The 72,089-nt window shown below is 40.7% G+C and overlaps 2 protein-coding genes across 6 annotated transcripts; one reads left to right on the top strand and one right to left on the bottom strand.

The window, feature by feature from the left end:
* Nucleotides 1–26,496: 26,496 nt before the first annotated feature.
* Nucleotides 26,497–54,617, top strand: LOC106095810 (leucine-rich repeat-containing protein 40). 5 transcript variants are annotated; one of them, XM_059362613.1, is made up of 11 exons: nt 26,497–26,630; nt 26,825–27,432; nt 45,158–45,345; nt 48,207–48,410; nt 48,655–48,778; nt 48,882–49,051; nt 49,145–49,557; nt 49,629–49,772; nt 49,841–50,029; nt 54,053–54,244; nt 54,306–54,531. In XM_059362613.1, the coding sequence occupies exons 2-11, from the start codon at nt 27,276–27,278 to the stop codon at nt 54,409–54,411; spliced, it is 1,887 nt and encodes a 628-aa protein (XP_059218596.1). In that variant the 5' UTR covers nt 26,497–26,630; nt 26,825–27,275; the 3' UTR covers nt 54,412–54,531. The 5 variants fall into 5 exon arrangements, with proteins under 5 accessions (XP_059218596.1, XP_059218595.1, XP_013118649.2 ...); XM_059362612.1 differs by having other exon boundaries at nt 26,497–26,636; XM_013263195.2 differs by having other exon boundaries at nt 26,497–26,647; nt 26,951–27,432.
* A 3,098-nt stretch (nt 54,618–57,715) lies between these two features.
* Nucleotides 57,716–62,924, bottom strand: LOC106095817 (cilia- and flagella-associated protein 36). Its single transcript, XM_013263206.2, has 5 exons — nt 62,515–62,924; nt 62,250–62,455; nt 62,021–62,181; nt 58,244–58,400; nt 57,716–58,164 (listed from the first exon to the last, which is right to left on the bottom strand). Exons 1-5 carry the CDS (start codon nt 62,615–62,617, stop codon nt 57,853–57,855), a joined length of 939 nt encoding a protein of 312 aa, XP_013118660.1. The 5' UTR covers nt 62,618–62,924; the 3' UTR covers nt 57,716–57,852.
* Between the last annotated feature and the right edge of the window lie 9,165 nt (nt 62,925–72,089).

Below are 72,089 nucleotides of genomic sequence, written 5' to 3'. Positions count from 1 at the left end.
CACCACTACTGTGGTACAGGGTATTATATGTTAATGAATTAGTTTGTAACACCCAAAAGGAAGAGAGATAGACCCATTGATAAGTATCAGGTTATGAACCGCTTTGAACCATACTTAGCACAGTTTTTAGAAGTCATGGCTCATTTCCAAAAGTTGGCTAAAAATAGGCGGAAAAGAAGTAATCTTTTTGTAGTGAGGAAAATAACAAATCAAACTGGCAACCCCTGCAACCATTGCCGGCATTATAATACCCTACTCCACCACTGTGGTATAGGGTATTATAAGTTTATGCATTTGTTTGCAACGCTATGAAAGAGAAGATACCCATTGATAAGTATGCCGATTGACTCACATTCTGATTCGATTTAGACATGTCCGTCTGTCCGTCTGTCCGTCAGTCTGTGAGTCCATGTATTATTGTAATCAAGGTACTGGTCGTATTTGTTGGCCAATAGTCAAGAAATTTTGCGCATATATTTTTTTTAACACATGGACGGTTAGTTTTAGATAAAGCTCCCATATATATTTAACGCCCGATTTGCACTTATATGGTCGTAGTAACAACAATTTTCAGAAATAGAATAGAATACCAACCATTAGAAGATCAGAAATTCTTGATCCGAGATCGGAAATAGTAACTCTTGTCCTTTTATTTTTGCTTTATAAACCGATCTCGGATCTCGTAGCCTCTAGAGGGCGCAATTCCTTTCCGATTTGGCTGAAATTTAGCATGAAGTGTTTTGTTTTAACTTCCAACAGCCGTGCTGTCATATAAACCTATCTCCCGTTTTGACTTCTTGAGCTCCTAGAATCCGGAATCTTTATACGATGAGTACATAGCGTTCTATTATGCTATGCCATGTACAGTAGTTTTCGGTTAAGATTTCCAATAATCGTGGCAAGTGTGTTGTATAACCTGATATAGCTCCCATATATAAACTTGACTTCTTGAGCTCCTAGAAGCCTCGATAATCATCCGATCGGGCTAAACATTTGCAAGTAGAGTTCTGTTACAACTTCTAACAATCCTGCTAAGTATGGTTCAAATCGGTCTATAACCTGATATAGCTCCCATATAAACACATCTTCCGATTTGACTTTTTGAGTTTCTCGAAGGCCCAATGTTTATCCATTTAAGCTGAAATTATGCACATAGTGTTCTTTTATGGCTTCCAACAATGGTGCCAAGTACAGCCCAAATCGCTTTATGACCTGATTTAGCTCCCATATAAACCTATCTCCCAATTAGTCTACGTCTCCATGTTGGTGGGTTCCCAAAATTCGTCCCGTCCGAATTAAGCACATTTTTATACCCACCACCATAGGATGGGGGTATACTAATCTAGTCTTTCCGTTTGTAACACCTGGAAATAGTGATCTAGGACCCTTTAAAGTATTGTGTTGCCCAAAAAGTAATTCCGGATTTTTTAAAAGAAAGTAAATGCATTTTTAATAAAACTTAGAATGAACTTTAATCAAATATACTTTTTTTACAATTTTTTTTCTAAAGCAAGCAAAATAACAGCTGATAACTGACAGAAGAAAGAATGCAATTACAGAGTCACAAGCTGTCAACGCCGACTATATGAAAAATCCGCAATTACTTTTTGGGCACCCCAATATATATATTCTTGATCGTCTCGACATTCTGAGTCGAACTACCCATGTCCGTCCGTCCGTCTATCGAAATCACGATACGGTCGAAAGCGTAATGCTAGCGCTTGAAATTTTGCACAGATTCTTAATATTGAAGTAGGTCGTTGGGGATTGCAAATGGGCCATATCAGTTCAGATTTGAATATAGCTCCCATATAAACCGACCTTCCGATTTGACTTCTTGAGCCCCTGGAAGCCGCCATTTTTGTCCGATATGGCTGAAATTGATATATAGCTAGACCTGATATAGCTCCCATATAAACCGATCCCCGATTTGACTTCTTGAGCCCTTGAAAGCCTCACTTTTCATCCGATTTGGATGAAATTTTTCACATAGTGTTCTGTTGGGACTCCCAACAACTGTACCAAGTTCGGTTCAAATCAGTCAAGAACATGATATAGCTCCCATATAAACGAAATCTCCTGATTTGACTTCTTGAACAACGGAACTAAATTAGTCTCTAACCTGATATAGCTCCCATATAAACCGATCTCCTGATTTGACTTCTTGAGCTCCTGGAAGCCGCCATGTTTGTCCGATTTGTCTGAAATTTTGCACGTAGTGTTGTGTAATGACTCCCAACAACTGTGTCAAGTACGGTCCAAAGCGGCCAAGAACCTGATATAGATCCCATATAAACCGATCTCCCGATTTGACTTCTTGAGCCCCTGAAAGCCTCAATTTTCATCCGATTTGGCTGAAATTTTGCACATAGTGTTCTGTTAGGACTCCCAACAACTGTGCGAAGTACGGTCCAAATCGTTCAAGAACCTGATAAAGATCCCATATAAACCGATCTCCCGAATTGACTTCTTGAGCCCCTGGAAGCCTCAATTTTCATCCGATTTGGCTGAAATTTTGCACATAGTGTTCTGTTATAACTTTCGACAACGGAACAACGTACGGTCTAAATCGGTCTATAACCTGATATAGCTCCCATATAAACAGATCCCCCGATTTCACTTCCTGAGCCCCTGGAAGCCGTAATTTTTGTGCGATTTGGCTGAAATTTTGCACATAGTGTTCTATTTTGACTTCTAACAACTATCCCAAGTACGGTTTAAATCGGTCGAGAACATGATATAGCGGCCATATAAATCGATCTCCCGATTTGACTTTTTGAGCCCTTAGAAGCTGCGATTTTTATCCGATTTGGCTGATATTTTGTTATGACTCTCAACAACTGCGCCAAGTACGGTTCAATTCTGTCTATAACTAGATATACCTCCCATATTTTAGCAGAATCCATGGTGGTGGGTACCCAAGATTCGGCACGGCCGAACTTTGCACGTTTTTACTTGTTTTTCTTATCCCATGGCAATAGAAAGTAGAATATTATTTTTACAAATATTTTAACCTCTATTACATCCTAATACACATAACACCATTGCCTATTTTAGCTCGTCACTTCGTTGATTGGCCCATTGGGTGTAGGTAGTAGAGTTAACCTACCATAATGCCCAATGCGTAAGGGTGTTTACTTTTATATCGAAACTATTTTCGTTTTTAGTTTGTAATATTTTATTTACAGTGCTTGTCTTCGTTGTGTCTATTTGTTTGTCTATCGTTTCTCTTTCCCCGATGATAGGTAGGTGAGTGCTACGCCAAACCACCCAATGGTAAAGGGTGATTTTTTTGAGGTTAGGATTTTCATGCATTAGTATTTGACAGATCACGTGGGATTTCAGACATGGTGTCAAAGGGAAAGATGCTCAGTATGCTTTGACATTTCATCATGAATAGACTTACTAACGAGCAACGCTTGCAAATCATTGAATTTTATTACCAAAATCAGTGTTCGGTTCGAAATGTGTTCAAATTTTGACAAATTTTGTTCAGCGATGAGGCTCATTTCTGGTTGAATGGCTACGTAAATAAGCAAAATTGCCGCATTTGGAGTGAAGAGCATCCAGAAGCCGTTCAAGAACTGCCCATGCATCCCGAAAAATGCACTGTTTGGTGTGGTTTGTACGCTGGTGGAATCATTGGACCGTATTTTTTCAAAGATGCTGTTGGACGCAACGTTACGGTGAATGAACACATTTCGAACCGAACACTGATTTTGGTAATAAAATTCAATGATTTGCAAGCGTTGCTCGTTAGTAAGTCTATTCATGATGAAATGTCAAAGCATACTGAGCATCTTTCTCTTTGACACCATGTCTGAAATCCCACGTGATCTGTCAAATACTAATGCATGAAAATCCTAACCTCAAAAAAATCACCCTTTATATTTGACCAAGTACACAAAAAGTGTACTTGGAAGCAAAAATTCTTTTCACATTCAAATTGTTCTACATTGACCACCAAAACAGACAGCCAGCAACAAAATTTAATAGGAAATGCAAATGCCTCGAAAAATGCAAATGCATAGCTAAGGGATACTTTTCAATAATTGGTTATAATTTGAACACTGCGGTGCATGGGTTATCATATCCGCATATGACACTGAACGCCTGGTTTCGAATCGTAAACATTTTCAACGGTTTCCCCTTCTAATGCTGGTGACATTTGTGAGGTACTATGCCATGCACAAAAGCCATTTAAAAACTTCTTCCCAAAGAGGTATCTCACTGGGGCATGCCGTTCGGACTCGACAATAAAAAAGAAGGTACCTTATAATTGAGCTTAAAACTTGTATCGGACAGCACTCATTAATATGAAAAAAAGTATCCCCGCTGCTCTTTAATGGAGTATTCATGGATCAATTTTGCAATTTTGCTTATAATTTGACCACCTTATCATTAAACTTCATAGAATGTTCCGTAATGGGATGTTTGGGGTCCCATTGGATGAAATTAATGACACTCGCAGCCAATAGTCATTTGTTATCATATTGAAATTTTTAATCAAACATTGAGAAATCGGTCCTTAATCTATTTGAAATAGTTGCCTGAGAACAGAAAGACCTTCCTCCACAACTGGAGCACTTTCCCAATGTTAATGGCTTCTAGAAGCTTCCTTTCTTTTTTCTGTTGGCTCTAGGCTGAATTTTATTATAAAATATTGATGTGGGTTTTTTTTTCAGAGGAGAAATTTACACCCAAACTTAGTTACTTTCAGCTCAAGTGAAAGTAACTGAACAGATAATTTTCATAATGCTGGCAGTAATAAATTTAAATGCCAATACAGAGGTCATTGCGAATTCGAAGAAAGGTTTCTGCTTTTATACCCTCCACCACTTTCCACCATAGGACGGGGTTATACTAATCTAGTCATTCCGTTTGCAACACCTCAAAATATTCGTCTAAGATCCCATAAAGTTTATATTCTTGATCGCCCCGACGTTCTAAGTCGTCCGTGCGTCCGTCCGTCTGTCGAAATCACAATAAAGGTCGAACGCGTATTGCTAGCCGCTTGCCTATTTTGCACAGATATCTAATATCGATGTAGATCGCTGGGGATTGCAAATGGGTCATATCGGTTCAGATTTAGATATAGCCCCCCTATATAAACCGATCTCCCGATTTGATTTCCTGAGCCCCTGGAAGCCGCAATTTTTGTCCGATTTGGCTGAAATTTTGCATGCGATCATCCGTTATGAATTTCAACAACTGTGCAAAGTACGGTCCGAATAGGTCTTAAACATGATATAGCTCTAACTTCATCGAAATCGGATGAAAAATTGTACTCCTATGAGCTCAATGCTCTATATCCAAAGATTAATCTATATGACGGCTATATTCAAATATGGTCCGATCTGGACCACATATGACAGGAATGGGTAAAGGTCTACCAGAATTCACTGTGCCAATTTTCATCAAAATCGGGTAATAAATGGATCTTTTATGACCTTAATACCGTATATCGAGAGATCGGGCGGTCGGTCTATAGGGCAGCTATATCCAAATATGGTTCGTTCTGAACCACACTTCATAGAAATGGGTAGGGGTCTTCCAGAACTGACTGTGCCAAATTTTATCGAAATCGAGGGAAAACTGCCCTATTTATTGCCTCAGGACTTTTAAATCTGGAGATCGGTCTATACAGCGGCTATATATAGCTAAATTCCGATTTTTTTGAGATAAGGAGGTAAGGTTTACATACAAAGAATACGAAATCATCAGAATACCAAGAACAGTATAAATCAGTTCGTAACCTGACATATCTGCCATATAAATTGATCTCTAGATTAAACTTCTTAAGCCTAAAGAGGGCGCAATGCTTAATAGATTTGGATGAAATTTTCCACAATGACTTCTCATATCGTCTCCATATAAACTAAGTTCGATCTAAATAAGTGTATAACCTAATACAGCTCTCATATAAACTGATCTCCTGAATATGCTTCTTTAGCCTGTAGAGGGCGTATTCCTCTTCCTATTTGGCTTAAATTTTCTTATTTTTTAAAGCCTCTAGAGGGCAGAATTCTTATCGGATTTGGGTGAAATTTGACACCTTGACTTCTCCTATAACCTCCAAGTATGGTCTGAATAGGTGTATAACTTGATATAGCTCCCATATAAACCATTTTCAAGATTTTCTTTTTAAGCCTTTAGAGGGCGCAATTCTATACAAGATTCGGCCAAGCCGAACTTAACACGCTTTTATTTGTTTCTGACTCAACCTCTTCGTAGTTACATTCTGTTAGTGGTCACTTTGATCGGCCCACGTTGTTGCTGTTGTCAATAATAAACTGTATTTTATTTTTGAAGGTCACCGTAGCGCAGTAGTTATGACGCTGAACGCCTAGGTTCGAATCCTGCAGAGAACATACGTAAAAAAATTCCAGCGGTGGTTTTCCCCTCCTAATGGTGGCAACATTTATGAGGTACTATGCCATGCATAGAAACATGCCGATCGAAAACGTCTTCCACTTCTTCCAGGTTTGCAATCATCGCCTCGATTATACCGCGATGGTATGCCCTGCTCCTATTTCTCATCGCCTTAAGTCTCATAGCAGCATGACTGCCTCACACTTAATCTGTATGTCTGTATGTCTGAATAGTCTCCAGTACCCTAGTGGGCAGTGTCCTCTTCGCTCAGTCTATGCTAAGACAACATGTTCTCTGAACCTGTTGTTTAGTCATTATGTTGCACTATTTCTCCATAGCAGTTCACCAAACTACCCAGACGTAAGTAAGTATTGGGCTCAACATGCTCCTGTAGAGCCGGTGGGCTATCCTCGGATTCAGGGCCCATATCGAGCCTACGGCCCGTCTGCATAGAGCCCAACATCTGTGATCCTTCTCAGTACGTTCCTAAATGTGACACTTCCAATTCAGTTTCCTGTCCAAGATCACACCTAAGTACTTGACCTTGTCGTCTTATTGAGTAAACTTGGTTCGTTAAATTGACCCACCTTCGTCTTGCTCGTGAACAGGCATATTTCAGTCTTCTCTGGGTTAACATTGAGAACTCTGGGTGTAGCCCAGTCATATGCTATATGCAAGACACTTTCGGCCCTTCTGCGCAGCTGGTTTGGCTCCTTACCCCTTAGAAGTATTATAACATCGTCTGCGTAGCAGACGGGCTCAAATCCCTCCTCAGTCAGCATCCATGATAGGTCACCCATAGAAGTGGCGATCAAATGCCCCCCTGTTGCGTGCTTTGTGCCACTTTTTCCCTTATATTTACGTCATGGGCTAATACTTACTACACTTACAATACGTACGAAAATTCGGCCAAATCGGATAACAATTGCGACTTTCAGAGGCCCAATATATCAAATAGGGAGATCGGTTTATATGGCAGCTATATTAGGTTATAGCGAGGCCTTCGTAGCGCAGAAGTTTGTATTGTATTGTTTGGAATATCTTTTCTTGCAAATTTATGGTAATAGAGAAACATAACATAATCCCTCCCACCGCCATCAACACTGTTGTAAAGACCAACTTACAGCTATGAAAATATTTGCTTACTAGAGGAAAGTATGTGGCCAATGAGCTTTTGCAGGAAGCGATGAGCACAATTTCCTGCTTTAACTTATGATGAATGCTTTACTTTGACACTTTAAAGGCTTCCTTACAGATTATGTTTTGCAAAAGGGCTAAAGAAACATTTTAATAACAGCCACTGATGAAAGGTAACACCAGCATCTGACCTTGACACCATTTCAAACGGCTGCATAAAACTGAAAAATCGCCTTAAGAGTTTTTTCACATCAAGGCATTGATTGATGTTGTGGTAGATGATAAAGCCCAACAGACCAACAAGAATGTTGATGTGTTAGCTCAATGAGGCTAAGGTATGAATGACTGTAAGAGAAATGTTTGATTTTTATGATTCACAAAAACTGATACTAAACAAGTATGTATGAGGTCTAATCACAAAATAACCGTTATTTTCAAATTTCGTGAGTTACGTATGTTCGATTTGCTTTTTATACCCTCCACCATAGGATGGGGGAATACTAATTTCGTCATTCTGTTTGTAACTACTCGACGAAACTGATCGTCGCGACATTTTATTTCGATCTAGCCATGTCCGTCCGTCTGTCCGTCCGTCCGTCTGTCTGTCGAAAGCACGCTAACTTCCAAAGGAGTAAAGCTAGCCGCTTGACATTTTGCACAAATCCTTCTTTTTAGTGTAGGTCGTTTGGTATTGTAAATGGGCCATATCGGTCCATGTTTTGATATAGCTGCCATATTAACCGATCTTGGGTCTTGACTTCTTGATCCTCTAGAGTGCGCAATTCTTATCCGATTGGAATAAAATTTTGCACGACGTGTTTTCTTACGATATCCAACAACTGTGCCAAGCATGGTTCAAATCGTTCCATAACCTGATATAGCTGCCATATAAACCGATCTTGGGTCTTGACTTCTTGAGCCTCTAGAGTGCGCAATTCTTATCCGATTTGAATGAATTTTTGCACGAAGTATTTTGTTATGATATTCAACAACTGTGTCAAATATGGTTCAAATCGGTTCATAAACTAATATAGCTGCCATATAAACCGATCTGGGATCTTGACTTCTTCTAGAGGTCGCAATTATTATCCGATTTGCCTGAAATTTTGTACCACGGATCCTCTCATGACCATCAACATACGTGTTTATTATGGTCTGAATCGGTCTATAGCCCGATACAGCCCCCATATAAATCGATCTCTCTATTTTACTTATTGAGCCCCTAAAGGGCGCAATTCTTATTCGAATTGGCTAACATTTTACACAGGTCTCCAACATATAATATAATTGTGATCCAAACCGGACCGTATCTTGATATCGCTCTAATAGCGGAGCAAATCTTTTCTTATATCCTTTTTTGCCTAAGAAAAGATGCCGGGAAAAGAACTCGACAAATGCGATCATGGTGGAGGGTATATAAAGGGTGATTTTTTTGAGGTTAGGATTTTCATGCATTAGTATTTGACAGATCACGTGGGATTTCAGACATGGTGTCAAAGAGAAAGATGCTCAGTATGCTTTGACATTTCATCATGAATAGACTTACTAACGAGCAACGCTTGCAAATCATTGAATTTTATTACCAAAATCAGTGTTCGGTTCGAAATGTGTTCATTCACCGTAACGTTGCGTCCAACAGCATCTTTGAAAAAATACGGTCCAATGATTCCACCAGCGTACAAACCACACCAAACAGTGCATTTTTCGGGATGCATGGGCAGTTCTTGAACGGCTTCTGGTTGCTCTTCACTCCAAATGCGGCAATTTTGCTTATTTACGTAGCCATTCAACCAGAAATGAGCCTCATCGCTGAACAAAATTTGTCAAAATTTGAACACATTTCGAACCGAACACTGATTTTGGTAATAAAATTCAATGATTTGCAAGCGTTGCTCGTTAGTAAGTCTATTCATGATGAAATGTCAAAGCATACTGAGCATCTTTCTCTTTGACACCATGTCTGAAATCCCACGTGATCTGTCAAATACTAATGCATGAAAATCCTAACCTCAAAAAAATCACCCTTTACGATTCGGCCCGGCCGAACTGGGCACGCTTTTACTTGTTTTCTGTTATGTTGGTACACTTGTCTGTTATATATGTTGTTGTTTGTTTTTGATAGATAAATAGGGGTGTCGTGTTTTGGTGTTCTCTTCGATTTTGTACTATTCGAAAACATGAGTCAAAAAAACTGTATTAAGTTTTGGGTAACCAAAAAGCGCGTTTTAGAAGTGTTTCGAAGATTGGAAAAAACAGAAAAAAATGGAAATGGAAAATATCTGAGGGGGATTACTTTCAAGGAGGAAAGATGAATAAATTAATTAGTAAATAAATACTTTTTGAAACAATTATTTTAACGGCTACTTTTTGATTAGACCTCGTATGTTTGTATTTTAGAGGGGCAAAACTGTCCTTTTGACACCCTACATGACCGTGGATATAAGTATTCAAAAAATGTGAATAGAAATCAATTTTTTAAAATGTGGACTGGTACAGTCCAAGTGAGTGATTTCTCACTCACACATGCAGACGAGAAAAAAACAAGTACAAGCGTGTCAAGTTCGGCCTGGCCGAATCTTGGGGGCCATATCTGGTTATAAACCGATTTGAACCGTACTTGGCATAGTTGTTGAAAGTCATAACAGAACACTCCGTGCCAAATTTCAGCCAAAATAGGACAAAAATTGCGGCCTCCAGGGGCTCAAAAAGTCAAATCGGGAGATCGGTTTATATGGAAGCTATATCAGGTCATAAACCGAATCGGAGCATACTTGACACAAACGTTGGAAGTCATATCGCAACACCACATGCGAAATGCCAGCCAAATCGGACAAAAATTGCGGCTTGTAAGGGCTCAAGCTTTATCAGGTTATAGACCAATTCGGACCGCACTTGACACAAGTGTTAAAAGTCATAAAGGAACACCACATGCAAAATTTCAGCCAAATGGGACAAAAATTGCGGCTTGAAAGGGCTCAAGAAGTCAAATCGGGAGATCGTTTTATATGGGAGCTATATCAGGTTATAGACCGATTTGGACCATACCTATCACAGATGTTGCAAATCATAACATAGTACTAGAAGCAAAATTTAAGCCAAATCGGATGAAAAGTGAAGCTTCCAGGTGCTCAAGAAGTCAAATCGGGATATCGGTTTATATGGGAGCTATATCAGGTTATAGACCGATTTGGACCGTACTTGTCACAGTTGTTGCAAGTCATAACATAAAACTATACGCAAAATATATCAAGAAGTCAAATCGGGAGAACGGTTTATATGGGAGCTATATCAGGTTATAGACCGATTTGGACCGTAATTGGCAGAGTTGTTGGAAGTCATAACAGAACACTATGTGCAAAATTTCAGCCAAATCAGACAAACATTTTGGCTTCTATGAGCTCAAGAAGTCAAATCGGGAGATCGGTTTATATGGCAGCTATATCCAAATCTGAACCGATATGGCCCATTTGCAATCCCCAACGACTTACATGAATATAAAGTATCTGGGCAAAATTTCAAACAGCTAGCTCTACGCATTCGACCGCTATCGTGATTTCCAGACGGATGGACGAATCAAAATTTCGAGACGATCAAGTGAATAAAACGAGTTTAATCCCGGAGTACTTTTTTGATACTCATTTATTTCTTCAAAATCTCATCCTTATATATAAACTTAAAACTAACTACAAACTAAATATCCTAAGAAAGGCAGGCAAATCTAAAAATAATCACTTTGGGAAAATAAGATCATAAACAAAGACGATAAACATCCTATGCAGATACTAAATAAATTTGTCCAGCTGCAAGCCATATGCTTGCCATTCAGACCGCTGTGTTTTCTGATAATCCCTAAATATTTCCTTATCTACGCACATTAAAAACTATCTTCCACTTATCCCTGTGCGATGCGTTGGCTAGGTAAAAATATAAACTCTTATCACATTTATGCCTGCCCTTAAAACTATCCTTTAAAATAAACAAAAAATGGAAAGTATCTTATCTATTCGTTCTCAAGGCTAAAACATTTCCATGACACACATCAACTAATATCCCATGTTTAGAAATCTAAACATTCTGCGGGCGGCCAAAAATAATTATGAAATAGCTCTACTTATAAACTGTAAAAATTCAGCAAAATGGACTGTAATTCAAATATATATGTTAAAATCTAAACATCCCGAGGACGAACAACAACTATGTTACTTTCTCTTGTTAAATACTTATAGATTACATAACTTAAAAATAATATTATTAAAATAGAGGTAGAGATTAGTGAAATATGACCACTGATGTGATGCCATGATAGCTCCTTAAGGTGGATCGGATTCGCCTTCATCATTTTAATTTCTTCCTCCAATCCTTGAATCGTTGACGAATGATCGATTTTATTGTAGTTTAGCTCGTCCACCATCGCTATGTCCTTCACCTCTCTCAAGATATATGATGTGGAATTATAGGACATCTCAGTTTTTGCTTCTTGTGACGCAGTTAATACGGTTCGTCCAATCCTAGCAGTACACCCAGGCTGGAGAGTGATGATACCTAGGCCTGGTAATTCAAATACTCCTTTAGTGCGCTCAGCACATAGAATATGGGCCGAAACTTGATCTTTAGTTTTAAACAACCATGACCCTCTTGTCTTCAGCTCAATCCAAAAATTCCTGTTCTGAGTCTTCAAAAACTGGCAGCCATATTTACTTGTTGGCTTAAGCGCTGCTAGCTCACATGAATGATCGTTGGCGTCTTCCCAGGCCCAGTTGCCTCTGCAAAGAAATTCATCTTCACCAGTTAGCTGACATTGGTTCATCGATGACTGCGACAGTAGATGATAAGCATCCATTTCATAGTTGTAGGCCAGGAACTGCTGTCTTAAAGCTGCTACCATTGCGGTTCCGTTTCTCACCATCGGCAGTGGTACGACGCGGAATATTTCTGCTGATGATTTTTCTACCAAGGGAATCTGCACGTCAATCACTAATTTTTCTTCCACCAGCAGACCATGCGCCGTCATCACCTTGTATATTGCCTGCAAAACATCGTCCTTCTCACCAGGCAACCTTAGTCCTTTAGGTAGCTGATCCTTTATTTTCATCACCTCTGCCTGCAACTGGTTTGGCCGTACTAAATTTGGATTTACTTTTCCATGGTTGATGTCAATTAATAAGCCAATTACCCTGGCTTGAATATGTTCCACTTCAGTAAACAAGCTGCTAAGTTGATCGGCTACCGCGAAGAAGTCCATCGCCTTTTTGAAGAGGGAATAGTCAGTGTTCAGCATCTGACTTATGTTTTGCACCTTCTCATTCAGCTCTTTAAACTGTCCATTTATTTCATCCGTGGTCTTTTTCAGCACATTAAGCGTTGCTTCCACCACAGACGTTTGCTTCTCAGCCAAATATTTCAAGTTGTGCTGATTTTCAAGTACATTTTTCATATTTGCTTCCATACTCTCTCTGTCGTCCGCATCCATTACTCCGAAAAGAATGTGGAAAAGAGACCCAACAAACTCTAAAGGAGCCCTTTTATTTCGTTGGCGTTTTTTGTGTGAGAGTAACAAGTGGTTCTCATCTATAGTGTTCAGTCTGTTCGTCATAATATCCATATGCGTGTCGCACTGTTGCTCGAACGATCTCAGCCGAACACATAATGATTTACACGCTTCTAGACCCTTATCCAGATGATTCACCGTGACAAAATACCCGTGCAGATCGAAATATGTCATAAGGTTCCATGACGATGTTACTCGGTTGATTCTGCCAATTTTATCCATATAAATGATTGTGTCATTTCCCAATTCTTTTATCGCACCGCCGGTAATTGAGGTTGACATCGATTGAACACTTGCCATCATTGCCATGATCATCCATAACATCATTGCTACGTTTATTTTTCTTCTTTGAGGTAATTTGCAAATATATGTCTGCGACACTTCAATGTCGGCTTCCTTTTCACCACCATTAGCTAATATCTCCAGCGGGCATAACTTGTGTATGGGCCGTTTTAACAACCCCTTTTGTTTAGCGACCTTTACTGTAGCGACTCGAACCTTTCCATCTTTGCCTTTATGTACTTCCGCAATACTTCCCAAAGGCCACCTTCCAGGAGCAGTATTTTCATCCTTCACTATCACCATCTGTCCAACCTTGATATTTGGTACTGGAGTTTTCCATTTTACTCTCTGCTGAAGACTACTCAGATAGTCATTGCGCCACTGTTTCCAGAAATCATCCCGCATTCTTTGAATTATTTTCCACCTGTCTAAAGATCCCAGTTTATTCTCCACGCCTCTTTCTGGAATACTTAGCAATGGTCTTCCGACTACAAAATGTCCTGGCGTTAAAATCTCGCAGTTATCCTCACTGAGTGGACACAAGGGACGAGAGTTGAGAACAGCTTCTATCTGCGACAAAAACGTTGCCATTTCCTCATACGTTAATTTCGTTTCACCAACAACCCGTCTCAAATGGTGCTTCACAGACTTCACGGCAGCCTCCCACAATCCTCCGAAGTGAGGAGCTCCGGGCGGAATAAAGTGCCACTGTATTCGCTCAGATGCTAATATATGAGCCACGTCTGAATTTTGCTGCACCGCTTTGACGAACTCTTTATCCAGATGTCTTGCCGCTCCCACGAAATTAGTGCCATTGTCCGAATATATATGGCTACTTTTTCCTCTTCTACTGAAGAATCGCCGTAGCGCAGCCAAAAACGCTTCTGTTGTTAGATCGCTGACTGCCTCCAAATGTAATGCTTTGGTTGCCATACAAACAAATACAGCTATGTATCCTTTGTAAGCTCGCTGTCCTCTTCCTTTAGACACCTTCATTTGAATAGGACCTGCATAATCAATTCCTGTGTGATCAAATGGATGAGACACACAAACTCTGCTTTCTGGTAGGTTACCCATTAATTGAGCCGCAGTTTCTCGCCTATAACGCAAACATTTGACGCATGACCGAACTGCTCTCTTGATGGCATTTTTGGCACCAATCACCCAATATCTGCTGCGTAGTTCATTTTCCATGAGTTTCGCACCTCCATGTAGCGTTTCTGTATGGATGCCATCAATTATTCGATCCACCAGACAACCTTTCCCCAATAGAATTGGATGCTTTCTGTTGAAGCTTAAACCAGAATTCTCCAGCCTGCCTCCAACTCTCAACACTCCAGCTGCATCAATGAACGGTGTTAGTCCACATATCTTGCTCCTCGTCGGTACTTCGCTGCCATTCCTTAGACACGAAATCTCTAACGAAAATTGGTTTGCCTGCACGCTCGTAATTATTAATTGCTCTGCCTCGTTTATTTCTTCCGCAGTTAATTCATTTTTTCCTGGTTTACGCTGAGCACGTTCAATAAATCTTCGCACATATGCTATAATTCTTATGAGTTTTTTGTAGCTAGAAATCCTCGTAATTAACTGCATGATGACATCGTCTTCCTGTTTATTTTCCTTTAGAACTCCAACAAAGGGTTGAACCGTCGATATGGGCCAATTGTTTTTCTCCAGCAGCCAATGTGGACCACTCCACCATAACTCATCTCCTTTTAGCAGCTCTGGCTTCATCCCTCTTGATGCAGCATCCGCTGGATTCTCCTTGGATCGCACATGACCCCATACGGCACCAGGAACAGACTTCTTAATTTCCTCTACTCTAACCCGAACAAATTTGTCTTTAATATTTTCAGCCTTTGCGATCCATGCTAGAGCAATAGTTGAATCGCTCCATAAATATTTCTGTTGTTTTTGGACTATTAACTTTTCCACATTAAGCATCAATTTAGCCAACAGATGCGCTGCACACAATTCAAGTTTTGGCAGTGTTTTCCTATTTTTTACTGGGTTTACCTTAGATTTTGCTGCTACCAACGTAACTTTGTTTGCGGCCCGGATGTATATGACAGCTGCGTACGCCTTTTCCGAAGCATCAGCAAAACCATGCAGTTCTATTTCCATTAGTGATGAGGTAGACAACCAACGCGGTATTCGGATTTCTGCTAAGTCGGGCAATTTCCTCATGATGACATCCCATTCCTTTATCATCTCAGAGCTTAACTGGTCGTCCCATGCCATATCCATTACCCATAGTCGCTGAATGAATAGCTTGGCTAGAATGGTTACAGGAGCCAGCCAACCCAAAGGATCATATATCTTGGCCAGTGTGGAAAGCGCCTTCCGCTTAGTCAACTTGTTATCTTCAATGATCTGAAAATAGAAAGCAAAATTATCTGTATGGGGATCCCATTGAACACCCAACGTTTTCATTGTTTCGCCTTCCTCAATCCTAATGACTTGATTTTCGCCAACATTTGGTATTGCCTCCAATATGTCATTTTCATTAGACATCCATTTACGCAGCTTGAAACCAAACTTATCCAATTGTTGGCTGATGTCATGATGAATTCCAATGCATTCCTGTACTGAATCAGCACCTGTCATCAAATCATCCATGTAAAAATCATTTTCTATGATGGCTTGAATCTTTGGATTCCGTTCGCTGCACTCTTTTCCAATTTCAATTAGAGCTCGTTTTGCCAGAAATGGAGCACATGCTGTTCCGTAGGTAACAGTCGTTAGCGCAAACTCCTCAATTGGCATATGTTTATTCTCGCGCCACAATATGCATTGGTATGACTGATCTTTATCTGCTACTAACACTTGTCGATACATTTTCTCCACATCCGCTACCAAGACAAATCTCCATAATCGCCATTTCAATAGAATTTGAAATATATCTTGTTGTAGTTTTGGACCAATTTCAAGTACGTCGTTTAAGCTTTTACCATTCGATGTCTTGGCTGAAGCATCAAATACCACCCGAACTTTTGTTGTAAGATGGCTTTCTCTTATCACCGCTTGATGTGGTAAATAGTACTTTCCACTATTTCTTCTTGAGACCTTTTTCATATGCCCCATCTCCAAATACTCCTTCATAAAAGCACAATATTGTTTCTGTAACTTTTCATCCTTTTCCAATCTTTTTTCAAGATTTAAAAAACGTGCTAACGCCATTTTCCTTGATGCGCCCAACTCGATATCCTCCTTAAACGGCAATCTCACCACCAATCTCTTATCCTCATTTATTGTTGTTGTTGTTGTAAAGAGCTGCTCGCATCGATCTTCCTTGACGTCGTCATCTTCACATACTTCCTCCATCTCCCAAAATCTTTCCAGCTCTTTCGTAACCGTCATCACGGCATTTCCAGATTCATGTCCGCAAACGCAACCACAGATTATGAGACCAAGTGACGTCTCTTGTCCAGACAAAGAGCCAATTTTGACTACCCCTTCTTGAATGATTTCATGATATAAATCTGCACCAATTAATAAGTCAATTCTATCGGACTTATAGAACAGCGGATCAGCCAAACAGTAATTTCGCCAGCTCTCCACACTGACGTTCAAATTTCTATCAGGTTGCGCTGAAGATAATGTTGACAACACCATAGCATTTATAACATGAACCGCATCGCTCTCAAACCGTGGTTTGATTTCAATTTGCATGATGGCTTTTGATCTGCCGACTGTCGTGTTACCCAGACCCACTAAATCTGTAACTAACTTCTTTCTGGGTAACCTCAGTATTTGGGCTGCCTCTTCCGATATTGAAGTGCGTTGAGAACCTTGATCGATTAAGGCTCTCATTAAAATTTGCTCACCACTTGCAGCCTTTACTCGTATTTGTGCTGTTGCCAACAGAGTGACAGCATTGCCTTCCATAGTTAATTGAGCTTTGGAGTTTGATCTCTGAGTTTCCTGCGTTTTGTTTCCTTCGACGTGAAGCATAGTAATATGTTTTCCGCCGCACTTGTCGCACTTGGTGTTAAATTTGAAGCATTTCTTTTCCGACGGGTGACTCAAACAAATTTTGCACATTTTCATTTTTTGTGCCCACGCACCTTTTTCAGCTGGTTGCAGTTTCAAAAATTTGTAGCACTCTTTTAACCCATGTCCTGATGCTTGACAAAATGCGCACGATCGTTGAGTTGTTTGGTATGACTGTGTTGTTTTTGCTCTTTGATGCGTGTTTCCTTTTTTGCTGTATACCGCTTCCAAAGCCAAGTATTGCTGCTCCAGAAAAGACAGGACATCCTCTAGCCTTTGGACTTCTTTTGATTTCTGGACCCATTGCTCATATTTCAGCAATCCTTCCTTATCTAGCTTTCTAATAAGGATCCGAGCAATGAATGGATCTGCCTCGTCTACCTTCATTCCCATAGCTTTCAATGCATGTAATGATTCCGTAGCCGTATCCAATAGCTGCTTTATACTGTTGCTATACTGAATATTTATTATGCCGTGGTCGATGATCTTGTCAAACAATGTGCAGAATAACAGCCGCCGGTTATCGTATCTCTGCTCCAGTATCTTCCATGCCGCACTGTAGTTCTCCCCTGTCACTTGAAGATGTTGTATTAAGCGAGCAGCATCACCTTTCACCACACTTTTAAGTCGATAAAATTTTTCGACTTCCGATAGCCTTCTGTCCTCCTCTACTAACTTTGTAAATATTTCTTTGAAGGAATTCCAATCGTTGATATACCCACTGAATATGGGCACTTTTAACTCTTCCAATCTAATTAAACTTGTTGATCCTGTATTTTGCATTGTTTCCACACGTTCTTCAATTTCCACACAGACATCCACGTATCTTTCCCTGATACAGTCCCAAGCTTCAATCATGTCTAAATCATCTTCGTCATCATCATCAATAATTATTTCCACTATTGATTCCAGTTGTCCATACTCTGATTGCAACGCCAGCCATTGCATATTTAAATAACTTTTATTCGCAGTTGGCAATCTGCTTTCTATTACTTCCAGCTTTCTTGTAATAGTTCTATACTTCAATTCAAATTTTCTTCTTAGCTTCGACACAGGCTTTTCTTGCTCTCTGCTAATTGCCTGATCTCTCGGCTGGGTGTTACTCTCATTTGCCGTTTGTTCGCTAGGTGCCAATGCAGCTGCACCTTGCGTTACCATTAATTTTTTCTCCGCACTGCCTTGCGTTATCTCTGCGTCCTGATTAGCTGCCACTTTGGCTGAGGCTCCTTTTTCTTGCTGCTCAAACCCTTGCACAATTTTATCCATTTTGCTAATTGCTTCTTCTACTCGTCTTTGCAGCTCCTGGACCTCTTCTTCATGCCCACTGGACGACTTTCCGATATCCTTGTTTAACTTGTTGTAGCCTACAATGATTTCCTGCAGCCACTTTCTATTTTTCTTGACAACTGGCAGTAACATTTCCTCCACATCGAGGTCAACTGCTTTTACTGCCAACAAATGTTCAAGGTTTTTCAATTTCTCCAACAGAGAATCCGATTGACTCCTTGTGAACATTTTTCTTTCAATTTTAAATCACTTACACTGATTCGATACGTGTATTAAATCTTTGTTTATTCTTTACTACTTTGCAAGAATCACCAACTTTTACTTTAAACACACTTAACCGTACCGAAGGTTCGAAGGACCAAATGAATAAAACGAGTTTAATCCCGGAGTACTTTTTTGATACTCATTTATTTCTTCAAAATCTCATCCTTATATATAAACTTAAAACTAACTACAAACTAAATATCCTAAGAAAGGCAGGCAAATCTAAAAATAATCACTTTGGGAAAATAAGATCATAAACAAAGACGATAAACATCCTATGCAGATACTAAATAAATTTGTCCAGCTGCAAGCCATATGCTTGCCATTCAGACCGCTGTGTTTTCTGATAATCCCTAAATATTTCCTTATCTACGCACATTAAAAACTATCTTCCACTTATCCCTGTGCGATGCGTTGGCTAGGTAAAAATATAAACTCTTATCACATTTATGCCTGCCCTTAAAACTATCCTTTAAAATAAACAAAAAATGGAAAGTATCTTATCTATTCGTTCTCAAGGCTAAAACATTTCCATGACACACATCAACTAATATCCCATGTTTAGAAATCTAAACACAAGAATTTATGTACTTTATGTGGTCCTAGATCAATATTTCGAGGTGTTACAAACGGATTGTCTAGATTAGTATACTCCCATCCTATGGTGGTGGGTATAAAAACAAAACCACAAAAACCCTTTAAAGAGTCTCAGTTATTGTGGTGTGCTGTGTTGGTGAGCGGGCTACAAGAATCGCGTTTTGCGCCTTACCAAGGCCCTCATCAGCTTGCGATGTCACCAAAAGATAACATTCTTTTACCTACTCACTAATTAGTGAGCAGTGTATTCTAAAAGCATGCTTCTCCCATTGCAATGCTCACTACTTAGTGAGTAGGTAGAAGCATGTAATCTTTTGGTGGCATTGCAAGCTGATGAGGCCTCTGGTAAGGCCGAAATCGCGCTCCATGTGGTCCGCACCCAATACATTTAGCACACCACAATTGCTGAGACTCTTTAAAGGGTTTCTTAAAAATTATTTTAATGAAACATTTGTAAAAGTTATAGTTTTCAAAGAAAACTTAAAAAATTTATTTTTCTCATTGAAAATTTTGTCGAAATTTGATTTTCATAAAAAAATGTATAAAAAATATATTCCAAAAAATTTGTTTTTTTATGAAATTTTATATTTTATTATTTATTTCCTTTAAGAAGCTTTCAATTTGGAAATGACAAGACTAAACTTATGTTTCCATAACAAATTTTTTGTAGTGTATTAAACCGTATAAATTCATAGCTAAACAAAATAAAAGTCTGTTGAACCGTAAAGAAGTTACAAAATCTTTAACAGCCACAAAGTATTGCAAAATAATACCCTGCATTGGTATCGAACAACTAACTGTTGCACCACCATTTTGATGCAACAATAGTCAATCTACATCTGCGTACACGTGATTTAGTATTTTTACAAAACGTGACTGGAAAAATATTGTAGTAAAAATTGTAAATTAATACCAATCAATTTGTCAATCGATTAGTAAAGATTTAAATGCAAACAATCAATTAAACACATCGTCACAATTCTACACAGCCAAATCCATGCCAAGCAGAGGCATATAGTTATAAATCCAGATGGAATACAAAAAGGTATAATAAACATTTTTGGAAACTAATTAAGGATTGGCGGGACCGAACTACCCACTACCTTGGATATAGCACATGTTAACCTCATTACGTCAAGTCCGGTGAAAAATACACCATCTATGAAACCTAACAACTATATCGAAGTTTGGTCCCATCTGGACCAAACTCGCCAGAGACGTCGAAAGATCATAATTCACTCCCCTAGATCATAATATAGTCAGATCTACAACATATTTAGGATGTGTAAGGGTCCAACACAACTCATTGTACCAAAATTCAGCGAAATCGGATAAAAATGCGCTTTTTATGGGTCCAAGGCCATAAATCGGGAAATCGGTATGCATGACAGCTACAGCTAAATATAGATTGATCTATACCATAAACCACGGAGGGGCTTAACACATCTCATTGTGCCACATTTCAACAAAGTCGGTTAACAAATGCTCTTTTTATGGGCTCAAGACCATAAATCGGGAGATCAGTATATATGGCCACTATTTTCAAATAAAGACCGATCTAGACCAATTCGGTACAAACATCAAGGGGCTTAAAATAACTCAATGTTCCAAATTTCAGCGAAATCCGATAAATTCGCTTTTAATGGGTCCTAGACCATAAATCGGGGGATCGGTCTATATATATATATATATGACAGCTAAATCCAATATAGACCGATATTGAAGAGCCTGATACAACTCACTGTGCCAAATTTCACCGAAATCGGTTAACAAATGCGCCTTTGATGGGTCCAAAGGATGGGTCACCCCAAGATGATTTATTGGATCTATACATCCATTATGAGAACAATACTGATGTATGAGGCACACTATTTCTCTGAGATTGCCGGACGAGTGTATGGTCTTTCAAACGAAGTCTGTGGCATTACAATAGCCGCAAGAGAAATTCTGGTAAGAGATCTATGGCCCACAAAACTCAGGATTTATATCGACAGTATGGCGGCGCTCAAGGCCTTGGGTTCGAGGACGGTAAGGTCAAGGTGTGTGGCGAATTGTTTGGAGTCCCTGGATAGGCTCCGGTTCGCGATGTGAGGCTGGTGTGGATTCCCAGACATGAAAGGATTTCAGGGGAGAACGAATGCATAGTGATGGTTCTTCTGCGCTAGGCGAACAAATCACAAATCATTGCCTTCGAGTCATTTGTTGAGCTACTGAATATAGTAGATGAGATGGCCGAAACGGGGTCGGTAGCGAGATGGAACTCAGCGTGTGGTTTTCGGACCGCTAAGGCTCACTGGCCTTTCTTCGATTGGAGGAGGACGAAGAAATTACTGGTGTTCAATAGGAGGTCGCTGAGCACATTGACAGAGGTCATAACCGGATACTGGGTCATAGGCCACTGGCTCATAGGCCTACAAGAGTTGTCTTGATGAGGATGAAGACATAGTCCGTTATAGCTCGTGTTCGAACCTGCCCATAGACAAAAAAAGAATCTGTGCAAAGTTTCAGCTCAATATATCTGTTTTTGTAGATTGTTGCATGATTTCAATAGACAGGCAGATGGACGAACGAACATGGCAAGATCGTCCTAGATTTCCACGGCGACCAAGAATATATCCATAAATAAAGTTAGCTTAAATACAAAAAGGTATAATCACATTTTTTCATATAAAAAAAAACAGTATTCATAATAGATTATGAATACAAAAATTAAACCTTTACCCTGAAGGCTTTTGTATTAAAAATAAAGGTATTTGATATTTACACCTTTTTGCACTTTAGCACAGAAAACTGCGTAAATAGATAAATGATCAAATATTTAGATGACAATTAAAGGAAACAAATAAACCACCCCAAATGTGAATCAATCTTTACTAAAATCAACAATCTTGGAAACCCACCACATGGATTCGGCAAAAAATTTCACAGTTATTTTACATACCAAATTTGTGAACATCAGGTACAAATTGAAGTTTCTAGGGGCCGTAAAAGTCTAATCGGGAGTACGGTTTAAAGGGGAGCTATATCAGGTTACAGACCGATTAGAACCGTACTAGACACAGTTGTTGGGCTCAGGGACTCAAGAAGTCAAATCGGGAGTTCGGTTTATATGGGAGCTTTATCAGGTTATTTACAGATTTGAACCGCTCTTGGCACAGTTGTTGGAAGTCACAATAAAATACACCGTAAAAAATTTGAGCCGAAACGAATAACAATTGCGGCTTCCAGGAGTTCAAGAAGGCAAAACGGAAGATCGGTTTATATGAGAGCTATATCAGGTTATTGGCCGATTTAGACCATACTGAGCACATTTGTTGGAAGTCATAACAAAACACTTTGTGCAAAATTTCAGCCAAATTGGATAACAATTGCGGTATCCAGGGGCTTAAGTTCTCAAGTCAGGAGATAGGTATATATGGGGGCTATATGAGGTTATTGACCGATTTACAAAATTTCAGCCAAATCGGATAACAATTGCATCTCCCAGTGGCTCAAGATGTCAAGTCAGGAGACCGGTTTATATGGCGGCTATATCAGGTTATTGACCGATTCGTGCAATATTTCGGGCAAATTGGATAAAAATTGCGGCTCCCAGTGGCTCAAGATGTCAAGTCAGGAGACCGGTTTATATGGCGGCTATATCAGGTTATTGACCGATTTGTGCAATATTTCGGGCAAATTGGGGCTCAAGAAGTCAAATCGGGAGATCGGCTTATATGGGAGCTATATCCGATTATTGACAGATTTACACCGTACTCGGCACAATTGTTGGAAGACATAACAGAACACTTTGTGCAAAATTTCATCCAAATCGGATAACAATTGCGTCTCGCAGGGGCTCAAGAAGTCAAATCAGAAAATCGGCTTATATGGGAGCTCTATCAGATTGTTAGCCCATTTAACCCATACCTGGGTCAGTTGTTGGAAGTCATAACAAAACACTTTGTGCAAAATTTCATCCAAATCGGAAACAATTGCGGCTCCCAGAGCTCAAGAAGTCAAATCGGGAGATTAGCTTATATGGGAGATATATCCAAATTTGAAACATCGATTAGAAGTCTTTGTGTAAAATTTCAAGCAGATATTTTAATTCGAGGGACGGACAGGCGTGGCTAGATCGACTTAAAATGTCAAGACTATCCAGAATATATGAACTTTATGGGGTCGCAGATCAAAATTTCGAAGTGTTCAGCGAAAATGGAAGGCTACCGTAGTGCAGAGGTTAGAATGTCCGCCTATGACGCTGTGCGCCAGGGTTCAAATCTTGTAGAGACCTACCAAAAATCTACATCTGTGGTTTTCCCCTGATAATGCTGGCAACATTTGTGAGGTACTATGGCATGTAAAAACTTCTCTCCAAAAGATGTCGCACTGCAGCGCGCCGTTCGGACTCGGCTATAAAAAGGAGGCCCCTTTTCATTGAGCTTAAACCTGAAAAAGTTTGCCCAGTGCCTTAATCAGGGTATGTACAACAACAACAACAACCAGAATCGAACAAGTAACAAGGCATTAAGTTCGGCCGGGCCCAACTTTAGATGCCCACAACCTCAGGTATGTATGTAAACCACCTTTCGTCATAATCCGGTGAAAAATTCATTATTTATGCACCCAAAGCAGCTATATCCAAATATGGTCCGATTTGGTCCAAATTCAGCACGGATCGCCAAATTTCGGCGACATCGGACAATAAATGCGCCTTTTATGGGACCAAAACCTGAAATCGAACGATCGGTCTATATGGCAGCTATATCCAAATCCGAAGAGCCTAACGCAACTCACTGTACCAAATTTCGGCAAAATCGGACATTAAATGCGTATTTTATGTGCCTAATACCTTAAATTGAGAGATCGGTCTATATGGCAGCTACATTGAAATTTGGATCCATCTGGGCAAAACCGAAGAAGGATGTCGAGTGGCCTAACATAACTCACTGCCCCAAATTTCGGCGACATCGGACCATAAATGCGCCTTTTATGGGCCTAAAACCTTAAATCGTGAGCTCGGTCTATATGGCAGCTATATCCAAATCTGAACCGATATGGGCCAAATTGAAGAAGAATGTCGACTGGCCTAACAAAACTCACTGTCCCGAATTTCAGGAAAATCGGATAATAAATGTGGCTTTTTTGGGCCTAAGACCTTAAATCGGCGGATCTGTCCATATGGGGGCTATATCAAGATATAGTCCGATATAGCCCATCTTCGAACTTAACCTGCCTATTGACAATCAAAGAATCTGTGCAGAGTTACAGCTCAATATCTCTATTTTTAAAAACAGCAGGGTGATTTCAATAAACAGACAGACGGACGGACATGACTAGATCATCTGGGATTTTTACGATGGAAATGGATTTTTCGATGTGTTGCAAACGGAAAGACAAACTGAATATACCCCCATCCTTCGGTGGTGGGTAAAAAAATGGCTCCAAGTATTTTCTTTCTACGCGTACAAACAGTCGTAATATAATAGGCATAATATTTGACTGTAGTAGTAGTGGGTAATTTGCACGCATACATTTCAAGCTAAGCTTTAACAAAGTTTACGCCTTACCATAATCCTCATTTCCAATATGCAAACTTGTAACGGCTGTTTTTAAAATTGTTCGAAGCCTTTAAGCACTCAACTGTCGAAAGCTGTTTTTGGTTAAACTTAACGCGATAGCTTTGGGAGATAAAAGCGCTTTGTTTCCCAATACCCACAATGTTTTATTATTTGTTATTCACCACCATTGAAAATTTGTTATTCACCACATTTTACATTGGATTCTGATGGCATTTTGAAGGGTAGTCTCCTCGCCAAAACGATGCACGTGTGTGCACGTTTCGTTTAACAGATTAGCCTGTTTTTACTCATCACCAAAGGATAGGTCTTTTCGCATGCTTTTCTAGCAAAAATTCCCTAGAGAGTACGCACAGACTTTTTTTTGAATTAAACAGCTGGTTTTCATAAAACAGAGGAGAGTGAGAGAATGGGAGCATAATTGGTAATTAGGGCTTGCAAATTTCTGCGTGAGGGTTTTTACCCGGCAGCAATTTGCAGCATCGAACATATGTTTTTTGAAAATTTAAGCCAACTCGGACAAAAATTGAGGCTTATAGGGACACAAGAAGTCGAATCGGGAGATCGGTACATATGGGAGCTATATCGATTATAGACCGATTTGTTAAAATTCATTACAGAACACTATATGCCAATTTTCAGCAAAATCAGACAAAATTGAGACTTGTAATGCCTCAAGAAATCAAATCGGGAGATCGGTTTATTTGAGACCTATATCAGATTATAGAACGATTTGGACCACAACTTTTAAAAATCATAACAGAACATTATGTACAAAATTTTGCCAAATCGGACAAGAAATGGGGCTTGTAAGGGCCCAAGAAGTCAAATTGGGAGATCGGTTTATATGGGAGCTATGCCCTAATTAAAACCAACATAGCCCATTTGCAATCCACAATGACCTACATCAATAGGTAGTATCTACGCAAAACTTCAAGAGGCTAGCTTTAGGCGTTCGACGGCTATGGCGATTCTACAGACGGGGCACGGACAGCGCTAGATCGACTCAGAGTGTCGAGACGATCAAGAATATATATACTTTATGGGGGCTTAGAACAATATTTCGAGGTGTTACAAACAGAATGACTAGATTAGTATACCCCATTCCCATGGTGGTGGGTAAAGAAATAGCAAAGACAATAATGATTGTTCTTACTCTCGTTCAAATTTGTATTGTAAAAGTGCGCGAATTGATCTAATGCTGATTAATTTCACCACCCTTGCATTATGTGTACGCCGTATAGGCTGTGCGCTCATATTTAAATCACACCCCACATAAAAGGCGCAAAAGCTCTTAGTACTCGAATAACTGAGTACCCAGATGAATGACAGATACTGAGAGCGCAAGTATTCCTTCGCTCTCAAATACAACGAACGTCAAATTAAAAGAAAAACACTAAAAAATTTGTAAATTTACGAAATGGCAGATAATAACAAATAACAAAATTTTAGTTTATTTACGAGTAATTAACGGTGGAGTAACAACGTCCGCACACGGCTAAACGGATAGCGGGCAGGCGTTTGATGCATTTGATTGAACAAACATTCGTTTTGTTGGGGGATGCAGGCCGTATAATTGACTTTGAGTGTGTGTGTGTGTTTTGTTAGTGTACTTCAAAGTATCTTTTCCCCCCATTTTAAATAAAAACCCCACAAGTTGGTTTGACTTGGGGTGCAGATAACACCGAAATTATGATGGCAATTTTGGTTTTGTTTTTATTTTTAGTATTAAATTGATTTTTCTAATGATGGCGTTGTTGTTCCCCATTCGTTTTTTTAGTTCAGCTACTATCGTTGTTGCGTTTGCCGTACGACTAGTCCAAATCGAAACGTTACCTTTGGAATGTAGTGAATTTAAATATTTATTTTAATGTATAAATTATCCGTGATATTTTTCGGCCATTAGCAACGGGGGAGGCAAGCAGTCCCATCATCAGCAAATCAACGGAACGGCGGCTAAGAAAACGACGACCAATGACATCAACTATAATTGATCTTAATTTTAAGTGTTTTGTGTGTGAAAGTGAATGAATGCAAAAAAAAACGAAATTAACACAGATATTTAAATAACAAAATTAATGTGAGGTCAGAGGGAAAACAAATACGCAGTAACTTAAAACAATCATCCTGCTTTTATACACCACCTATAATTTTTGTTGACATCTAAAGCAAATACCCGCGAGTGACCTTGTTAACCTTCCCAGGAATCTTCAACAACTGCTGCAGCTACCATGCGTCGTCATTCCCAACGTCCCACATTGAAAAACCTTAACCCGGTTTTCCATAAGCGTGAAAAATCTGAAGATAATAGTGTGGTCTCCGATAAACTGCTCAAATTGGCCCGAAAATCTGGAGCTTTAAATCTTTCTGGAAGGGGGCTGGCCTCTGGTGAGTACCACATAAACATTGAAATCAATATTGTGCCCTTTAGGCATTCAATTTGGTTTTCCTTTCTCACATGGCCCTGCGAAGTCTTTGCTATTAAAAGCCATTACCATAGCTAAAAAAAAGTGCTTTGGATAGTTGCCAATGACTGGGGTGGGGAAGACAAATAACTTATGGCAATTGGTGGGTCAAAGCAAATCCAAGCAAGGTACATCGGCGCAAATATAGGACAATTTTGTTGGTAATACTTTATGGTTGATTTACGCTGAATTCCTTATAAATAAAAAAAAAACTTAAAGTCATTGCTGCTAATGAAATGCGGCAAAAGTTGATACGTTTATATAGGATTTTGTGGTCTATTCGAATATACTGTGCATTATATTTACCTATATACAATAAAAGGTAATGCTGTTCTTGTTGTTGTTATAGAAGTGTGATGTACACTGAGGCGGCAGCCCTTGCCGATAAAGGACTTCATCGGGTCAATCCGATATGTACAACCGGCCGCCATGGAATTGGTTGCTGTTGTAACCACATTGCTTGTGTAGGGGGCAGTACTCGTCAAGCTCTGTAGACAGAGCAAGCTCGTTCCGGTCCATAGGACCGATCGGCGTTGGATCTTCATGGCCATTGGTTATTTAAAGGCGCCAATGACTTTCCCTATCAGATCAAGTATCATAGACACTCACTGCCTGTTCCACTAACTCTGTTTTCTTCAAATGAGTAACTCGACTCAGTCACAAATATGTTTTTTCTCTATGAAATCAGCTGGCATAAAACCGAGCAATAGTTGTCCATTTTCCGTTACAAAATGTTAGTGAAATAGACAATCAGTATTTAAGCAAGAGCCGGTGCCGGTCAGGCTCTTACTGATGTTGTAGCCACATTTTCATGTGGAGGTGGCGATCCTCGTCAAGCTCCTGTAGGTGAGCAAGCTCGTTCCGGTACAAAGGACCGATCGCCGCAGGAACAGGTTGGCCATTCGTTGTTTAAAAGGCGCAAAAAACTCGCCTTGTCATATCGACCATCATAGGCATTCAGTATTTGTGCAAGAGCCGGTCCCGCCCGTCCTCTCACTGAGACTCTCCGCTGTCCGCGTTGTCCGCGACTGTCATTGCAGCTACTCCGTATGGAGCATTCCACTATCCGCAACCTGTAGACGCGCTCGGTAGCTCACAGCTAAGTTTCTCGTGACAGCAATGAACGCCGCATATTGGGTTGCCCAAAAAGTAATTGCGGATTTTTTAAAAGAAAGTAAATGCATTTTTAATAAAACTTAGAATGAACTTTAATCAAATATACTTTTTTACACTTTTTTTCTAAAGCAAGCTAAATTTAACAGCTGATAACTGACAGAAGAAAGAATGCAATTACAGAGTCACAAGCTGTGAAAAAATTTGTCAACGCCGACTATATGAAAAATCCGCAATTACTTTTCGGGCAACCCAATAGATTGGACCTCAATGTTCCAGCCTATGTAGTGTTCACAAATATTCCGTGCCGGTGTTGTTGTTTTTGTAGCAGCAGGTCGCATACTAAGGCGGCAGACCTTGCCGAAAAAGGACACCATCGGGTCAATCCTGTGCGTACAACCGGAGACCATGGGATTGATTGCCTCTCGCTGAGACTCCACTCAATACCGCTCAATCCCATGACAGACGGTTGTACGTACCAGTTTGACCCGATGAAGATTTTCACCGGCAAATGCTGCTGCCTTAGTGTATGACACATTGCTACAACAACAACTGGATACCGCTGATTATCCACGACTACAGTTGCAGCTACTCAGTATATGGTGCATGCCACTATCCGCAAGCTGTGGAAGCCACACAAATCGGAGCGGTGAGTTCCAATGTGTGTGGCAAGCCGCGCTTGGAAAACGGATACCAGAGTCGAAACGGTGTGTCCTGACAGAATATCTAAGCTAATGTTGTTGTTGTTGTTGTTGTTCTAGCAGTGTGTTGCAGTATTCTGTTGAATATCCAGATCCAGGAATTCTACGAATAGGGTGGGTTGGGTTCAGATGGACTTGGTCTGATTCGAGTGGGTCTGGCTGAACAGATAAATAGGTGACAGGTGTCGTGGGATCCCAGGTCACAATCCGGACACATATCATGCACGTTGGCATCAATCCTTGCTCTGTAGGAGATGAGGCGGCTGCATCTACCGCGTTGTAATTGAGCCAGAACAACTCTGGTTTGCTGGGGGAAGTCAATTTCTTTTGATGCAATAGGTGGTAACCGTTCTCCAATTATAAAAAACACAAGGTTGTTGTTGTTGTAGCAGTTTGTTGTGTTCTATCTTTCGTCTACTTGATTCTGTTGAGCATCAAACCCAGGAACTCTGCGACTAAGATCGGGTGCGTCCACAGGGTTTGAGTTGAGTGGGTCCGTCTGGGTAGTTAAACAGGTGACGCGTATCGTGTGGTTCCTAGTTACAATCGAGCCATACATCTTGACGTCGGCATCAATTCTTGCTCTGTAGGAGTTGAGGCGGCCGCATCTACCGGAACGTAATTGAGCCAGAACTACTTTGGTTTGCCGGGGAAGGTCAATTTCTTCAAGTGCAATGGGAGGCGGTCGTTCTCCAAGGACCACATTCACCCAGTAGTCATTTACCGCATCTGCTACCGTGTCTGCATGAATGTAGTCTAGACCTCCTTGATACACCGCTTGATCTAGAGGTTCTCTCTTGTAGCGCTTAACCTCTCGCTCTAGATCATCTAGATCCACCTTGAGGCTTCTGGGCGTTGGATACCTATACACAAGATGATGATTTACATGGTCCCTGCGAAAACTGCACAGAAGGTATTACTTAGACAGCATGTAGTTATGTCATCGTACGGGTACGATCTTTGTTTCCTGGCGGTGATTCACGTGAGAACTGAGGAGACAGTCCAACGCAGTTCGAATACCGGCATTCTGAAAGACCTAAATTTTATTCCACTACGTGTCGCGTAGCTGAAGAGACCACATTGGTGCTGCATAACTTACCACAGACCGGCTATTTGCTATGTACGTGGTTAACAAAGTTCCTTTGTTGTAGCCACATTTGCATGTCCCTGATCGTACAATCGTCCGCATATGATACGCAAGGGTTGGTTAAACATTGCCGGAGATATAACCCCGCCCTGAAGATGTCCCTGTTTCAGTCTACCGTGTTTCGACGTCTTATCTCTACCACAAATGACACGCGAACACAAATTATTCGCGACCCAGCGTTTCAGGCCTGGCTGGAGAGACGTGTTGACGATGTCCTTAAATAATTGGGCATGGCACTGACCGTGTCGAATACCTTCGACAGGTTCAGTGCCAAGAGAACCGTCTTATCACATGGCCTGGGCTGAATGTCTGCGGGGATTGCATGCAAAGCAGTTGTTGTGCTTTGCAGTCTTCGAAATTCATGCTGATACTCGGCGCATGAATATTCTCCGACGAGGCTCGGAGGGAGTAGTCCCTCAAACGTCTTGGCTACTGGTGCGAGTAGGAAGATTAGTCTGTACGACTTCCCTTTTCTCTGATCCTTTGCAGGCTTCAGTAGCGTGATTATTCTGCCCGTCTTCCAGACATCGGGAACTATAAGAGTGTTCAAAGACAGGATGAAGGCAGTTGTAAGTTACTCGACTCCAGGTAGATCCAGATTCTTCAGCATCAGTGTAGAGATTTCGTCGGAGCACAACGTTTGTAACTTCGTCTGGGATAAATTGTGATGGCAGTCCTTACGCTCGCAGACCACGGATACGATGAATGGCTCTACTACTAAACCTGTCGCTCTTGGGATGCACAATATCCAATCTATGTGGTGTTCTTGGTTATCGCGAGAAGCTTAGCTGGGAGCTACCGTCCACAGGTTGCGGATAGTGGAATGCTCCATATGGATTAGCTGCAACTGAAGCCGCGGACAATCAGCTACATCGAGGGGAGAGTCTCATTGAGAGGACGGGTGGCACCAGTTCTTGCCTAAATTCTGAGTGCCTATGATTCTCGGTACTAGAATAACCTTTAATAACCAATGGTTTTGGTTGTCACCGCCGCGATCGGTCGTATAGACCGAAACGAGCTTGCTCGCCTATAAGAGCTTGACGAGCATCGTCACTTCCACATGCAAATGTGGCTACAACAACAATAAATTGACGGTTGAACAACCTGGAACATGATCAGTCACAGTTACGTCGCCAAAAGTTACTGTAGTCCTGCCATCCCGTCTACCGTAGACCACAGCTTCCCTTAACCGGTACCTAAGTTACATTCCAAGTGTTCCAGCCACAAATTTCGTTTATGTTCGTTGACTACCCTTTTTATTACCAGATTCAGGTCGGTGATTCTGGTGTTAGTGGGGTCAGTGCAACGAACCCAATCACGCTCGTCTGCGACTATCGTTGTCTGCGCCGAGAGATTGGGCCGAACTTGGGGTATTCGACCGGCTGATATAAAGCGAGCGGCTGCTGCGTTAAAGGTGTTTCAGAATTTCCTCTCCGCAACTAACACAGTTGAGGGGGATGTCAGCTCGCAGAAGCGACGATTGGTGTGCTCTCTGAAGCCGACCTAACTGGCTGAGCGACCCGCGCTCAGAGGTTATGAAGTCAGGTGGCCGATTGATATTGAGAATTATGGGGAAATGACGGCTTGTCAAGTTACTTCACTCAAAAGATCAGGGGATTCAATGGAAATGTCTGGCGAGCTTCTGCACCTGCTCGTTATCCTAGTTGGGCATGCACAATCTGCTCTGGCAAAGCAGACAGAAGCCCACTTATGTCGGGCTTGTAAGCTTGGCAAGATGCTAAATTAACAGAGTCAAAACTACCAACCGGCGGTATGTACACGTGGCTTTACAACGTAGCTCAGCAGTACCGGACCTGACTGCTATCCCCATGCATGCCATGTTGGGTTTACTAGCGCTAGGCGCAGGCAAGATTGGTCTATACCAATCCACCATCTCCATTCCTTTAGCAATCGTTACTTAGCACATTGTATCCGTGACAACTGTGCAGGCTGCAGATGTTGGTCCAATCAATGTGATAAAATCCACTATCTCGTTGATTTAGCCTCTCAGACTATTGCAATACTTTTGCAAGAAAGACACATGCCCGGCAACATTAGGGCTGTTTTTGCGTATATTGCCGCACGGGGAGGTCGAAGGGGCCACATAGGCCGACGACGAGGACGCAGAAGGTGACGACGACGCTTGTGATGGAGCCGGTTCCGGCAAACCGAACATAATCGAGTCCGGGGTTCTTTTCGATCCAGGCACGGACCGGAAGTGTGCGGTGAAGGCACTCCGCGATGTGCCTCTCCAATGACGAAAAAAGGACGAAGACGTACACTGAGGCGATAGCCCTTGCCGATGAAGGACTCCATCGGGTCAAACCGTCTGCCATGGGATTGGTTGTTGTTGTTGTTGTTGTAGCAGTATGTTGTACACTGAGGTGTTAAAGCATTGTGTTGCGTTCTATCTATCGTCTACTTGATTCTGATTCAGGAACTCTGCGATTAATAGCTTGACGGGGATCGTTACCTCCAAATAGAAATATGGTTACAACGACAACAATAAAAGGAGATGGCTTACCTCTGAGCCTCCTCATTACCTCGCAGACAGTTAGACTTAGATTTGAAGAAAGATAAATTACCGGTACTGCCACGGCAATATTTTGGTTCTGCTGCACATATTGACGCACAGGAGAAGTCAATGGGGTAATATCCATAGTTTTTTTTTTAACGCGATCTAGATGATTCAACGGTACAAACTAGAAGTAATTTTTCTTCTCTGTGGTATCGCAACGAACGAAAACGTATAAGTGAATCTGATAGCAGACTGCCACTAAAACCTAACCTGCAATCCCATGGCAGCCGGTTGTACGCATCGGATTGACCCGATGGAGTTCTTCATCGGCAAGGGCTGCCATCTCAGTGTATAACACACTGCTACAACAACAACAACAAAACCTAACCTTACCAATCTATATATACATAGTTCGACGTCCACGACGAGGACTCTTGTGATTCGTTAACCAAAAGTTCAGTCACATATGACAAAATTTGAGGCTTCTAACGTTCAAACAATTTTCCAAATGTTTTCATTTCCTTCCTATACTTTTCTATTTATTATCATTTTGTTTGTTTGTTGATCAAATGAAATGAAAATTGTTGCAAAAACCTCCATTGACCTTCACCTTCATCAAGGAACTCCTTACTAAGATACTCCATTGTACGTGACACATCCTTATATGTATGTTGAATATCTGTGAAAAATCTTTACGGTCACTTCATTGCCTAAAAATCATGCCATAAAAGGTAAACCAAAAACTTGTTTTCGCTTATTTTTTAAACGTTTCAAGTTTTTTGTGCCACTTACAATTGACGGGTGGTAATTGTGTACAGCCATATTCACACTTTACTTGTCTGAGTTTTTTTTTTATATATTTTTCACATCATTGTCGAAATGTGTGTATGTAAAGAAAGTTCGAAAATCCATCTTTTTTTTTTGTTGAGTACAATATAATTGGGAATACATTACACACTCGGATGTGTTAATGTAACACCAGTATGCAAGATGGAAACAATGTGGGGGAAGATGCGCGTGCTGTATGATATTGCCATGAGCATCACTTTGTGAAAATAAAATTGTGTAAAATGTAAATGGAGGTCGCTCGCTTTCCTATGACACGCATTAAGGGGCCTTCATTTGAATCGAGTTACAACAACAACAACAACTTTTTGGTCGAAATTTTAGATCATAGTTTTGAGTCTAAAATTTTATGGCAAACATTTTCAAAGCATTTGTGAAGAGGTTGTCGGTATAATCCTTAGTTTCAGCCCAATCCAGAGAACCTAAATAGACTGTCCCTCGAAGAGTGGCAGAGAACTCCTCCAGACCGAAATTAGCGTCATTGATTTGTAACAGTGCCCTGAGTCTTCATCCATAATTTGCTTGGATGGTTATTAAATAACCAGATCTTGGAGCTTTGCAACATGGGTGATGTGCGTCTAGAATGATCTGTTAGAGGGTCGAATAACCTTGGCAGGTGAACTAGTTACGTGGGTCCTCTGGTCCTGGTTACAAACAACATACATATCTAACGCGTTGACATCATTGCATTCGCTAGAACGTTAGTGAACCAAAACTCCTATGGTTTGCCAGCATATGTTATCTTTATAAGGTTCCGCTACGATATGATCTTGACCTGCAAACGAATCACGTGACTCACGCATGACACGATAACCGGGACACACTCGTACGTGGCGTGTGGTCATTGGTTACAATCGTAAAACCAGAGCAAGATCGGGAAAGGCATCTAAACCATGCACCGGTTACTCCTCTCCTCTCCACTCCAACACCGATCTAATGGAGGCGGTTCCGGAAAACCGAGGAGAACCAGGATTTTTTTTTGATTTTGGTAAGTGTTATGTTTTATGTTTAATGAGAAAAAGCTGATGTTACAAAACTACAACAATTCAATTTATTTATTCACGAAGTTAAAAAAAATATTGGGTTGCCCAAAAAGTAATTGCGGATTTTTCATATAGTCGGCGTTGACAAATTTTTTCACAGCTTGTGACTCTGTAATTGCATTCTTTCTTCTGTTAGTTATCAGCTGTTACTTTTAGCTTGCTTTAGAAAAAAGTGTAAAAAAAGTATATTTGATTAAAGTTCTTTCTAAGTTTTATTAAAAATTCATTTACTTTCTTTTAAAAAATCCGCAATTACTTTTTGGGCATCCCAATATAATGACAATTTGAAATTATGGAAAATTAGTGTGAATAGTTGGATATGATGAAATTAAAATGTCTTTGTATGTTGAGCTAAGATGTGTTCACTTCGCTGGTTTGTTTAAGACTTCGTGTGCAGAATGGTTGTTCTATACGAGTATAACGATTTAGATGTTGCCATACTGTTACGTTGAATGTCTGCACAATAACTGGGTTTCCGTAACAGCAAATGATAATTTGTGGCAACACTGAACACCAAGTGGAATTTCAGCCAAATCTAGAGACTCAAGATTTGGTCCATTAATAGAGAGGGGTTTCTACCGGGTAAATACCCGACGCTTGGGTATTTATTGGGTATTTACCCAATTTTTTTTGGGTATTAATATTTTTGCAGTTATCTTTGGTATAAAAACATTTTCCAAACAGTTTTTGATGATTTCGTATTCTTTGTACATAAACCCGATCTCATAGAATCGGATTTAAGTTATATATAGCCGCTATATAGACCGATCTCCAGACTTAAATTGCAATAAACTGGTAATTTTTCGTCCGATTTCGATGAAATTTGGCACAGTGAATTCTGGTAAGCCCCTACCCATTTCTGTGAAATGTGGTTCAGATTGCCCTGTAATCCGATCTCCCGATACAGGGTATTGACGCCATAAAAGATCCATTTTATCCGAATTCGATGAAATTTGGCACAATGTGTTCTGGTAGACCACTCATGTCAAATGTGGTCCAGATCAGACTTTATTTGGATATAGCTGCCATATAGACCAATCTCCCGATATAGTGTAATGAGCTTTTAAAAGGAGCATTTTTCATCCTATTTGAATGAAATTTGGCACTACGAGTTCTCGCCCAAATCGGACCATACTTGGATATAGCTACCATATAAACCGATCTCCCGATATAGAGTATTGAGCCCATAAAAGGAACGTTTTTCATCCGATTATGATGAAATTTAAAACAGTGGGTTTTCGTACGCCTCAAAACCTTTTTGTTGAATATTGTTTAGATTCGACCATATTTGGCTATAGCTGTCATATAGATCGATCTTCCGATATAGAGTATTGAGCTCACAAAAGGAACTTTTTTCATCCAATTTTGATAAAATTTGAAACCGTACGTTTTGGTATCCCTCTAAACGTTTTTGTTGAATAACGTCCAGATTGGACCATATAGGGAAGGTAGACCAGATTAGACTATTAGGTACTGAGTACATAAAAGTAGATACCGAGTACATAAAAGTGATTGCTACGAAATTTTCCGTAGTAAGATTTGGAAGACCCCTACACATTATTGGCAAATGTGGTGCAGATATGACCATATATGAATATATCCCCAGGTTCAGCCGTTAAAGGTAAATAGCAATCAAACGAATTACATATTTTATCCATTAATCACCCATTAACAACTATATCCACAGCCTAGGTTCAGCCGTTATATCCAAATTGCAAACAAACTAAGAACATATTTTATCCATATCCACACAGGAAATATTTTATAAGCTCAATAATTGCAATTCTAAAATCGAATCGGCAGTTTGAATTCAGTTTTATTCAAATAGGATGAAAAATGTTCCTTTTATGGGCTCAATACTCTATATTGCGAGATCGGTCTATATGGCAGCTATATATAAATATGGTCCGATCTAACCGATATGCAACAAAAAGGTTTAGAGGGGTAACAAAACGCACTGTTTCGAATTTCATCAAAATCGGATAAAAAATGCTCCTTTTATGGGCTCAATACTCTATATCGGGAGATCGGCCTATATGGCAGCTATATCCAAATATGGTCCGATCTGAACGATGTTCGAAACAAAGGTGTAGAGGTCTATCAAAACTCACTGTTTCAAATTTCATCAAAATCGGACGAAAAATGCTCCTTTTATGGGCTCAATACTCTATATCGGGGGATCGGTCTAGATCTGGACGATATTCAACACAAAGGTTTTAGGGATACCAGAACTCGTTGTGGTAAATTTCATCCAAATATAATAAAAATGCTCCTTTTATAGGCTCATTAATCTATATAGGGAGATCGGTCAATATGGCAGCTATATCCAAATATGGTCCGATCTAGACCGTATTTGTTAGGAATGGTTAGGGGTCTACCAGAAAACACTGTGTCAAATTTCATCGAATCCGGTTGATAAATGGATTATTACCGTAGCGCAGAGGTTAGCACGTCCGCCTATGACGCTGAACGCCTGGGTTCGAATCCTGGCGAGACCATTAGAAAACATTTTCAGCGGTGGCTTTCCCCTTCTATTGCTGGCAACATTTGTGAGGTAATATGCCTTGTAAAACTTCTCTCCGAAGAGGTGTCTCACTGCGGCACGCCGTTCGGACTTGGCTATAAAAAGGAAGCTCCTTATCATTGAGCTTAAACTTGAATCGGACTGCATAGGTGAGAAGTTTGCCCCTGTTCCTTGGTATTTAGAATGTTCATATATATATTCACCTATATCGGGAGATCGGGCGATCGGTCTCACAGAAATGGGTAGAGGTCTACCAGAACTCTCTGTGCCAAATTTCATAGAAATCGGTTGAAAAATTACCATTTTTTTTCAAGACTTTAAGTTTGGAGATCGGTCTATATTACTGGCTTAATATGGTAAAATAATATTCGCATCCTCTTTTCGGATTACTAATGTGTTCCATACCCAGCAGATGCCTGGTATGTCGCTACTGTGGTGTCACAATGGACTAAAATAGTATAAGTGAATCTGCTCAGACTGCCTTATTAACCTTACCTTACCTATGAGTTGCCCAAAAAGTAATTGCGGACTTTTTAAAAGAAAGTAAATGCATTTTTAATAAAACTTAGAATGAACTTTAATCAAATATACTTTTTTTACACTTTTTTTCTAAAGCAAGCTAAAAGTCACAGTTGATAACTGACAGAAGAAAAAATGCAATTACAGAGTCACAAGCTGTGAAAAAATTTGTCAACGCCGACTATATGAAAAATCCGCAATTACTTTCTTTGGTAGTAGATATGTATGGTGTCCGGGGACCACTTGACCCGGAGAAGTTCACCAAATGGACATATATAGCTATTGATACAAAATGAGTTTCAAATGCGAGGTGTTCGGGATATGACTAGGAATTTGTTGTAAACATTTGGGCCTAATTGTCTTTGGGACCAACCTCTCCCAAACGTACCAAGTGAAAATAATTAAGGAGTAGACAACGAATATGATATATAAGTGTGTGGCAAGATATCTGCGAAATTATACGGATTTAGGTGTAAATCCGTAAATACCCGTGTATTTACCCAATTTACCGGGTAAATACCTTTTGGGTATTTACCCATCGCCCATCTCTATCGCTACTGTCCCAATCCCAAACAAACGACGTTAATAAAATCTATCTATTTGTGTAAAAAAATATATAATACACCATTCTATACCCTGCTCTATATGTTGGGGATATACTAACTTCGTCATTCCGTTTTAAACACATCGAAATATGGATCTGAGACCCCATAAAGTACATATTTTCATGACATTTATGACATTTTTCATGGATCTAGCTATGTTTGTCCGTCTGCCTGTCGAAAGCACGCTAACTTCCGAACAAGTAAAGCTTGTTTCGTTTAAAACGGAATGACGAAGTTAGTATATCCCCAACGTATAGAGCAGGGTATAGAATGGTGTATTATTGCACTTAATCTTAATATTTGAAATACAAGTTGGAAAACATACCAAATTTTTTAAAGTTCTTCATTTTTCGGCACATCCTAATTTAACTCAAATCTTTATAATTGAACAATATCTGCTACACAAAAAAAAACCATCAAACTCCAATTTAGAGACACGGCTGGTGTATGTTAGGAAGCGTGTTTACTTGTTCCCAACATCAAACAACACAATAATAACTCATATTGGCCAATAACTCAATACGTTCCATCACATTTATCTATCAGTCAGTCAGTCGTTGGTTGTACTAACAATTTTGAAAGTTTTGCTTTTGTATTTGATAACGAAAAAAAAGAGATCTTAATGAACATCAAATACCCATTCAACCAGACCTACTTACCCATGATCGTATTAATGTCTATATTTGCGGGTATGTATAGATACATACATACATGTATACTCGTATGTGTATACAAAAAAAAAAAAAAAACACTTAAAGGCCCATAGAATAAAATTTACCCTCAGGGCTTGAAACTTTTTATACGCTCCACCATAGGATGGGGGTATACTAATTTCGTCATTCTGTTTGTAACTTCTCGAAATATTCGTCGAAGACCCCATAAAGTATTGGGTTGCCCAAAAAGTAATTGCGGATTTTTCATATAGTCGGCGTTGACAAATTTTTTCACAGCTTGTGACTCTGTAATTGCATTCTTTCTTCTGTCAGTTACCAGCTGTTACTTTTAGCTTGCTTTAGAAAAAAGTGTACAAAAAGTATATTTGATTAAAGTTCATTCTAAGTTTTATTAAAAATGCATTTACTTTCTTTTAAAAAATCCGCAATTACTTTTTGGGCAACCCATTATATATATTCATGATCGACATGACATTTTATGTCGATCTAGTCATGTCCGTCCGTCTGTCTGTCGAAAACACGCTAAGTTTCGAAGAAGTAAAGCTAGCCGCTTGAAATTTGGCACAAATACTTCTTATTAGTGTAGGTCGGTTGTTAATGGGCTATATCGGTCTTGATATAGCTTTTTTTTTGATATAGCTGTCATATAAACCGATCTTGGAACTTGATTTCTTGAGTCTTTAGAGGGCGCAATTCTTATCCGGTTTGGCTGAAATTTGGCATGAAGTGTTTCGGTATGAGCTCTAACAACTGTGCTAAGTATGGTGGAAATCGGTTCATAACCTGATATAGCTGTCATATAAACCGATCTGGGGTCTTGACTTCTTGATCTTCTAGAGGGCGCAATTACTATCTGATTTGGCTGAAATTTAGCATGACGTGTTTTGTTATGACTTCCAACAATTGAGCAAAGTATGGTTTAAATCGGTTCATAACCTGATATAGCTGTCATATAAACTGATCTGAGATCTTGACTTTTTGAAGGCGTAATTTTTATCCAATTGGGCTGAATATTTGAACAACGGCTTCCCCCATAACCTCCAACGTACGTGTCAAATGCGGTCCGAATCGGTCTATAGTCTGATACAACTCCCATATAAAACGATCTCCCTATTTTACTTCTTGAGCCTCTAGAGGGCGACTTCCAACAACTGTGAAAAATATGGTTTAAATAGATTCATAACCTGATATAGCTGTCAAATAAACCGATCTGGGATATTTACTTCTTGAGCCTCTAGAGGGCGAAATTATCGAAATTTTGTACAACGGTTTCTCTCATGACCTTCAACATATGTATCAAATATGGTCTGAATCGGTTTATAGCCTGAAATAGCACAACAGAGAACCGGGAAAAGAACTCGACAAATTTGATGCATGGTGGAGGGTATATAAGATTCGGCCCAGCCGAACTTAGCACGCTTTTACTTGTTATTATTAAATTATGGAATACTGAGAAACCAAAGAAGCAATTTTTTCCATTATACAAACAGAGGTAAATTTTTCTACTTGGAAGTTCTTTCTTTAAAGTACTGCGTAAATATTTAATGTATTTAGAGTAGGTATAGCAATGGTCTAGATAGAGGTACAGAAAAAAAGAAGAAGTAACAAGTATGTAGAGAGAGAACAAGTTTGGCTGGGGTTAAACTTTGCGAACGTCTAGGTCAAGTAGCGTATTAGGCAGTTTAAAACAGCCTGATACGCTGCGTATCAAACCTTTTCCTGCGCTCTTATCCCGAACTCTTCTATAGCACAGACATATATTTCTGCTTAAGTCGAAGATTTTCTCCCCATTTAAAAAAGTGCTGAATGAGGATAGTATGATGTAATAGGAACAAGCCCATGATAATTTATAGATCTTTATTTAATTGAGTGACATTAACAAGTACACCATTTCTAATTAAGCACTCGCACTCACAATCGCTTTGGAGCTTACCTGTATTGAATTTCAATGCGAGGCCAAAAACTATGCATGGATTTCCTAATTGCGCAAACAATTCAAAACAAAACGTTTGCGGTTAATTGACATTAACTGGATGCCGTGCAAAACAAGACATTGTCGTTTGCTTTTAATAGGGACGGACACAGTGAAAAAACATTCATGTTAAGATGCACAAAAATGCACCTCTACTCAAAGTTTTCCAAGATACCACAACCAAAGACTTGTAGAAATACGTAAATCAACTTGACAGTGAACCTTGTCATTGCGACAAAGTCAAGCGACACCACAGGAAAGAAAGACAGACAAATAGACATTTAGCACAGACCACAATTTCGTACACAGTAAAGAAATTTAAGTAAGAAATTTATGTAGATGGGCCCATAAAGGAGTAAACACTCTAAGAGTACAATTAGTAAAAACAAAAAAATTTTGTTGTTGTTGTTGTAGCCACATTTTCATTTGGATGTGGCGATCCTCGTCAGGCTCTTATAGGCGAGCAAGCTCATTCGTGTTCCCGATCGCCGCGTGAATATGATGGCTTTTGGTTATTTAAAGGCGCCAGTAACTCGCCTTGTCGTATCGATCATCATAGGCACTCAGTATTTAAGCAAAAACCGGTACCACTCGGCCTCTCACTGAAACTCTCAACTCGATGCCGTTGATTGTCCGCGACTAAAGTTGCAGCTACTCCGTATGGAGCAATCCAATATCCGCAACCTGTGGACGCGCCCATTAGTTCCCAGCTAAGCTTCTCGAGATCACGAAGAACACCAATCCTATGACAGCCGGTTGTACACACCGGATTGACCCGATGGAATCCTTCATCGGCAAGTGCTGCCCTTCAGTGTACGTGTTCCTCCATTTTTCGTCATGGGAGAGTCACATCCCGGAGTGCCCTCTCCGCACGCTTCTGGCCCGTGCCGGGATTGAAAAGAACCCAGGTTCTGTTCCTTTAGCCAGAATCATCGGTCGGTGTCGGTAAGGTGTAACCGGTGCATGGAGTGGGTATATTTCCGACCTTGCTCTGAATATGTTGGAAGGTGTTGTGCGAATATAGACAGCAGTGGGTCACGAGCGTCGTCGTCGTCGCCTTCTGTGTCCTCGTCCTATGTGAACCCACTGACCTCTCCCGTGCGCCATCCCAGCCCCAATATTGCCAGGCCAGTGCCGGGAAGTGTATCATTTTTGCAATTGAATTGCAACGGTCTCCGTAGCTAGATCGACGAGATTGTGGATTTTATGAGTCGGAAGAACATATTGGTCGTAGCGATCCAGGAGACAAAGCTGACCAACACCTGCAGCTTGCACAGTTTTCACGGATACAATGAGCTACGTTAGGATCGCTCAACAAATCGAGGTGGGGATTGACCTTTATGATACACCATTCCGTGCAATATAGACCCATCTCGCCTGTGCCTCACACTAGTGACCCCTACATGGAGTGCATGGAGATAGCAATCAGGTCCGGTACTGCCGAGATAGAGCTATACAACGTGTACATACCGCCAGTTGATAGCTGTGTTCCAATTAATGGCCAAGCTTACTATCTGGTCATAATCGTCTGATTCTAGGGGACTTTTATGCGCATCACATTTTATGGCTTTCTCCTCTAGGTAACGACCAGCGTAACGTAGGGCATAGTTTTGGCAGAGCAGATTGAAGGCTCCACGTTTTGCACGGTGAATGAAGGATGGCCCCACTAGGATTACGAGAAGGTGTAGCAGCTCGCCACACATTTTCTGCGAGTACCACTGCCTGCATCAGGAAATTGGGCCGCACTTGGGATATTCGACCGACTGGTATAAAGCGAGCGCCTGCTGCATTAATGATGTCTCGGAATTTCCTCTCGACAACTAGCACATCCGAGCGGATACCAGTTCACTAAAGCGGTGATTTGTATACTTCCTGAACCCAGCCCAAATAGCCTTCTTCTGATTGATAAACGTCCGGTTTAGGCCATCTGTGGTCTACTGTTAAGTCACTCTCGAACCCCGGTAGATGGGATGACAGGACCTCAGTCACTTTTGGCGACGTAACAGTGACTGATCCGTAGAGATGCTCCAGGTTGTTTAACCGTCAATTTATTGTGCATCTCGAAAGTGACAGGTCTAGGAGGAGAGCCATTCGCCGTATCCGTGGTCTCCGAGCCAATGGACAGCCATCACAATTTACCGTGGGCGAAGTTACGAATGTCATTCGTGGCGCCAAATCATCTAAGGCCTTGGGCCCTGACGTAATCTCTGGATTTGAGTACATTACCACTGTCCTCATCCTGTCTTTGAAAACTCTTATGGTTCCCCATGTCTGGAAAATGGGCAGAGTGATCCCGCTACTGAAGCCTGGAAAGGACCCGAGTTTGGGGGACTTGTACAGTCCGCTCTCGCCTCTCTCTCACCAGTAGGAAATAAGTTTTAGGCATTACTCCTCCCGAGCCTCGTAGGAGAATTTCCATTTGCCGAGCATCAACATGGATTTCGAAGACTTCATATCACAACAACTGCTTTGCATGCCATCACCGCACACATTTGCCATGGCTTCAATCAGCCGTGTGATAGGACGGTCCTCGTGGCACTAGACCTATCGAAGGCATTCGACACGGTCTGCCATGCCAATCTAATTAAGAACATCGCCAACACGTCCTTCCTGCCAGGCCTGAAACGCTGGGTCGCGAATTATCTGTGCGGTCGCCAGTCCTTCGTGGAATTTAGGGATAAGAAATCGAAGCACCGTAGAGTGAAACAGGGAGTTCCCCAAGTCGTGGTGATATCTCCGGCACTGTTTAACCTCTACCTATCCTCCATTCCACAACATTCATGCAGACAAGGTAGCAGGTGCGGTTAATAGCTACGGGTGAATTTAGTCCTTGGAGAACGACCGCTTCCCATTGCATCTGAAGAAATTGACCTCCCCCGGCAAACCAGTGAAGTTCTGGCTCAATTAGGAGGGAAAACCACCGCTAAAATTTTCTTTAGATGGTCTCGCCAGGATTCGAATCCGGGCGTTCAGCGTCATAGGCGGACGTGATAACCTCTGCGCTACGGTGGCTTAATGGTAGGCTAGCCATTGAACATTAAATCTGTTTAGAGTGTTTAAGACCTTCAAAACGAGTCAGAATGAAAATAGCTGACGCACTCTTACAATCAGTTGGACATCAATCAGACAGTAGACAGGGATGGTAGTACACCCGTAGGGTTTATATGCGGACGGACAGGGAGGAGATATTGACATATTTTCGATAGAGCACCTGTTATCTCTCACTTTCTGTTTTTTGCTGTCTAGAATAACTTCTGGTTCCACGGATGTGTTCTTCGTTATTTTATGTAGAAAAAGTAATACAAAGTTCCTTACATTTTATTCAGTTTCTATGTAAAAGTAAACCGTCTCCCCTTTTTTTCTGTGTACCCATAAAGATTTAAATAAAAAAGTAGAAAACATTGCAACAATGCCATGCATGTAACACATACGCAGATGACCATATTTAGCAAAATACATTTCATGCCTGGTTTAACGATTTAACAACACCTCAAGATCATTGAGGGAAGATTGAAATGGAACGCTTTACTCTTCCCAATGTTGTAAAAACATGATACTTTCAAGAAGATTGCCCCAGTTACGGACTATCATTCAAAGTGACAACTAAAGTGAAAAAAAAATTTAGAAAAAATCCTCACTTAATTTTTTAAATTTTATACACTGTGAACAGAAATATCCTTCAAAATTGCTACCATAAGGATTAAGCCCAAAGGACTGACATCATTTTGCATGTGTCGTCCTTATCCGCGGCGACGTTACTATCAAATACGACAAATTCATATGGCGGCCAACACCTCGACCACCAGTGAAATTGAAAGCGAAGATACGGATAGTAAAGATGAGATAGAATTACCTTCGCTGGAGACAACCGCCAATGATTGTATTTAAAAGAATATGTTTTTTTGAAATATCTATTTTTCTCAGAAACTTAAAAGATTTCCTACCAAAAATTGGTAAACAATTCTTCCTTATTTTTTTTGTTGCAGTACCTGATAAGGTTTATGACATCAATGCTGGAGACAAAGATGTCGAGGTGACTTTGGAGTCATTGGTAGCTAAAGAGGAGGATGCCTGGTGGAATCAATTACCTTTGAATAATCTAGACCTAAGTTCAAATCAACTCGTACAACTATCGCCTAAAATAGAAAATCTTTGTTCATTGACAACGCTAACGGTAAGTCTATTCAAAATTTTAACAAAAACTATTTACGATATCAAACACCCAGCAAAAACTTGGTAAGTACATGTCATTATTTTTGGCATGTAAAAAGATGGATAACTCATTATCCTTAGATATACTAGCTGCTAAAATATAAGGAGTTATCATCTGTGTTACTGGTAATACAAATGTTATTACACACAACATTCGATGAAGCTTTGGAATAACCATTATATAAGAGAAAAACATCATTATTATACCCTTGATATTCAGGCGTAAAAGGTATTTTACTCAGAAATATCATTTCGTAAATATAAGTTCATGATATACTACAGTTTAGTTCGTCAATAACTTACTGCAGTAAGTGCTGGAAAGAATCGGTCTTATTACTTTTCAGATCAACCACAAATGTTCATAAATCAACAACACATTATTGTGAACGAAACGTTCGAAACTATCGCTGGACGTTCACAATGTGACTTTGTCTTGTTCACAACTTTAACTTAACATTCCTAAAGTGTGCAAAAAGTTGTTGTGGTTCTTGCTGAGGTCCCAGCAACGAGTCGCAGATAAGGAACTTTTTTTAACCTTCGCAAGCCCAAAATCCGCCCGGGTGGGATTTTCGATTTTCAAGCATCAATTGCCGAAGTACAGGTTCCACAGGTCCTTGTACTTTTTATGCAATTTTATATGAAAAAGTATTTATTTTTAATTTAAAATTTTTTTAGTTGAACAAGGTCCTACGAGTCGCGGATAAGGAACATTTTTTTTTATTTTAACCTTCCCAAAATCCGGCCGGGTAGGATTTTCGATTTTCAAGCATTAATAAGTTGCCGAAGTACAAGTTCCACAGGTCCTTGTACTTTTTTATGAAATTTTATATGAAAACGCATTTATTTTTAATTTTAAAAATTTTTAATTGAACAAGGTCCACTGGGATGAGAATCCGTCGGAGAGTTAAATGTATCAAAGACGGGCTGCAACTATCACGATTTCGCCCTTTGCCAGAGGGCTCATCAGATTGCGATGCCACCAAAAGATTACATGCTTTTTTCCTTATAATGGTCTTATTCAACCTTTTCTTATAGCGCAGTAAGAAAAGGTTGAATAACAAGGTCCAACGTTTCATTCGAAAGGCATGCTTCTACCATCGCACTACTCTCTAATTAGTGAGTAGGTGGAAGAAAGCATGTAATCTTTTGGTGGCATCGTAATCTGATGAGCCCTCTAGCAAAGGGCGAACTCGCAATCATTGAAGCCCAGCAATGAGTCGCGGATAAGGAAATTTTTTTTTTTATTTTAAGCTTTGGAAGCCCAAAATCCGGGGATTTTGGGCTTGGGGATTTTCGATTTTCAAGCATCAATTTCCGAAGTACAAGTTCCACAGGTCCCTGTACTGTTTATGCAATTTTATATGAAAAAGTATTTATTTTTAATTTAAAATTTTTTTAGTTGAACAAGGTCCAACATGTCGCGGATAAGGAACATTTTTTTTATTTTAACCTTCCCAAAATCCGCCGGGGTGGGATTTTCGATTTTTAAGCATCAATAAGTTGCCGAAGTACAAGTCCCACAGGTCCTTGTACTTTTTTATGGAATTTTATATGAAAACGCATTTATTTTTAATTTTAAAAATTTTTAATTGAACAAGGTCCACTGGGATGAGAATCCGCCGGAGAGTTAAATGTATCAAGGACGGGCTGCAATTATCACGATTTCGCCCTTTGCCAGATGGCTCATCAGATTGCGATGCCACCAAAAGATTACATGCTTTTTTCCTTCCAACGGTCTTATTCAACCTTTTCTTATAGCGCAATAAGAAAAGGTTGTATAGCTAGGCCCAACGTTTCATTCGAAAGGCATGCTTCTACAGTTTACATGGCAGCTATATCAGGTTCTTGATCGTCAAGTCAATCCGTCCGTGTGTCTGTCGGCAGCACGCTAACTTTCGAAAGAGTTAAGCTAGCCGTTTGAAATTTTGCACAAATGCTTTTTATTAGTGTAGGTCGATTGGGATTGTAAATGGGCCAAATCGGTCCATGTTTTGATATAGCTGCCATATAAACCGTTCTTGGGTCTTGACTTTTTGAGCCTCTATAGGGCGCATTTCTTATCCGATCTGAGTGAAATTTTGCACTACGTGTTTTGTTACGATATCCAACAACTGTGCCAAGTATGGTTCAAATCAGTCCATAACCTGATGTTGCTGTCATATAAACCGATCTTAAATCTTGACTTCTTGAGCCAATAGAGCGCACAATTTTTATCCGATTTGGCTGATGTTTTGGTATCACTTACACCAACTGCACTAAGTAGGGTGCAGATCGGCCCATGTTTTGATATAGCTGCCATATAAACCGATCTTGGGTCTTGACTTCTTGAGATTCTAGAGGGCGCAATTTTCGTCCGATTTGACTGAAATTTAGCACGTAGTGTTTTGGTATGTTTTCCAATAACTGTGTTAAGTATGATTCAAATCGGTTCATAATCTGGTATAGCTGTCATATAAGCCGCTCTTGGGCTTTGACTTCTTGAGCCTATAGAGGGCGCAACTATCGTCCGATTTGACTGAAATTTTTCATGTGTTGTTTTGGTATTACTTTCAATAACTGTGCCAGGTATGGTTTAAATCGGTCTATAATCTGATATAGCTGCCATAAAAACCGATCTGGGATTTTGACTTCTTGAGCCTCAATAAGCAAAGCAATTCTTTTCTTTTATCCATTGTTTATCTAAAAAGAGTTCCGGGAAAGAACTCCATAAATGCGATCCATGGTGGAGGGTATATAAGATTCGGCCCGGCCTTGTTAGTATATGGCTTTTCCAAAGTCGAATTTATCATCAAAATTTTTACTTTTTAATTTTTATTCTTGCAGCTCCATGACAATGCCTTAACCTCATTACCCAAAGAAATCGGAAAGTTGGAAAAACTATTGCGTGTTAATTTAAGCCGAAATCGTTTAAAAGAATTGCCCAGAGAATTTTTCACTTTGCCTGACTTGCGTTACCTGAATTTGTCCCATAATCAGTTTGAAGAGCTTAATCCGGACATAAGTGATCTGCATATGTTGGAGGTTTTGGTAAGAGATCCAAATTAACAACAGACAGACAAATTAAAAAAAAAAAAACATACCATATTTTAAGTAGATACTCAATGATTTAATTATATAAAAAATATTTTATTTTAATAATATTTTTTATTGTAAATTCATATACTTGTACCAACATTGCTTCCTCATTATAATCCCTAACTCTATATATATACAACATTTATTTATTCCCATAATTATTCAAAATTTTCCAACCAACCCTTCCGCAAAAAAGGATGTATCAAATAATGAACTAAACTCTTTACCTGGTGGTATTGGTTTTTTGGTGCGTCTAACAACGCTTTTACTAGCCTATAATCATATTAAAGAACTTCCACCCGATTTGGTCAACATACGTTGTAAGTTTGATTCCCTTAACTTTTTTTGTTGAAATTTTTATCATATTCCAGGAGAATTAATTTCGTGATATGTTTATTGAAACATTTTCCCTCACTGGTATAGGTTTACAAAAGCTGGATTTAATGCACAATGATTTGATTGCATTACCCGAGGATATGGGCAGTTTGCGCAAACTGCAATGTTTGTATGCCCAACACAATGATATACATGAGCTGCCCAATTTTGATGGTTGTGATTTGCAGGAGTTGCATGTATCCAATAATTTCATTGAGGTGGGTAGAAGAATTCAATAAACCTTCCACAAAATCCACTTTGTGGTAAATTTTTAAATTTTAACTTTTTTTGTTTTGTTTTTTCACTCTTAGAAAATACCCAAGAAATTATGTTCAAAATTGCCACATTTGAAAATTTTCGATTTACGTGACAACAAAATCACTGAAATTCCCGAGGAAATAGCTTTGCTGCAAAATCTCACACGCCTAGACATCTCAAATAACTCTGTATCGAATTTACCCTATTCGCTGGCCTCCTTGGCCCATTTGATAAGTTTACAAGTGGAGGGTAATCCGATTAAATCGATAAGACGTGACATATTGCAGTGTGGAACTGTGCGTATTTTAAAGACATTACGTGACCGTCAAGCTGGTCTGGAGACTGCAGCAAAAACTTCAAACTCGTCATCATCTCTGGCAGAAAGTGGCAACATGGGCGCAAATGGTCTTAATAGTCCACGACGAGGTTTTAGTTTTGAAGATGACCAATCAATATTTCCAGATAGGTAGGGACATAACAAAAAGAGACACCACTCAACGACTCTTTATTGTGTGTGTGTCTGTTTTTTGCTTCCAGATATAAACTCCATAAGACTCGTTGTCTCACTGTGACCATGCAACAATTGACAGATGTACCCAAAGAAGTTTTCGAAACCGCTTGCAATGAGCATGTGAACATAGTTGACTTATCGAAAAATCGTTTCACCACCTTGCCAGAAGGGTAAGTGGAATGAGGTTTTAACATTTAAAACTGCTTTTTTATAACTTTCTTCTCCCTTTTATTTTCAGCCTGCAAGAAATGAAAGAATGCTGCTCCGAATTGGTCTTTGCCAATAACCTGATTAATACAGTACCTTCGTTTATATCGCAATTCACCCGTCTATCGTTGGTAAATTTATCTTGCAATAGCCTACAAGATTTACCTGAAGAATTTGGAGTTCTAATAACACTGAGAGAATTAAACATCTCAAACAATAGGTAAGAATTGGCACGAAGTTTACATTTTTATATAAAAAAATTAAAAAAATATATGAAAAACTCATAACACAGACAAATTGTGGTAGTGTGAAATTTCGGTTTAGCCGAGCCGAAACGTCGTGCCGCAGATCGATTCTAAAGGAGTTTAACAAAAGAGAATACCCATCGAAAATCGAGGCTAGAATTAAGGCATCTCCGGCAATGAGCCAATTCCCTGTCTCTCTCCCCCCTCTCTCTCTCTCCCTCTCTCTCTCTCCCTCTCTCTCTCCCTCCCTCTCTCTCTCCCTCTCTCTCCCTCTCTCTCTCTCCCTCTCTCTCTCTCCCTCTCTCTCTCTCCCTCTCTCTCTCTCCCTCTCTCTCTCTCTCCCTCTCTCTCTCCCTCTCCCTCTCTCTCTCTCTCTGACACTCTCTCACTCCTTCTCACTCTCCCTCTCTCTCCTGCAGTTGAGCAAGCTCGTTCCGGTCCGATTGCCGCGAGAACAGGCTGGTCATTGGATATTTAAAGGCGCCAATAACTCGCCCTGTCATATCGAGTATCATAGGCACTCAGTATTTGTGCAAGAGGCGGTACCGCCCGACCTCTCACTGAGACTCTCCGCTCGATACCGCTGATTGTCCGCGACTGCAATTACAGTTACTCCGTATGGGGCATTCCACTATCAGCAACCTGGGCACGCACGTGGTAGCTCGCAGCTAAGCTTCTCGTGACAGCAAAGAACATCATACAGATCGGACCTCCAAGTTCCAGTAACTATCCCGTGCCGTCGAATGGGTCTGGCTCGGCAGTTAAACAGATGACGTGTGTCGTGTAGTCCCTGGTCACAATCGGGACATACAACTTGCACGTCGGCATCAACTCTTGCTCTGTAGGAGTTGAGGCGGCTGCATCTGCCGGAACGTAATTGAACCAGAACTACTCTGGTTTGCCGGGGGAGGTCAATATCTTCTGGCGCAGTGGGAGGCGATCGTTCTGCAAGGACCACATTCACCGGCAGCTATTCACCGCATCTGCTACCGTGTATGCACGAATGTTGTCTAGACCCGATTTAAATGCCACTTGATCAAGAGGTTCTCTCTTCTAGCGCTGAAACTCACAATCTAGAACGGTGCTGAAACTCACACTCTAGAACATGTAGATCTACCTTAAGGCTTCTGGGCGGTGGATACCTATCCACAAGATGATGATGTGGATGGTCTCTGCGATAATAACCCGAAAGGTATTGCTTAGACAGCATGTAGTTATGTCTTCGCACTGACAGATCTTTGTCTCCTGATGGAGGTGGACCAAACAAGAACTGAGGAGATAGCCCGACGCAGTTCGGAGGGCGGCATTCTGACAGATTTTAATATTATTCCACTGCGCGTCACATAGCTGACGAGACCACACTACACGTACGTGGTAAACAAGGTTTCTTTGTTAATGGGGTGGAATGGAGGATAGATAGAGGCTAAACAGTGTCGGAGATATCACCCCGCCTTGCGGAACTCCCTGTTTCACAATACGGTGCTTCGACTTCTTATCCCCAAATTTCACAAATGACTGGCGACAGATAGATAATTCGCGACCCAATGCTTCAGGCCTGGCATTCTTCGAAATACATGCTGATGCTCGGCAAATAGAAATTCTTCTACTGGATCGAGCGTCTTGGCTACTGGTGAGAGAGGGGAGATCGATCTGTACGACTCCCCCAAAACTCTGCAGACATCAGGAACTATAAGAGTGTTCGAAGACAGGTTGAGGACAGTAGCAAGGTACTCAACTCCAGGTAAATCCAGATTCTTCAGCATCAATGTAGAGATTCCGTAGGGGCCCAACGCCATGGAGAATTTGGTGACACGGATGACATTCGTAACTTTGCCCACGGTATATTGTGATGGCTGTCTATTGGCTTGGTGACCACGCATACGACGAATGGCTCTCCACCTTGCCCTGCCACTCTCATGATGCACAATAAATTGACGGCTGAACAATCTGGCGCATCTATTCGGATCAGTCACGGTTACGCCGCCAAACTGATTGAGGTTCTGTCATCCCGTCTACCGGAGTTCGTGAGTGACTTAACAGTAGACCATAGCTTGCCTAAGTTACATTGTTCCAAGTGTTCCAGCCACAAAAAGTACGCTTATGTTCGTTGACTACCCTGTTAATTTCCAGATTCAGCTCACTGATGCTGGGGTTAGTGCGGTTCGTACAACGAATCCCATCCCATCTGCGAGTTTCACTGCCTGCGCCGGGAATCTGGGCCACACTTGGGGTATTCGACCGGCTAGTATAAAGCGAGCGGCTGTTCAGAGAGTAAATTCCTAGACATTCACTGAAGCGGCGATTGGTGTACTCTCTGAAGCCAGCCTAATAGGACTTCTTCTAATTGTTAAACGTCCGGCGCTGAGAGGTTATGAAGTCGGGTGGTTGGTCGGTGGTCTGAATTATGGGAAGGTTGTCTGATCCCAAAGAAATGACGGCTTGCCAGGATACGTCACTCAGGAGATGCAATGGAAATGTCTGGTAAGCTGCTGCACCTCGTATTAATACTAGTGGGGACATCCTCATTGACCGTACAAAACGTGGAGTCTTCAATCTGTTCTGCCAAAGCTATGCCCCGCTGGTCATTACCTAGGGCAGAATGCCATGGAATGTGATACGCATTAAAGTCTCCTACAGACGAATATGGTCAGATAGTAGCCCACTTATATCGGGCTTGTGTTCCTTAAACGATCTTTACGTAAAGATCCGTGACAAATGTGCAAGCAGCAGTTGTTTGTCAGCTTTGTCTCCTGGATCGCTGCAACCAATATGTTCTTCCGACTGAATAAATCCAGTATCTCGTCGATCTTTCCTCGGAGACCGTTGCAATTCAATTGCAAAAATTATACACTTTCCGGAACTAGTCTTGCAATATTGGGGCTGGGATGCTGCTGATGCATATATTGCCGCACGGGACAGGTCGGGGAGTCACATAGTCCAACGACGAAGACGCAGAAGGCGACAAATAACTCACCTTATCATAAGGGGTATCACAGAGACTCAGTATTTAAGCAAGAGTCGGTACCAGCCTCTCCCTAAGACTTTCCACTTGATGCCGCTGATTGTCCGTGACTGAAGTTGCAGCTACTCCTTGTACGGAGCAATCCACTACCCGCTAACTGTGGACGCGCCCTCTAGTTCTCAACTGAACTCCTCGTGAATGGCGATGAACACCAAACGAATCGGAGCTCACGAGTTCCGACTTGTGCGATGCTAATAGTCATGCTGTGCCGTCGTTATGTGACCTTGCTTAAGGACGCCTGATAGTTCGCTGACTGTAAAGCAAATGCGAATAAAGATATCAAACAGCGAATACACTAAATGGGTAATCCCTTGGCAGCCGGTTGTACGTACCGAATTGACCCGATGGAGTTCTTCATCGGCAAGGGCTGCCGCCTCAGTGTATAACACACTGCTACAACAACAACAACACTAAATGGGGATTATGTCAATTTAAGACCCTATATGGACCGTATTTGATAAGGTGTTGAAGAACAAATTTTCACCTCACACGCCAAATTGAATGCAAATTGAATGGATGATAAGGCTTTAGACTCGTATGAAGTGAAATATACAACACGTATAGGGGAGATATACGAAGGCCACCGTAGCTCAGAGGTTAGCATGTCCGCCTATGACGCTGAACGCCTGAGTTCGAATCCTGGCGAGACCATGAGAAAAAATTTTCAGCATTGGTTTTCCCCTCCTAATGCTGGCAACATGTAAAACTTCTCTCCAAAGAGGTGTCGCAGTGCGGCACGCCTTTCGGAATCGGCTATAAAAAGGAGGCCACTTATCGTTGAGCTTAAACTTGAATCGGATTGCACTCATTGATATGGGAGAAGTTTCCTCCTGTTCCTTAGTGAAATATGCATGGGCAAAATTTGTTGTTATGGGTGATATGGTTAAATATGAGCCGATTTTCAATACGATGTAAAGAGTGGTTCTCGTCTTTAGCCCTTTCAACAGCTTTTTAACTTTTTTCGATTTCTTTCTAGATTTGAACAGTTGCCAAAGTGTATATACGAATTGAAAGGCTTGGAAATCCTTTTGGCACGCGATAATCGCATAAAAGCGATTGATGCTACCAATGATGGTCTGGGAGCGCTTAAGCGGTTGGCCACAGTTGATCTGCGAAATAATGACATTGAGCATGTACCACCTATACTGGGAAACTTGAAAAACATAACGTAAGTAGTTTAACTAAAAATATTCAATAGAATCTAGAAAATAAATGACTTTGTTTTTCAGAACACTGGAGATAATTGGAAATCCCTTTAAATTGCCACGCCACCAGACCCTGGAGAGGGGAACCGAAGCCATCATGTCCTACTTACGTGATCGTATACCAGTTTAAGAGCTTCAACTCTGGACTCCATCAGCACAAATCAAACAGGCTTCACAAAAAAGAAAAACAAATCATATTTTTTGTTTACAACATTTATTTAGAATAAAATATACTTTTTTTTTAATGTAATTGATTATTATTTGTTAAAATTATTGTTCAAAACAAACAAAGAGAAAAACAGCTTTTTTAATTTGCCAAATATATATTTATATGTATGTGTTGTTTTAGAGACTAGTCATTAGCCATCATCCAAGAATTGTTATTTTTATTTTGCGCCTCATAATGATTTATTTTTCATAATTTTATTTAATATTTAACTTAAGCTACAGCTCTATTAACTTGTTTTCATTGTGTGTGTTAAAACAAAAATTTGAAATAATGGTATCAAATGTAATCTTTATGTCGTCATCTGCAACGCAAAACGTCCGTTAAACAATTTAAAAAAATTTATTTAAAAATTTTAAGGAAAGACATGCATCTAAAAATGAATAAAAATTAAGTTGTCCTATGACGGGTATATTAATAAAAAAAAAAAATACGCACAATAAAGTGACTATAAATTGGAGATATTTTTCTTTGCTCTTGTTTGAGACATTTACGCTTTGAATAAATTGAAGCCATCACACCTAATATGGTTGAAAAGTCTTCTAACCCAAGACCAAACACGTCCCATAATGGTTGGTGTGTGTTGCTATCTTTGGCTTTCCTTTTCCATTTGCAATCTCCGATCATTGAGCTCGTCTCGAAAGAGAAACAAACAAAAATTGTAAAATTAAATGATCTTCGCCCTAACAGGCAAAAAACTTGAAAATGACAAGGGTCGGCAGAGCCCGGTCGGGATTCGAACCTGGGCACACGGAGCAACAGCGTAGCCGTTGCCGTTATCTAGCGTTCGAAGCCATAAAATACAACTTCCAACAGATGCACAAAAATCATGTGTAGTACGGAAGAAGTGTAATTTGCCATAGACAGAATGTCTGTCATTACACAAAATACATGCATTGGGAAAAAGTACAGCTTAAAGGCAGGGTTATCGAGCGTGGTTAATGTGGTAATTGTATCATAGATGCGTATTCGCAATTAATACGATTCACGGCCCTTGAAGCCGTCACACCTATATTGGTTGAAAAGTCTTCTAACCAAAAACGAAACGCGTCCTATAGTGGTTGGGGCGTGTTGCTATCTTTGGCTTTCCTTTTCCATTTGCAATCTCCGATCATTGAGCTCGTCTCGAAAGAGAAACAAACATAAATTGTTTTTCTTCTATTCAAAGAATAGCAAAGCAAAGAACTTATAAAAGTTGAGCAAGGGTGTGTTATTATTGAAAACACTTTGACTGGCTAGTGGATCATGATTTCTAATACGCCATGTATTCATCAGCACTATATACCCAAAGACTTTTGACGCTAAGGAGACATAAAGGACTTATTAAGCCTTGTTTCAAAACAAAAGCGTGCTCTACACCGTACTTAATTGTCTTTGGGTATGTAGGGCACCTTAATCAATTTGACAAAAGTGCTAATGAAGATACATGGCGTATTAGAAATCATGATCCACTAACCAGTCAAAGTCAATAATAACACATAATAAGTTCTTTGCTATGCTATTCTTTGAATAGAATGTATTGAATATGATCTCGAGCTGCAATATGTTTGAAAAATCACAGATAAAATGTTTTTCTCTAAGAGGTTCTTGAAACGGTTCTCTTCCAAATATTTCACGTAACACAACAAAAAAAAATTTAAAATACAGTGGGTTCCACTGAGCCAGTCATTTCAGACCCTTATAGAAGTCTGTGCCATGGCAGCCGGTTGTACGCACCGGATTGACCCAATGGAGTCCTCATGGGCAAGGACTGCTGCCTTAGTGTAGGTGTTCGTCATGGAAGAGGCACATCCCGGAGTGTCTTCGCCACACGCTTCTGACCTGACCCCGGACCCTAGTTCTGTTCGGTTTACCAGAACCGCCTCCATCATCGGTCGGTGTCGGTGAGGTGTAACCGGTGCATGGACTCAATACATTTCCGATCTTGCTCTGGCCTTACGTCACTTTGGGAATATAGTCACACTGAATATGTTGCAAGGTGCTGCGCGAACATAAACAGCAGTGGTTCACAAGCGTTGACGTCACGCCTTCTGCGTCCTCACCGTTGTTGTTGTAGCCACATTTTTATGTGGATGTAGCGATCCTCGCCAAGCCCCTGTAGGTGAGCAAGCTCGTTCTGGTCTATACGACCAAACACCGGGGGAACATTGATTATTTAAAGCCTTGTCATATCGAGCTTCATAGCCACTCAGTATTTGTGCAAGAGCCGGTGGCGCCCGCCCTCTCACTGAGACTCTCCGTTCGATACCGCTGGTTGTCCGCGACAGTTGTTGCAGCTACTCCGTATGGAGCATTCCACTACCCGCAGCCTTTGGACGCGCTCGGTAGCTCGCAGCTAAGCTTCTCGTGACAACATCACACAGATTGGACCTCAATGTTCCAGCCTGTGTGATGCTCACAGCTATCCCGTGCATTCTTGTCGTCGGCTTATGTGACCCCCCGACCTCGCCCATGCGACAATTCACGCAACAGCAGTACCCCTGCCCCAATATGGCCGGGAAATCTATAGGTGGATCTTCATGATCTAGAGCGTGAGATTCAGCGCTACAAGAAAGAACCTCTAGATCAAGCGGATCTAGGCAACATTCATGTAGACACGTTAGCAGATGCAGTGAATAGCTACCGGGTGAATGTGGTCCTTGGAGAATGATTGCCACCCATTGTACCTAAAGAAATTGAAAACCCCCGACAGACCAGAATAGATCCAGCTTAATTGCGATCCGTCAGATGCAGCCGCCTCAACTCCTACAGAGCAAGAATTGGTGTCAACGATCAGGATGTGTCCCGATTGCGACCTGGGACCACACTGCACACGTCACTTGTTTAACTGCCCAGCCAGAACCACTCGTCTACATCCCTTTGGGCGCCCCCAACTTAGTCGCAGAGTTCCTGGATCTGGATATTCAACAAAACCTAGCAGACGACAGATAGAAGACAACACACTGCTACAACAACAACATATTATTTGCTTTAATATTTAATGTAAAAAAGAAACTAATTACCAAAGTTCTCCACCAAAATAGTGAAAAAAATATTTTTAGTTAAAAATTATTAAAAAAAAAATCAGATTATATTAGGAAGAGATCTAAGCAAAAGTTAAGAACTGAACTAAACTAAACCTTTAAGAAAAAGTGGCATGTTAGCTATTTTATATTAATCTTCAAACTAAAAGCGGCGCCTATTAGAAGTTCCCTACTAAATAAAATTCAAAGGCTAAACAAAGTGATTGCCTAATTTACAACAAACAAAAACAAAACAGGTGCACTTCTTAAAAACCTTGCCAAATTCAAAATTTAAAATCCCTTTTGTTTCCCACGAAATTTCTTTTTAGCACACAAATACCCCCTAATTGTGTTCTACAACCTCGGCCTTCAAACGTTTGGCTAGCGATTTTCTCAATTGCATGGCCGAGTTTAATTCAACCTCTTCGGGCTTTTCCAGTGCAACATTTGGTTTGGAGACATTTTCCAAAAGTTTTTGAGCCACCTGAGCTGATGTTGGTCGATTGCCACTGCTCGAAGTTGCAGTTGTAGAGGTCAGAGATTTTGCTACGGTTTCCTGTAGCTGTTTAGCTCGAGTCTTCTTTTTGAGTTCAATGATCTTATCACGTTGTTCGCGTAAATACTCTTGACGTGTAATCATTTCATCGGGATTTACCTGTAAGAGTTTGATAACGTTGTTGGAGCACATTTTATGTTTTGGAGACTCTGAGATTGATGCCATTGCGTCATCTTACCTGTTGATTTTTCTCAAAAAACAAATTCAAGCGTTCAAATTTTTCACTAACATCCTGTTCACTCATTTCCGGTTCAGGAGTGACGGATGCCTCGGGCGTTTCCAAGTCTTTTCCCATAGATTTAGCAATGGCATTGTCGAGATCGCGAAACTTTTCGCTAAGAGTAAAATTTAAGAAAAGTTTAAATGTTTAATCTAATAGTGTTCTTAAAAGGTAGCTGACACGAAGTGTTACCAAGTTCACACTGGTATATCTGACAAACTAGAAATTATAGGTAGAAAGTCCCATATGAAATGATTCTAAAACAACTTGACGCTGACTTTTCACTCTTCGATGGGGTTTTGAATCTAATAGTATGATTGCGTTATAAAGGGTGATTTTTTTGAGGTTAGGATTTTCATGCATTAGTATTTGACAGATCACGTGGGATTTCAGACATGGTGTCAAAGAGAAAGATGCTCAGTATGCTTTGACATTTCATCATGAATAGACTTACTAATGAGCAACGCTTGCAAATCATTGAATTTTATTACCAAAATCAGTGTACGGTTCGAAATGTGTTCATTCACCGTTCAGCGATGAGGCTCATTTCTGGTTGAATGGCTACGTAAATAAGCAAAATTGCCGCATTTGGAGTGAAGAGCAACCAGAAGCCGTTCAAGAACTGCCCATGCATCCCGAAAAATGCACTGTTTGGTGTGGTTTGTACGCTGGTGGAATCATTGGACCGTATTTTTTCAAAGATGCTGTTGGACGCAACGTTACGGTGAATGAACACATTTCGAACCGAACACTGATTTTGGTAATAAAATTCAATGATTTGCAAGCGTTGCTCGTTAGTAAGTCTATTCATGATGAAATGTCAAAGCATACTGAGCATCTTTCTCTTTGACACCATGTCTGAAATCCCACGTGATCTGTCAAATACTAATGCATGAAAATCCTAACCTCAAAAAAATCACCCTTTATATATGGCTGAAAAATCACAACTGGTTATTGTTGGCAAACTCAAACACCTCAAAGTGAACAAAATGTTTGTGTATCGTACGAAAAATTGTTATAATGATACTGGTAGAGTTGCCTGGATGGTGTTCCAAAAAAAAAGGCAAAAATTCACTGAAAGCTCGAACTCAGCAAAATTCACTCCGGCAATCAAATGGCTAAAGATATGAAAATATTCCGTGGAAGCATGCAACATGTATTGAAAAACTAGCTCAAGATAAAGCCTTACAGTCTCCAAAAGGTACACGATCTAACATCAAAGCAAAAAAGTTAGACTCGAAAGGGTAAAGCATTGCTGCGCTTGCACGAACATGATGAATTTCCGAATATCATCTTATCTGACGAGAAAAAATTCCCAATTGAAATTCATCGTAATTACATAACTGAGCAAACGGGCGAGAATTTGAGCCTACGAATGGCCACCCGAAGTAATTTTCCATCCCAAGTGATGATACGGGCAGCAGGTACCAACGATAGTCGCTCTCCACTCGTTTTCAACCTCTACCTATCCTCCAATCCACCCCCTCCAGACATAGCAATTTGCGATAAAATCAAAAGTAGAAACAAGGTCCTCAAGTCACTTGCCGGCAGCACTTGGGGTGCTCAATCCCATGGCAGCCGGTTGTATGTACCGGATTGACCCGATGAATTCCTTCATCGACAAGGGCTGCCGCCTCAGTGTACCACACACTGCTACTACAACAACAACAACTTGGGGTGCTGACAAAGAAACTTTGTTGACCACGTGCAAAGCAATTGGCCGGTCTGTGGTTAGTTCTGGAGCGCCAGTCTGGTCTCGTCAGCCATGTGACACGCAGTAGAATAATATTCAGATCTGTCTAAATGCCGCTCTTCGAACTGCGACGGGCTGTCTCATTAGTCCGCACCTGGACCAACTTCATCATGAAAACCTCTAGATCAAGCGGCATATCAAGCAGGTCTAGACAACATTCATGTATAATAGCTACCGGGTGAATGTGGTCCTTGGAAAACGACCACTCCTCATTGACGATCCGGCAGATGCTGACGCCTTAACTCCTACAGGGCAAGGATTGATGCCAACATGCAGGATGTGTGTCCCGATTATGACCTATGATATACGTGGATGTGAGGCAGCGCTGAAGGCTCTGGCATTGAATCCTGGGGAAGGCTATTATCTATCCCGGGCCGGGCTAGCTGTGTTTTGTCAAGCTTCTCACGAAGGCATGACCTCGGGTTATTAATAGGGTTCTACATGTGTCTAACCATTAGACGCATGGAGAGTTGGACTTCTGCCGAGTTTTAAGAGGATAAGGAGACGGTCGAGTATTTACTGCGTCATTGTCCTGCAATTTCGGGTATGAGACGAAGTTTTATAGGTGAACACCCATTTTCTTGTCTGGATTCTCTTCAGACTAATTGTCATCAAATGGTCCCAGGTAAAGGAGTTGGTAGCGTGCTCTTACAAGTGCGGGGTCGTGGGTACGATTCCCATTAACCATTTGGTTGCTGTTGTAGTCACATTTTCATATGGAAGTGGCGATCCTCGTCAAGCTCCTGTAGGTGAGCAAAATCGTTTCGGTCCAAAGGTCCAATAGCCGCGGGAACAGGGTGGCCTTGTCATATCGAGCATCATAAGCAGTCAGTATTTGTGAAAGAGCCGGTGCCGCCCGACCTCTCACTGAGACTCTTCGCTCAATACCGCTGATTGTCCGCGACTGCTATTGCAGCTACTCCGTATGAAGCATTCCTCCACCCGCAACCTGTGGACGCACCCGGTAGTTGGCAGCTAAGCTTCTCGTGACAGCAATGAACACCACACAGATCGGACTGTGTGGTGCTCACAGCAATCCCGTGCCGGGCTAGAGTTGGTACTTTGGTCAAGCTTTTCACGAATATAGACAGAATTTATGGTAGCGTGTTGCTGGACAGGTTTGGTCTCGGGTTATTAAAAGGGGTCATGTCTATCCATTAGACGCGTCAAGAGTTGGACTTACTGGATTCTCTTCAGACTAATAGTCATCTCATGGTCCCGGGTAGCCGCGTGGGTAGCGTGCTCTTACAAGCGCAGGGTCGTGGGTTCGATTCCCATCAGAGCTTTGGTCTATATCTACTGTAGTATCACAATGAACTAAAATAATCTAAATGAGTCTGTTTACAATAAATGTGTTCGTGTACTCAAAAATTTGTGAAATTTTACACAAATCGTTACTGGAAGTCGTTCGCGTACTTTATTTGCCAACAGTAGAGAGCGAGAGTGTGCGTGAGAGCAATTAAAATTTTGAGAGTTTGGTAATTGAGAGCTTGTAAATTTCTACTGGAGTTTTTGTAGCATCGAACAGCTGTTTTATGAAAACCAGCTGTTTAATTCAAATAAATAACAAAAGAGAGTTAAAGCTATTCTTACTCTCCTGCAAATTTTCACTGGCAAATTTGTATGGAAAAGTACGCGAAGAGACCTAATACGTATAACCTCACCAAATCTATAGTCCTTCCATCATTCTCGACTACTTTAGGTGTTGGCTGACTATAGAGAACTATCTCCAATGAGAGATATTTTCCGTTTCACTGGGCTTTCATTCGTACTGGGCATGCTCGCTGGTTTCACTCCTTTCCAAATTTAATATTATTGCCTAGTACCGCTCTGGTCTACGCACTATCTGTATTCTTCAGCACTTCTTATTTGTTTTCCTAGTTTTTACAACGAACACAGAGGGGCCAAAGATCCCCGAGTGAAGCGTCTTCAAGCTAACCAACCTACCTCTGCCATATACAACATTCTTTCTTTCAACTTACCCCTGAGACTGTATACTGTCGTGAGCGCTATCAAAACTTTCACCTTGCTGGAACAGAGCCAATTGATTTTTCTCTATCAAATCCAAGGCTTGCAGTTGTAGTTCAACATTACGTTGAGTCATCATGCGTATGAATATCTTGATGTCATTTGCTGCCCATATCTATGTACGTACACAAATGTGAGAGAAGAATAGTAAAATTATTCATACCAAAGACAAATTTTACCAACCTGATGAAATAAACCCTGATGAAACTGAAAAGGATTATCCTTGTGCTGTTGCCGACCCTCCAGACAGGCCATTTCAAATTGTTCCGGTGTTATTTGCATTTCCTCCATGAAACTGCCCAACATGTAGTCGACAAGATTTTTGTAGTCATCATGGATTTTCTTCACATCTGCATTATGCTCATCCGGTTGTAGATTGGGATCAAAAACTGCAACAAAAACAAAAAGAGTATGAGATTTAAAAAGAATAATTTATTTATTGACTTACTCAATGATTTCTCCTCTATAAAAGTCTGCAAAGGTGCATTCCATACTGGGCCATGCAAAAAGCATACCAACGAATCAAAAACCCAAGAATCGTCTGCAGACATTTTTCTCTTCTTTGAGGCAGCAACAGATTTTCCTTTTTTTCTGTAATTTCACCGCAACGTCTTTATGCGTAATTTCACTCGTATCTGATTGAACGGAGTTAATTTGTCTAGGGGAAACTTGTCCCATAGAAAGTACTAAGCAAGTCCTTTTTCCTGTTGCCATGGTTTCGCACGTCTACGTCAGGCACAGATACAACGTTACGGTGGTCTGGGGATTTCCATTGTACTCTGATTGTTAGTATTTCTGTGGAAGTAACTATTTTTGAAATTTGTGTGTATGTGAAATGATTTTCACAGGATCAAGTTGTGGTCAACAGCATAGCATCTGGGGGTTGACAGAGTAGTAGGGGGGTAGTATAAAAAGGACACTCAAGGGAATAAATACAAGTAATTTGACATGTATCAAAACTTTTAACATGACATTTTTAAGGGAGTGTTTTCTAATTATACTTAAAAGAAAAAAATCTGGAAAATATGATTTATGCTTCAACTTTTAACCAACTCTAATTTTGGCATAAGATTAGTATTTCTATTCATAAAATAACGTTACCCAGTACTTTTACAAAGTTCAACCAGAGCGCGCTGTTAACAGACCATTTGACAGACTTTTTGGATTGTGATTTCTTTCGTGTCAGGATTTGTCAAATGGATTTAGGAAACTCTATATGCTAACAACTAGTGAGTAGAGTGTAGCGTTCACTTTAAAGCTCTACACTGTACACACTGCTTGTGTGTATGTGGAATTCAGTATTCTCCTGACAGAAAGAAGAAATCTCTATCCAATATGGAATGAAACTGGCAAAAATTTCTAACTTTATACTAATTTTCACTTCCTGGCAACGCAACTATAGCTCGATTCTTTCTTTAATTGGCTATGACAGAATGTTTGTTCCACTAGCCGAACGTAGAATAGCGTCCCAAGCGCCTTAATCTTCTGCGCTCATTCTATAATCTCTTACACCAAGTTTCGAGGTGTCTCCCACCACTTGGTCTTTCCATTGGGCTTTTGGTCTTCCCGGTTTGCGTGTACCACCGTGTTTGCCTTCAAAAGACTTCTTTGCTGGAGCTTCTTCATCCATTCTAACAACATGACCTAGCCAACGCAGCGGTTGTATTTTGATGCGTGTAACTATGCTATCTTCGTCATACAGCTCATACAGCTCGTGGTTTATACGTCGTCTATATTCCCCATTATCGTAAACTGGTCAATATATTTTACGAAGAATCTTTCTCTTAAATACTCCAAGCACTGCCTCATCTGCTTTCACAATGTACCCATGCTTCATAACCATATAACAACACGGGTAGTATCAGTGTCTTATACAGTGTAATCTTCGTATATCGAGAGGCTTTGTTTCTAATTTGCCTCTACTTAGTCCAAAGTAGCATCTGTTTGCCAGTATAATTCTTCGTTTAATCTCAAAACTGGTGTCATTTGTTTCGGTTACGACGGTGACGAGGTAGCTAAAGTTACTGATTATCTCCAAGTTGCGGTTCCCAACTTTCTCCATTTTCTTTATCTGTTCGGTTGCACAAGGCGTTTGGGAGTTGAAACCATCCATTTCGTCTTATCTCCATTTACAGCCAGACCCATTTTCACTGTTCAGTTACTATTGGGTTGCCCAAAAAGTAATTGCGGATTTTTTAAAAGAAAGTAAATGCATTTTTAATAAAACTTAGAATGAACTTTAATCAAATATACTTTTTTTAGACTTTTTTTCTAAAGCAATCTAAAAGTAACAGCTGATTACTGACAGAAGAAAGAATGCAATTACAGAGTCACAAGCAGTGAAAAAATTTGTCAACGCCGACTATATGAAAAATCCGCAATTACTTTTTGGGCAACCCAATATGATATTTTCGAATAGAATCACTAAGCTTTATGCTCTTAACCTTAGATTAGGTTGGGTTAGGTTTAAGTGGCAGTCTGTCATCAGACTCACTTAGACGTTTTCATCCGTTGTGATAGCATAGTAACAGAAGAAGGAAGAAGCCTTCTAGTTCCTACCGTTGAACCATCCAGATCGCTTTAAAAAACCCAACAACTTGCGAAAGTTCACATCCGCTAAGCAGACAGATTCTCAAAGAAATGAGAACCTAAAGTGGAACTCCTTCTGACTGCTAGTGCGGAAGGCACACACACAGAAGGTGTTAAATAGTCTCTTCTTCTTCGATGTCTTCACAGCTTCTGCAAATGTCGTTACTGGCAACCTTCAGTCTGTCAGCATGTTTTCCGATTTGACAGTGGCCTGTCATGATAGACATAATGACTGAGACGTCTGTTCTAGCCAAGGACGGCAAAGCGATAGACCTCTTCAAATCTAGATTAGGCCACTTGGTTTGGAATGAATGCTCACAGCCCCCTCTTTGTGACCATTTATCATTCTTTGCCCTTAGAGCCTGATCCTGAAAACATAGCTTGCATGTCGCTAAAGGCATACTCATAGATTCCAGTATCCTTGGAATGTATAGGGTATTTCCTAATCTCGCAAACTCGTTCGCTTTACAATTCCCTGGGATATCTCTGTGGCCCGGCACTCAAAACAGCCAGCTCGTTGAGAGATCTGCGACAGCGTTCTCCTGTAATTTTAATAGCTGCCTGGCTGTCTAAGAAGATATTTATGCCAATCGTCGTTATGACATTATATCTTAGCCATTCCATCACTTCCTTAATTGCAAGGATCTCCGCTTGATACACACTGCAGTAATCGGGTAACCTATTAGATATAACCAGTTCTAGATCTTTAGAGTATCGAGGGATATCGTTGTTGTTGGAATTGAATTGAAACTACAACAACAATCAGGGATATCGTAGTTCCAATCGGTGCATCTGTCGGATTGTAATTGAACCAGAACCACTCTAGTTTGCGGTCAGTTTCTTCGGGTTCAATGGGAGGCGGTCGTTCTTCAAGGACCACATTCACCGGACCTCTGCTGCGTGTCTGAATGAATGTTGTCTAGATCCGCTTGATATGCCACTTGATCTAAAAGTTCTCTCTTGTAGCGCTGAACCTTATGGCTTCTGGCCGGTGGATACCGATCCACAAGATGATGATTTGGATGGTCTCTGCGATAACAGCCCAAAAGGCATTGCTTAAACAGCATGTAGTTATATCTTCGCACGGGTAGGATCTTTGTCTTCTGATGAAGGTGGTTCACGTGATAACTGAGGAGGTCTTCTGCGTCCTCGTCGTGGGACTATGTGACCCCCCCCCCTCCCCCCCCCCCCCCCCCCCCCCCCCCCCCCGTACGTCAATATACGCAACAACAGCATCCCGGCCCAAATATTGCCATATAAGTGGGTTACTATCTGGCCATAATCGTCTGGTTCTAGGGGAATTCAATGTGCATTACAATTCATGGCATTCTACCCTAGGTAACGACCAGCGCGGCATAGATTTGGCAGTGCAGATTGAAGGCTTCACGTTTTGCACGGTGAATGAGGATGCCCCCACTAGGATTACGAGGAGGTGCAGCAGCTCGCCAGACATTTTCATTGCGTCCCCTGATCTCCTGAATGACGTATCCTGGCAAGCCGTCATCTCTTTGGGTTCAGACCACCTCCCCATAATTCTAACCATCGACCGATCACTCGACTTCATAACCTCTGAGCGCCGGACGTTTATCAATCAGAAGAAGGTCGATTCGGCTGGCTTCACAGAGTATACCAATCGCCGCTTCAGTGAACTGACACCCCCCTCGGATGTGTAAGTGGACAAGATGAAATTCCGAGACATCATTAACGCAACAGCCGCTCGCTTTATACCAGCCGGTCGAATACCCCAAGTGCGGCCCAAATTCTCGGTGCAGGTTCCAACATAAAAACAAATATCAACCATTTGGTTGAAATGTTTACAGACTATCAATTTTTATTTTCGTTAAATATATAATGAAATTATAATATTACTCGTAGTTTTACTCTTTTATAAATTAGAAAATACACTTAAAGTAGTATTTTTATTATTTTATAATTTAATTGTTTTGTTGTATATTTTTCTTATTCGCTTTCTTGTTGAAATTATTTCAGTTTTTTTTTATTGTTTTTGTTTTTCTTTGTGTGTTTTTGTTTCATTTTTCTTCAAATAGTACATATTTATATGTATAAGAATTATTTACTTAAATAATAGTTTTTGTTTTTTATTTTCAAATTACAATATTTTATGTTTGTGTTTTTTTTAGACAAAGAAGAGCATAAAACAAAGAAACCTTTTTCAAAAAGTAGTTGTCTGTGTCTATGGGTGTATATTTTTTATGCCTTTATTAGAATATAGTTTAGTTGTTTTGTGTTTTTTTTTTTATTAGATATAACTATAAACAAAAATTGTTTCATAATAACTAAGAAATTAAAAAAAAAATTAATTGAGTTTTTTTTTCATTTTTTTAAATTAATTTTCTTTCTTGGAAAAACTGATTTTCGTAATTTTTTAATTTTTTATTTTTTTGTTTACCATTGTAGAGATGATGTTTTATTTCCGTTTCAGTTTAATTTGATGATTTTTTTAAAAAAAAATTCTGCTAGAGTTCTTGTGTCTTGTAGTAAAAAATTGCAGTTGAGTTGCTTTAAATCCTTATTTGATTAGTTTTATAATACAAGAATATTTTTGGGAGGGATTTAAAGTAAAAAATAATAAAATTAAATAAATTTCCAACAGTTTTATAATTTTTTGTAAAGTATACTGACCGCCTCTTTAATGATAGCGGATGACTTTAAGCCGCTTGTCACGAAGATAAGCGCGTCCTCACGTATCGGATAGTGGAGTGCTCCATACGGAGTAGATGCAATTGAAGCCGGGCGGCAACCACTTTTGCTTAAATATCGAATGCCTACAATATGACAAGACGAATTACTGGCCAATTTGAATAACCAATGTTCATTACATTCCCGCGAATTGCGATCGGTCCTATGGACTGGAGCGATCTCGCTCACCTATAGGAGATTGAGAAGAAACGCTACCTCCCCATACGAATATATGACTAGTAAAACAACAACAATAACTATGCCAAGGTATTTCCCCACCTTCGACAGCCGCAGGGTGAGCCCGTTCAAGCACTTATCAACGCGTGAAGAGCACCAGCTCCGTCTTCCCTGAGTTGGTCGTCAACCCATTTCTGGTAGTCCATCGCGACAACTTCCTCGGTGTCCTATTTGGTTAAAATTTTGCACATAGTATTCTGTTATGACTTTCAACAACTGTGCTAAGTACTGTTCAAATCGGTCTATAACCAGATATCGCTCCCGTATAAACAAGCCACCCTCAATTTTTGTCCGATTTGGCTGAAATTTCGGATGCGGTGTTTTGTTAAGACTTCCAACAACTGTTTCAAGTAGTGTCTCAATAAGTCTGTAACCTCATGTTAAAATTGCAAATTTTGCCCATGAACATTCCCCTAAGGAACAGGGGCAAACTTCTCACCTATCAATGAGTGCAGTCCGATTCAAGTTTAAGCTCAATGATAAGGGGCCTCCTTTTTATAGCCGAGTCCGAACGGCGTGCCGCAGTGCGACACCTCTTTGGAGAGAAGTTTATACATGGCATATTACCTCACAAATGTTGCCAGCATTAGGAGGGGAAAGCCACCGCTGAAAATGTATTCTGATGGTCTCGCCAGGATTCAAACCCACACGTTCAGCGTCATAGGCGGACTGCGCTAACCTCTGCGCTACGTTGGCCTCCACCTAACCTCATGTAGGTCCCAAATAAACCGGTCTCTCGAAAATTCTAGTTCGGTTGCTAGAAGCTTTAATTTGTGCTGGTTTGACAGCAGTTTGGTATGTAGAATAAAATTATGCCGCTCAACAAAATTCAGTTTGTATAAATTTTTAGCAGATTCCATGGTGGAGGGTTCCCAAGATTTAGGCCCAACCGAACTTAGCACACTGTTACTTGTTTCTGCTGTTCTCGCCAGTATTCGAAGCAAGGCGTTCAACGTCATAGGCGGACATGATAACCTCTGCGCTGTGAAGACATCCATCTGTTTCTGAATGCTGATCATAATACGGTCCTGAGGGTGGATTCCGGGCGATCACGGAATGCGTGACTTAACGTTAACGTACAGTACACTGTCCATCAGGCCAAAAACAACCAGGGCGGTAAGGTTACGGCGAGTAAGAAGGAGATAAACGCCTTCTCTGAGGATGACTTGATATGCGTAGTTTAAGTTTCCGGGTCATAACGGAGTAAGAGGTAATGAAAGAACAGACGATTTGTCCGTGAAGGGACACGCAGGCTCACGGGATAAAAATTATACTCACGAAAATTAACGACTAACGAAAAAATTACGCTTCAGCAGAAAATTAGCACTGACGAAAAAATCTCGACTTTTTTGTAAAATGATTTCTCTCATGCCTTCCAACTGACTTTATTCATCTCCTGATTTTTACTTCTCATTTTCGTTTGAAATATATAAATGATGGGAAATCGATAGTTTGACGAGAGGAAACATAATACCGTGGTGGTGCTGTAGTCTCAATTAAGGAGAATTACCCCAAGAAATGCGCTGATTTCCCTGCCCTGGGAAAGTGAGGGAGTCTTTTTTCTTCTTGCTAGGGGCCTTAAGCCTTTCCACCTTTATGTTGGTTATGTGGCAACGAATATCGCCTTACTCTGAGAGTGAGGAAACTAGCCTTCCTTAAACTTTGGGGAGAATTTTTCTTGCTAGGGGCCTTCAGCCTTTCCACCTGTATGTTGGTTCTGTGGCAACGAATATCGCCCTCACTCTGAGAGAGTGAGAAAACTAGCCCTCCTCAAACTTTGGGGAGTCATTTTTCTTGCTAAGGGCCTTAAGCCTTTCCACATGTATGTTGGTTGTGTGGCAACGAATATCGCCCTTACTCTGAGAGAGTGAGGAAACTAGCCCACCTCAAACTTTGGGGAGTCATTTTTCTTGCTATGGAAATGGCGGTGCCACACTGCGGAATATTTGCCAAAGAACGGTTTATACTTCCTTTTCCAGAAGAATCTTTGAGCGAAAGGCTCCCCGCCTTTTCCGGGAACTTCTGTATACACGGATGGTGGTACAGGGACAGGAGTATTCCTTGAGTCCTTTGAATCAGGGAATAATTTAGGCTTCTGGACGAATGTAGCGATTTTCAGGCGGAGGTCTTCGCTAGCCTGCAGGCACTGGAGATGATTTCGATGAGGAGCGGCTGCACAATCGGCCTATCACGATATACGTCGACAGTCAGATAGCGACGAAGCTCTGGTACGGTCCATGAGAGTTCGAGACTGATTGGAAGATGCAAGGAGCTTCTTCAAGCCATCCGGCTGACACATATGACCACCTGTTAAGCGTAGCGGTGGTTCTCCTCTCCTAATGCTGGCAACGCTTGTGAAGTACTATGCCATGTAAAAACTTCTCTCTCATTGATATGTGAGTAGTTTATCCCTGTTTCTTAGTGCCATTTAAAAACTTCTCTCCTAAGAGGTGTTGCAGTGCAACACGATGTTCGGACTCGGCTATAAAAAGGTGGCCCCTTATCATTGAGTTTAAACTTGAATCGGACTGCACTCACTGCTATGTGAGAAGTATGCCGCTGTTCCTTACTGGAATGTTCGTGGGCAAAATTTACATCATTAAGTATAGATTGTGGTAAGGAATCAGTGAATCCCCCGTGCAAACTTCTTCTGGCGGTGCTGTACATAGCCCCCTTTTGCCATTGGATTACAGAATGTTATGTTTAACGCAACCTGCAAAGACCCAAACTAATGAGGCCACCGTAGCGCAAAGATTAGCATGTCCGCCTATGACGTTGACCGCCTGGGTTCGATTACTGGCGAGACCGTCAGAAAAAAATTTTCATCGGTGGTTATCCCCTCCTAATGCTGGCGACATTAGTGAGGTAATATGCCATGTAAAAATGTATCTCCAAAGAGGTGTCGCTGTCACTGTCAACTTTAATCGGACTGCACTCATTGATATGTGAAAAGTTTACCGCTGTTCTTTAATGGAATGTTCATGGGCAACATTGCTTTGTCGAAATAGATCGCAACTAATGTACGAAGGCGAAAAAAAGCTGGGATATGGATTCCAGACAGCTACTGGCCATTGTAGATCAGAGGTTAGATTGACACTGAACACCTGAGCTCAAATCGCCACGAGAAAATCAGAAAAATTTTCAGCAGTGGTTATCCCCTCCTAGTGCTGGCGACACTTGTGAAGTATATTTATTTACCTTAAGTTATCAGCCGTATAAACTTCTGTCGCTGTTCCTTCAGGGAATGTCCATGGGCAAATTTGCATTTACTGGCAATCCCGAATATTTCCAATACCTTTCCAAAACTGGGGCGAGACATCGCAAATAACCCGACACCTCTTTGAGGCTCAGGTAAAACCTATAACCCTCAAGCTCCTATACGTAAGGGCATATTCAGCATTGCCATTAAGGGCATTAATATAAGTTACTATGTCAGCATAAGCTTTAATAGGATTCGCTTCGTTAAGATGAAATTAAATGCTGAGGAATGGGTTGACCCCGTAAACATTGTACTTCTAACTTCGTCCAATTATCGATGACTATTTTTCTGTTAATCCATCAAAATCTCTGCAACTGGGTGGCATGTGTAGTAAGGTCACTGACAGCCGGTTGTACGTACGGGATTGACCCGATGAAGTCTTTCATCGGCAGGGGCTGCCGCCTCAGTGTACAACACACAGCTACAACAACAACAACATACACTTGAATTGCATGTAGTAGCAAATGTACTAAAAACTAAACATCCCATGAACATTCCATTAAGGAACAGGGGATACTTTTCTCATACCAATGAGTGCAGTTCGATTAAGGTTTAAGCTCCATGAAAAGGGGCCTCCGTTTCTATGCCGAGTCCGAACGAACGGCGTGCCGCATAGCGATGTCACTTGGTAGAGAAGTTTTAACACGGCAGGATTCCAGCATTAGTAAGGGTAGAACCGCCGCTGAAATTGTTTCTGATATTCACTTCAGGGTTCGAATCCAGGCGTTCTTCGTCACATGTGGACAAGCCAACATTTCCGCCAAGGTGGCCTCCTTGCAAACACGTATGAATTTAAATTTGCAATGTAGATTGGTTTTTGATATTGCACATCTCTGCTTTTTGACACTTGCTTCCCATTATAGGTAATACTTACTTTGTTACCAAGCGGAAAGTTTAATCGAATCTTTGGTTGAATTGGTTAATAAACTTCTGGCTACTTTTGTTTTTAAAAACTATCATGATTAAGAGGATTAATCCGCGAGGGCTTGGACTAATCACTGATTTAGAAAGAAAGTCACAATAGTCAAAATCTTGAAATTATCCCGAGCATTATTGAAAAATCGAGAGAGAAATTTCTGACATTACTCAGTGCCCCCACTTCCAGTTTTGTATTCTATGATAAAGCGATACATTTTTATAGTCAAGGGCAAACGGCGTACAACAGTACGATACCTCTGGATAGAGGTATCGTGGTCTGCAGGTTACCACTTACTTTTTTTTTCTTTCATTAGGATTCG

This window comes from Stomoxys calcitrans, chromosome 2 (genome assembly GCF_963082655.1).
Source record: "Stomoxys calcitrans chromosome 2, idStoCalc2.1, whole genome shotgun sequence".
Classification (NCBI taxonomy): domain Eukaryota; kingdom Metazoa; phylum Arthropoda; class Insecta; order Diptera; family Muscidae; genus Stomoxys; species Stomoxys calcitrans.
Note: the sequence above shows the minus strand (reverse complement) of the source record. Positions and strands in the feature narration are given on the sequence as shown.

Excerpts from the sequence above, each read along its gene's own strand:
- LOC106095810 (XM_059362613.1), top strand. The coding sequence starts at position 27,276 with ATGCGTCGTCATTCCCAACGTCCCACATTGAAAAACCTTAACCCGGTT. Across the intron at positions 48,411-48,654 it reads TGCATATGTTGGAGGTTTTG|GATGTATCAAATAATGAACT; the intron begins GTAAGAGATCCA and ends TCCGCAAAAAAG. Across the intron at positions 48,779-48,881 it reads CGATTTGGTCAACATACGTT|GTTTACAAAAGCTGGATTTA; the intron begins GTAAGTTTGATT and ends TCACTGGTATAG.
- LOC106095817 (XM_013263206.2), bottom strand. The coding sequence starts at position 62,617 with ATGTCTGCAGACGATTCTTGGGTTTTTGATTCGTTGGTATGCTTTTTG. Across the intron at positions 62,182-62,249 it reads ATCAGGGTTTATTTCATCAG|ATATGGGCAGCAAATGACAT; the intron begins GTTGGTAAAATT and ends GTACGTACATAG. Across the intron at positions 58,401-62,020 it reads GACAGTATACAGTCTCAGGG|CGAAAAGTTTCGCGATCTCG; the intron begins GTAAGTTGAAAG and ends TTTTACTCTTAG.